This window comes from Tympanuchus pallidicinctus, unplaced genomic scaffold, assembly GCF_026119805.1.
Source record: "Tympanuchus pallidicinctus isolate F22 unplaced genomic scaffold, pur_lepc_1.0 scaffold11, whole genome shotgun sequence".
Classification (NCBI taxonomy): Eukaryota; Metazoa; Chordata; class Aves; order Galliformes; family Phasianidae; genus Tympanuchus; species Tympanuchus pallidicinctus.
Window position 1 is genome coordinate 830,021 of NW_026294627.1, and position 72,089 is coordinate 902,109.

General features: G+C 45.4%; 1 protein-coding gene across 2 annotated transcripts; it reads left to right on the forward strand.

The window, feature by feature from the left end:
- The first annotated feature begins 33,796 nt into the window (after positions 1 to 33,796).
- Positions 33,797 to 50,458, forward strand: TSKU (tsukushi, small leucine rich proteoglycan). 2 transcript variants are annotated; one of them, XM_052671104.1, is made up of 3 exons: positions 33,797 to 33,936; positions 36,847 to 36,932; positions 46,919 to 50,458. In XM_052671104.1, the coding sequence occupies exon 3, from the start codon at positions 46,926 to 46,928 to the stop codon at positions 47,982 to 47,984; it is 1,059 nt and encodes a 352-aa protein (XP_052527064.1). In that variant the 5' UTR covers positions 33,797 to 33,936; positions 36,847 to 36,932; positions 46,919 to 46,925; the 3' UTR covers positions 47,985 to 50,458. The 2 variants fall into 2 exon arrangements, with proteins under 2 accessions (XP_052527064.1, XP_052527063.1); XM_052671103.1 differs by lacking the exon at positions 33,797 to 33,936 and adding an exon at positions 36,437 to 36,549.
- The last annotated feature ends 21,631 nt before the right edge of the window (positions 50,459 to 72,089 follow it).

Genomic DNA, 72,089 nt, shown 5'->3' on the forward strand with positions numbered 1-72,089 from the left:
TAAAAATCCACTGAGTGGAAGGAAGTGTCTGCTCTGCTAATCTGAAAGGTGGGAACAGCCAGTCATGTGTGGTGGTAAGCTGGACATTAGCCAGCAACGTGTCCTTGCAGCAAAGAAAGCCAACAGGATGCCCAAAGAGGTGGTAGATGTCCCATTCCTGGACACATTTAAGGTCAAGCTAGACTGGGCTCTGTGCACCTAACGGAGCTGTAAGTGCCCTTGTTCAGTGTAGGGAAGTTGGGACAGATGGCCTTTAAGGGTCTCTTCCAACAACTCAAATGATTCTGTGAGTCCATGGATCTATGATTAGGATGGTCACAGGGAGAAAAGCAGCACCACCTCTCCATTCCCTCCCTCAGGTTGTTTTTTTGTTGTTGTTGTTGAGAGAATAGGACAGATCAAGCTACGTTCATGACCCTTTAACACACATTTAGTCTGACCATGTCTATCAGAAACCAGTGTTAAAAGCTAATACAATTTCAAGGTCCTCACCTTGCATTTGCAGCAAATGACACTCTCACATCCCAGGAACACAACTACTCTAGGCCTGCACAATACAGAGTCTGCTAGGGTTTGATTTTGCAAATCCTCCTCTAACCAATGAATCCTTTTACCTCATAGGGCCTGATGACATGAGTCTTGGCAATTTTGGAGCCCTCTGTCCCTGACCTGCCAAACACGAGGGAAAGCAAAGCAAATGCTCCCCTCAAGGGCATTGTGATGTAGGAAGCCCAGCAGACCTTGAATGCTGCAAAAACACCATGATTTTGTGAATAATGTCTCTGTTGGCAAAAGGTACTTTGACACCGCAGTGCTTTGCCATCATCAGTGCAAAATTAACAACTCCATAAGCACAGATATTGCAGATCTGTTCCTTCTATTTCTTTTTCCCTTCCGAGTCCCCACTGGGGAGATTTCATTAAGTGAACATTAGACCATGGGTGTTTGCTGCATTTGCAGCATGAAATTAGTTGGCAAGACTGAAATAAAGTGTCTGCTGTAACCTCGTCTGCGGGCTGCAAGGCTCAGGGAGAAAATTTTAAAGGAGATGCTACAGATGCTGTGGAAATAATGAGTCTCCCCTGGGAATCCATGGAAGACGTTGCTTGCTTGCATGAGGACTAATGGAAACGACGAGTCTGTGATGAGCAGATCCCAGGTTGTAAATCAGATGGGGATCTCCCCATTTTAAGGCACCAAGTGATTGATGCTTAGACAAAGCAGGAAAAAAAAAAAAAGCTGCCCCTGAGGCAATCCCCAGTGACCCCAAGGGAGGGCTGGAAACACATCTGGGAGCTTAGAAGATTTAAGCCTTGAGGGTGTGAATGCTTCTGGGATCTGTTTAGGACACATACTTAGCAACTGGCTGTTGCTGACAGATTTAGATCAGAGTATCCTGACCTGACAGCCAGTTAGTGCCAGCCATGAACATTTCCAAAGGCATTTTAGGCTATACTCATAGGCTTGTAACCCTATCTGTTTGGCAAAGAGAATTGGACTGGTGTCTCCTGAGGTGCCTTCCAGGCCAAATTTTTCAGTGATCCCATGAAGGTTGGGCTTGTCAAACTGAATTTCTTCCCTTATGCCCATAGTGTAGGCAGTAGAAACTTATCATGTCCTCAAGGAACTAGAAAGGGAAAGAGATTGGTGTGACTCAGTGCCAGCCCTCTATGGCATGGCAGCAAGTCTGTTCTGACTGCAGAACCAACACAAGTTTATGGCCCTTCACAGCCTCAAAGGGAGATTGAGTCCTGTACTGCTTATCTGCACTGCATAGACCTAAGGGCAAACACCACCTGCACTCCACAGGCTGCTGAGGGTCTAGATGTAAGCATCTGCAGAACCAAGACTTCTGGGCACATGCTCTGCTGTTCCATTGGGTCCCATTTTAGAGGTCAAAACCAGATGCAACTGCTTTGCAAAAGTAACGTAACACATGAAATGGAAGATTTTTACCCCAAAAGATGCTATGTGGGTTCACAACCTCAAAAAAAGTTTTCATGGTATTGGTGTTGCTCATCGCAGATGTGCTATTTGGCTTTAAATTGAGACTTGGTCTGAATTCTCCCCTTGATTTCCAAAGATGCAGTTTGATCTCTTGTTATAGATACACCTGTGAAAAAACCTTCCTGAAGTGACCAAGTAGGTTAAGCAAGCAGGACTTCCTAGCACTAGCTGGGCAAAGGAAAAAGCCCTTGTCCTACCACTAAATCAATATGGTAGAAAACATCCAGCACACACATACCACTTGCAGCTCTGCAGCCTTGAGGAAAAGGCTGTATTTATGGCTGTTATCTGCTTACCTTTGCAATATGATCATTTGATACTGAGGTGTGTGTCATCGCCCCAGGAATTTATTTGTTTGTAGTCAGTAGAAAGTAGTCGGTAAGACAAATAGCTGCTGTGTATGCCAAGCACCTGATAAAACTGAACTTTTGCTGTAGAATTGGTGATAGCTCCTTTCGTTATCAATCAGTCCCTGCTTCTTTACTCACCTCTTCTCAGGCAAGGAGGGAGGTGTTGCTCAGTGTGAGCAACATGAAACAACCTTTATTATGCTCAGATGTCACTAAAAGCAGAATCAGGCAAAGTCTTTTTCCAGAAAGTGCCTTCCAAATAAACTTTGATTTCATTAATGTAATGAACAAGTGAATCAGCACCATTGGTCCCAAGCCAACTCCCTCGACCCAGACTTTCAGGCACGTGTCCCTTCTCCCAGTAACCCTCAGCATGGTTCAAGCTTCAAAGATTCCCTCTGTGCTCCTTTCACCCAGAGCAGAGTATGGGGAATTTTCATCCAAATCCCAGTTAGCATTTTGATGTCCGAGGTGTCACGAGAGCAGGGGGTGAAGATTTACAGAGGCTAACCTAGGTTATTTGGACACAGTTCAAGGCAAACCAAGAGTATGAACCACCAGGTCAGTGGAGATCAAATAAGTTTTCAGCATAAGGAGTGTCTTTATTACCCACCCAGTTATATAATAGCTGCAGGAAAGTAATCAAGATATAAGGTGCACCAGCCCTTTTCTAGGACTAAATTGAGAGCAAGGATCTTGCATTTAATTAGACTTGTACCAGCTAGATAACCTTGAACCTGTAGGGTAGAGGTGATGCTTACGAATGGGAAAAGGAGCTTATTTCCAAGAGAGAGGAGGCAAAAAGAATTTCTAATGTCTGCAGATGAAGGCTGAGATCATGCATGTTTCCCTGTATAGAAATGCCTGTTAGACAGGTAGAGCAGCCAGTGTTGCACAAAGTCACATGATTGCACAAAACATATTTTCACTGGAAATCTCTCTTGCTCCCCCATGACTTTCTTTTCTTGTTCACCAAGAGGGTGGGATACACCAGTGTACTCCATCAAACAGCTTTACACACTGCTAAAAAGGCGTCACTACGCATCTCCTTGCCTACATATTTTTTTCTCTCTGACAACTATCCTGGCCCTTTATTCATGACCTTTATTCTTCTGTTACATAAGTATTTCGCAAAGTATTCACAATCTCACTGATAGTAAACTTTTATCTTGGCAGCGTGAACCCAGCAGTGATTTTGCATTCTGCTTTTATCAGCTGACTTCAGCCTAGAAACTCAGAAGCCAGAGGTTAAGATTGCATGTGATCAACTTCATGAACTATACAGACAGTGAGTCAAGAGAGTTCATTACTTGTTTTAGCAATGTGGGTACATGCAAAGTTCACTACTGGGGGAAAAAAAAAGAAAAAAAAGGAAAAAAAAGGAAAGGTTGCATGATGCAATATTTAATGATAGCAGCTGCAATAAAAGAAGGTTCTTGAAAAGGGCTTCTTTGGGGAGTATTTAGCTGCAGAAGGGACACATTGGAAAGGGTAGGAAACATTTAGACAGATACTTTTCTTATTTTATCCAATGTCTGAACAGTCTGGAGGACTCATTGCACAGGGAAAAATCAAGAATAAATTCTACACTGTGAAAACCAGCAGGATTCAAAGAAAGATTTGGTATTTCTAAGAGGAATGAGCAGTGACAGAGATTCAGGGATTTAGAAGGGTAAAGAGATCAGAGATGTGAAGAAACAAGATGAGACAATGGAAATTTTACAGGCATCATGAATGTGGTGTATAACTTCCCTGCTGCAGATTCTGGCCTCTGGGCAGACTATTCTAGATTAATCTCTGGATCTCCCTTGGTTCACTAAAGGGCATCAGGGTGATAGATAGATAGATGATAGAATATCATCTAGCTCACAGGAGAAGGTTGAGCATTTATTTACTCTCGTAGAGCAACTCCTCTGATAATATGCATGGGTGTAAACCTTGCAGACCCAGACTTCCTTAGCATAAGAGCTAGAAGATCACAGGAGAACTTTTTGCCTAGCATCTGGCTATTGACACATGCAGCTCCCAGTGGGCTTCAAAACCTCAAGGTCTCAATCAGCTGCTGCTACTGTGAAGGCATAGTGGTGACAGTTGGACTCGATGATCTTATCAGTCTTTTCCAAATCTTAATGATTTATGGATTCTATGAGTGGGCATGGTGGTGATAGCATTAAACGTTTAGCATTAAACGTGGAGGTTGGTGGCCCTGCATGTGGCAGGGGGGTTGGAGATTCATGATCCTTGAGGTCTTTTCCAACCCTGGCCATTCTGTGATTCTGTGATGGGTTGATGGCTGGACTTGATGATTTTATGAGCTTAGTGGTCTTCTCCAACCTTCTTCTTTTTGAGCTGGGGGCTCCAGAACTGGTGGGGACTCATGAGAGCAGAGTAGAGAGACAGAATCACCTCCCTCGACCTGCTGGTCACACTTCTCCTGTTGCAACCCAGGATATGATTGGCCTTCTGGGCTGCAAACACACACTGCAAACTCATGTTGAATCTTTCATCAACCAACACTCCCAGATCCCTCTCCTCAGGGCTGCTCTTAATCCATTCTCCACCCAACCTGTATCTGTGTATGAGATTGCCCCACCTCAGATGCAGAACTTTGCATTTGGCCTTGTTGAACTCCATGAGATTTGCATGGGCCCACCTCTCAAGCCTGTCCAGGTCCCTCTGAATAACATCCCTTTCCTTTAGTGTGTCATCTGCACCACTCAGCTTGGTGTTGTCTGCAAACTTGCTGAGGGTGCACTCCACCCCACTGCCCACGTTGTCTACAAAGATGTTAAACAACGACAATCCCAGCACTGATCCCTGAGGAACGCTACTCATCTCCAGTCTCCACATGGACATTGAGCAGCTGACTGCAACTCTCTGAGTGGGACCATCCAGCCAGTTCCTTATCCAGCAAGCGGTCCGTCCATCAAATCCATTTTACTCCAACTTTGCAACCAGGATGTCATGTGGGACAGTGTCAGACTTAATGATAAATGATTCTTACATTTGATTCTACATTAATGATTTACGATTCTGTAAGATGTGCTGTTACCCTGCTAGGGGTAGGTAAGAAATCTCAGGGAGAATATATGCTCTCTCCAGTGATCTCCAGGACTTCAGAGAACTATTTGCCCTTCCTGGGAGGTGCTCTCTGGGAGGAACCAGATGTCCTCTTTGCCACAAGCAGTGTGTCCCCCAGGGACATCTCATTTACCACTGAAACCTCTAGACATTTTCTATGCTACAGATAACACAGCTTCAACCTTGCACATCCTCTTCTATTTAACCAGAGCCAGTGGATCCCCAGAGATTGGTGTATACCCAGTGCATCTGGAAAGACATGTGTAATTACCCTTGAGTAATTTTTCCCAAGGGCATCTGGGGAAGTATAACACAGTTCCACCTATCGTTTCTCTCCTTTGGGCAAATTCCCACATATTTCAAAGAAGAACAGAAATCAAAAAGAGGGAATATTATTTGTATAATGAAACTGCAGAAGTGCAGTTCTTTCTGGGAATCATATTAAAAGTCCCTTCCAGATGCAAATGGCTGGTGAGTAGGTACTTTGTCAAGATAAAGGGGAAAAAAAAAACACAGATCGGAAGTCTAATCATATTTAAACCATATGTGCAGCATATGTCAGCAGTTACAGAGAGCTTTAGGAAAAAAGAAAAAAAAGAAAAAAGAAAAAAAACAACCAACTACAAAGCCTTGGCCTTTGACTTCAAAGGGGTTTTAAAAGGACCAAAATTTTGATTGCTCAATTTCTGTCCATTAGGGAAAAGTCATGGGGATATTTTATTTCGGTCCTGTGAATAGTTTTGCTGAAGTGGCCAGCAGTCCCTACGTTATAAAAAAAAAAAGTCCATCCTTCCTGGGACCCTGCAGGTCCCAGCACACACTGACTCAGTCTTTTCACAAGCCACGACTGTTTTAAAGCTCTTTCCCACCTCTGAAAAATGGCTTCATTCAAGAGTGGCACCATGGGGCTCTGTGTTTCCTGCCTCCCCTGGCTTCAATATAACACGCACGTTGTTTGGTTGTGCAAGGGCAAACGGCCTCTGCATCAACAGTCAACAATAAAAGCTCATGGTGGGCTGCAGGAGTTAACACGGGCTCTTTCTCTTTTCATTTACAACCATCTTTTACAATGCTTCAGCATGCAGGTTGGTCATAACACACCCTTCATGACCGCAATCCTCGTCCTTATTGATGCTGAGTGTTTTTATTGCTGGGAGTTGTGAGATCTCAAGATGAAAAACAGAACTGTTGTGCTCAGTCTTGCACAAACACAATTGAAAAGAGCCCACATGGAGGCCTAAAGGCAATCTGCAAAGCTGATTGGGATAAATCTTTCTTTGGGTCTTGTCTTAGCAATCAGCACACTCCAGCTGTGTCTGGAAGCCATCCTTGGCTGTAGGGATCAGGGCTAAGTCCTCTGAGGGAGCTTTTGCAGTGCTCAGACTTTCAATGCCTCAAGCAGTAGATGCATGGGAAGCTCTCAGCTCTCCCGTCAGAATGAGAGAATCACAGAATTGCAGGCATTGAAAAGGGACCTCTAGAGTTCTTTGAGTCCAATCCTCCTGCTAAAGCAGGTTCCCTACAGCAGGTCACACAGGTAGAATAATAGAATCATTCAGGTTGGAAAAGACCTTGAAGATCATCAAGTCCAAACACAACCTAACCATTCTACCCTAACAACCCTCCACTAAATCATGTCTCTGAGCACCACATCCAAACGGTTTTTAAACACAAACAGGGATGTTGACTCAACCACCTCCATGGGGAGCCTATTCCAGTGCTTAACCACCCTTTCAGTAAAGAAGTTTTTCCTGATATTCAACCAATTCTTCCTGATATCCAACATGATTTATCCTGATATCCAATGCCAAGGTAAGCATCCAGATAGGTCTCTGTCCAGAGAAAGAAACTCCACAACCTCTTTGGTCATCCTGTTCCAGTGCCTTGGCAACCTCACTGTAAAATTCTTACACATATTTTTGTGGAACTTCCTATGTTCCAGTTTTTGGCCATTACTCCTTGTCCTACCACTTCACATCACTGAGAAGAGTCTGGCCTCATGGAATTGCCTCCTGCGCTTTAGACATTTATAAACTTTTATCAGATCCCCTCTCAGTTTTCTCTTCTCTAGCCTGAACAGTCCCAAGTGTCTCAGCCTTTTCTCATGAAGGAGATGCTCCAGGCCCTTCACCATCTTTGTTGCCTCTGCTGGACTCTTTTTAGGAGATTGTTTTGACAGAGTACTCCAGATAGGATCTCACCAGGACAAAGTAGAGGGGGAGGATCACCTCCCTCAACCTGCTGGCCACATTCTTTTAATGCACCCCAGGATCCCATTGGCCTTCTTGGCCACCAGGCCACACTGCTGGCTCATGACCAACCTGTTATCCACTAGGACTCCTAGGTCCTTCTCTGCAGAGCTCCTTTCCAGCAGATCAGCCCCCAGCCTGTACTGATGTACGCAATTATTTTTCCCAGGTGCAGGACTCTACATTTTCTTTTGTTGAACCTCATCAGGTTCGTTTCCATTCAGCTCTCCAGTCTGTCCAGGTCTTTTTGAATGGCAGCACAGCCTTATGACACATCAGCCACTCCTCCCAACTTTGTTTCACCTGCAAATTTGCTGAGGGTGGACTCTATCCCTTCATCCAGGTCGCTGATGAAGATGTCTAACCAGACTCAGCACCAATCCCTGTCACTAGATCCAGCTGCCAAGTAAGCTCTGAGCCATTGATCACAACTCTCTGAGCTCTGCCAGTCAGCCTGTTCTCAACCTGGTTCACTGTCCACTCATCTATCCAGTATTTTCTAACTTCATTACAAGGATGCTGTGGGAGACTGGCAAACACCTTGCTGAAGTCAAGGTACACACCATCCACTGCTCTCCCCCCATCCATTTAGCCACTGATGACATCGTAGAAGGCTATCAGATTGGTCAAGCATGATGACTACTCTTGATTACATTTTTCTCTTTCAATTGCTTGGAGATGGTATCCAGAACAAGTTGCTCCACCACCTTTCCAGAGAGACTGACTGGCCTTAGTTTCCTGGATTGTCCTTGTTGCCCTTTTTGAAGACTGGAATGACACTGGCTTTCTTCAGTGCTCAGGCTCCTCTCCCATTCTCCAAGACCTTTCAAAAATGATATAGAGCAGTTCAGCAATCACCTCTGTCAGCTCCCTCAGCACACTTGGGCCCATGAATTTGTGTGCACTGATTTTGGCTAGATGATCTCTGATCATATCCTGCTAGACCAAAGGGAAGTCTTCCATTCACCAGACTCTCTCTTACTTCCAGGGACCAAGATTCACAAGGAGCTGCCTTTGTAGTAAAGAAGCAAAGAAAATGTACAGGATCCCTGCCTTCTCAGCACCTTATTACCAGGGCACCCAGCTCATTTATTAGCAGACTCACATTTTTTCTAGTTTTCCTTTTATTGTTGACACACTTAAAAAAAAAGCAACCTTGCTTGTTATCCTTCACCAAATTAAATTCCAAGTGGGCCTTAGCCTTCCTCATTACATCCCTACAGCCCCTGACAACATTCCTATATTCTTTCCAAGTGAACAGGTAATTTTTCCACATTTACTGGACCTTCTTCTTCCCTTTGAGGTTTTTTTTTGTGAGGTCCTTGCTCATCCACACAGGTCTCCTGCCACTTTTCTCTGATTTCTCACCCTCAGGAATGCACCAATCTTGAGCTTGGAAGAAGTGCTGTTTGAGTGTCGATTAGCTCCAGGCTTTCCCATACAGAAGAAAAAACACCTTCACAGCAGGGTCCTGGGATAGCAGAGAAGTGAGTGAAATGAGGATGTGCCAACACCAAGGTGTTAAAAACCCAGCAGGAAATCACTGGGAAATCTGGTCCTACAGGATGGTGCAATCAAGTGAGCTCACACATAACCCTTTTTCCACCCACCCATTCCCACCATGTGGCTCTGCTGGGCTAATTGCAGCTGTTTATGGGCTGGAAAAGAGGAAGTAGAATCACAGAATCATACAATCATTAAGGTTGGAAGTGACCACTAAGATCATTGAGTCCAACCCCTTTTCTCTGCTGCTCTTTTCAAGGCCCTTCAGACAGCCTTCAGGTTGAGAAGTTACTCAGAAATTTCCTTGACATCTACTGTCTCTTCTAGGCAAGATAACCCACTAAAAATTCAAGCTTGTGGAAGACCAGAAGGAAACATGGACTATAATTTAATTTGTGCTATGACTTGTCACCAGTGTTATGCCCTTAAGCTTGTTGTGTTCCAGCATTGCCAACTCATCATGACATTTTACTTAAAGGCTGCACTGGAGTCATGTGATATCTGCAAACAATTTACCTAGAAATTAAAAGCTATTTCGATCACTGAAAGACACTGGGAAAAAAAGTTGCAAGAAAACTCTCAAGTTTCAAGATCTAGAAGGTGAGTTGGTTGTATATTTTCAATAAAAAAGTTGTTTTGTGGTAGCATAATGCACAAGCTCAATGCAGTTGAGGTGATCACACTTCATTTCTTGATGTGGTCTGGAAGTCTGCAGAAAGAGGTTCAAAGCAGCCCAAGGAAAATGAGTCAAGAGTGATGACTGTGTTTCACACTGGTCCAAGAAAGTCCTTTTGCTTGTTTGACCCTGAGAAATGAGAGCAGGTAATGCCATGTGATCTCTTCATGTGTAGAACCTTAAGCAGAGGGAGAAGGGCTGTGCAAATTCGCTGGTGTGGATGGAAGCAAGGAAGGGAGATTGAATTTAGCTGGCTATTAGGCACAATTTCCTGCAAGTGAAGACAATTAGGCAGTGGAACTGTTTTGCCTAGTGAGGTAATTACTGCACAAACACTGGATGGACGCAAGCCAAGATTAGATAAGTATAGTGGAAAATGTAGTACAAGGTCTCTTCTGATGAGCCCAGAGGGGCTGCCTTTGTTGGCTGTGTGCCCAGCCAAACACTTGCATAAAACTTTCCCCGAAAACTTCTTGAGACAAAGAGGGTTTTGCCAGGGCTGGGACTATGGGATGGCCAGGGCAGAGGGCAATGCCTCAGACCACCTGCCACAAAAGCCCATGAAAGTCAACCTGAGGAGGTTGGGAAATGAAAGTAGAAGAGAAATGACCAAATAGTTGCATAGAATTCACTCTGTGCTTCACCTGCCTGATGGACGCTTTTCTGAGTCAAAATGAAATTATCTACAGGAATATGCTAGCAGAGGGATTTCCTAGCAGCCCAGGACTACCTTTTATGTCTCTGTACCCATCTTTTCCAGTAATTCATGGCGTGAAAACAAAGCCACTGTGTGAGGCATGATGAGAAAATCTGACTGCTGGAGAAGTATCACTATCCAGGCTGCTCAGGGAAGCGGTGGAGTCACCTTCCCTGGAGGTGTTTGATAACCATGTAGATGTAGCACTAAGTGACATGGTTTAGTGGGCACAGTGGTGGTGGGTCAACAGTTTGACTTGATAATCTTAACGGTCTTTTCCATCCTTAATGTTTCCATACTTCTATGACATTGATTTCCACCATAAATCCTCTCCAAAACATATTTTTAATCTGCTATGCAACATGTGGTAACTCATTCTCCTGTAAGCAGGTTGAGGGGATGGGAGATGGTCTCTGTCTCACTGACAGACAAGGTGTAAATTAAGAAAAAAATCCCAAACATGACACTGTACTTGGACTGAAGCCAGAGGAAAAAGGCAGCCTGGTGACAGGAGCAGATGGGTTACTTTGGGCTGGAAGCAGCCTTGATATACCTCAGGCAGGGGTTGTCCCAGCTTTATGGAACTGGCCAAGAAAGAGGTTGTGAAAGACAGGGGAGCATCCAGGCTACACAGCAAGGGAGCAGAACCAGGTGCAAACTCCATCCTGGTTTTGTCTACTGTTATTAATGCAATACATTGTCAGGTGCTTTACACTGGAAATTAGACCACTTAATCAAACTGCTGTTTTTGCCCAAAGGCCCGTTTTCCCACACTGTGAGTAGGAAAACTTCCCTGTTTATTAACCCTCCTCTTTAAAAAGGTGTGAACTTTTCCAGGGAGGGGATGGAAAGGCAATCATCCCATCACAACTGTCCCCAGTCTTGTTTTTAGGAAAACTCCTGCAATGTGGAAAAGTCTGCAGCTGTGCAAACATGACAAAGGATGCTGAGTGGTCCAGGAGGTGAAGTGCCTTCCTCTAGTTTGCCTTCATCCCTTTGTGATGACACAGAGTTAGGAAGCAAATGAGCTAAAATCCAGATGTGTCTAGGGCCATAACCATGGTTTTGTAAAGCCACGTCAAGTGGCACCAGTCAAGCATGATTTGGCTCCTTGCCTCTGAGGGATCCTCACCTTCCTTGTCTCCCAGCTCTACAAGGAGAACGTGAACCAGACTTGCCCCATTCTGTTATGGTGTAAACCAAGGGGGCACTTGGAGCTCCTCTCTTGTCATGGTTTGGCTGGATTTTGCACTAATTTATTTGGAGAGAAGTCCACTGTGAAACCAGTCATAAGCCAAGGCACTACACTGCTCTGTGTTTGTGCTTTGTTATCCAAAGATTTGCATGTGGGTGAAACCAGGCTTGTGGAATGGAGCTGCATTTGGACAACCTTTAGGTTAGCTTTGAGAAGGCTCATGACTGCCTTAATAGTGCTAGTTGTGCATCACATCTGACTTGGAAGGATGCTCTCAGGATGCTCTCTCCCATGATCCTGCTACCCCCATTCTCTTCCAACTCAAATCTGGAAAAAGATGGAGAAGTCCTAGCATTCCTTATTGGTGCAATCACACACCATTCCTGGGATTCTGAATGGCTCTTCTGAGCAGAATCAAGTTAGGACAGCTTGTACCAAGTATTTAGTGTGTTCAGTGATGCCCTAGGAATGCAATCCAGCCTCATCTCTGCTGTCTCTTTTACTCTTAACTATGGTTTGTTCAGACATTTCAGTGATATTTTTACTACAATCCTAAATTTCTTTCCTGGCTACTAGCCTGCTCTTGACTTTCATCCCGTGAAACAGATGTTTCTCTCTTGGACCCGCTGCTCCCAGCTGTTTCAGGGGGCTGAAATAGTTCAATTTGTCTGCACTGGCTATCTGCTGGTATACTTCCCTTGAAGTCAGTGATGTTGCTCATCCTTGCAGTAAGAAAAGTGTTGTTTCTATGGAATTTCTTCAGACTGAACATCCCAGTGTATCCCAAAGCATTCCAGGGCACTGCAGATTCACTGACCATCCCTGGTCCTCTCTCCTGTAGATGACCCTGTCGTCCTTTGTCTCAGGTACCCATTGGGGCCTGCAGGACTGGTCCAAGGAACATCCTCATGTCCTCAGTCACCTCCTTTCTGTGGCTTCTTCGTCTTTCCTGTGCCCCAGCTACCATGTAACCTATCACCCTATGTGGAAGAAAGGAATCTGCATGACGTGAGGTTGTTCCTCAAGTCAATGCCTCGCTATCTGTCTGTGCTTGGATTCACTTGTATGACAACCAGAATTTAAGTATGTGCCCCTCTAGGACACAGCAGTGCCTTGGCTAGGAACTGTTGTTGCAAAACTGAGCAAGCCAAGGTTGTGCATGTTTCAAAATATTGCAAAGTCATGCTGAAACTTTGTAGGAGGAAATGCTGTGGCCACCATTCATCAGTATTGCCTGTGTTCACATGGCTAATTCACAACCTGATAAGGCTTGATTGGGCAAGTCAGGAGAGTTCATGACGTGATCAGCTACCTTGGCACGCATAGGCTGTGATGAATAATTAACAGAGTTGTAATATCAAACTGCCCTATGAAGGGTGGAGAGGAGCAGGGCAAGAAAGAGAAAATAACAGACTTGTTAAAAAAAAGCACAAAAGTTTTCATAGAATCATGGAGAACTGAGGTTTTCTGACCTGGACTCTTCACTCAGACTCTATCTGTTCTGCTCATCTCTGATCCAGAAGAATGCAAATCTGTCCTCCCAGGACTCAGTTACATTTAGGAGAGACAGAAGGACTCCTGGTGACATGCTTTGCTGGGCATTCAGCATGTTTCACAGATGTCCAAAAGACACAGTGAGGAGGTAGAGGGATCCCCAGACCTGAATTAGGCACCTAAGTTCCTGTTTCTTGAAAGAATCAAATGCTTCCTTCATTCCTCAAGTGTGTTTTTTTCCCAGAGCTGAAGTTCATGTCAAGATATAGCAGGAGATACTTATTAAACTCAATTCTGAAAGGCTATTGGCACGAGAGAAATGCTCCGTCTGAGCCAAAGCCACTGAGTTGAATATTTTCCCACTGTGTGCACTGTGTCTTTGTTCTGCTGACTCAGAATAGCATTTCCCACCCAAGGAACAGTGCTTACGAACCATTACAGAGCAGTGTGTGCATCCCTGGTGAGGTGACTGCCATGGTTTGGAGAGCCCCAGAGCTTCCGAAGTGCTCACTGCAGGGTGAGAGAAGACCGTTGTAGTCCTACCCTCCCCTCCCTGTCTTTGTTTTCTTTTTCTTGTAGTCTGGGACACTTTTGCAGTTGGTCATGGCCATACTTAAACATCCTAAGATGACTTCTTTTGGCTTAAGTAATGCGCTCAGAGTGAAAGCAAAAGCTCCAGCAGCAGCACTGGCAGCAGCTCATTTTCCCTGCTCTGCCTCTGATGTTAAGCAGATAAACTTAATGGGTTGATGGTAGGATTTGATGATCTTCATGGTATTTTCCAACCTTAACAACTCTGTGATGTTATGATTCTGATTCCTTGCAGCTCCAGGATAGCCAGAGGTAGGTGCTTTCCTACCACCCATTCCCAATCCAGCTTGCATTTCAGGGATGGCACCATGGGCTGATTTGCACAAGGTGCACCCCAAAGTGGGATCTGGGGTAGGAAACGTGCAAAGATGGCAATTCTGTAGACATGAACATAAGAAAGAAGATGGGGCAGGGATAGAAAATGCATAAGGGATGATTATTAAGCATGTGGGTTAATTATTAATAACCAAGTGCAATGCTTTCCCCAGGAAGGAGGAAACTCCAGTCTAGGTGATTATGTTCAGTTGGTGTTTGAAGAAGGATGGGTTCAGCCAAGGAGGACTTGCACTGAACACAATACTTGCAGCCAGCAAGACATCCCTTTTTTCTTAGAATCACAGAATCATTACGGCTGAAAAGACATCCAAGATCATCACATCCAACCATGAACCAGCCATCAACATGGTCACTAAGCCATGTCCCTCTTCTCACACTCCCCAGAGCTGCACACCTCTCTTGATGGCTACAGACGCAGCTTGACTGTTCATGTTTTGAGCCCCAGGGATGCAGCTGAAGCAGCCAGCCCATGGCAGGGCTTGGCAGAGCAGCCAGATTCCTTGGCCTGGCTGTTGACCACAGGCTCATCCTCACATACCAGGAGCTGTAACTCTATTCATGGAGTCAGAGCTGCCACTGGGCACCACATTGGAAATAAAGGAGAAACTGCCACCCATATTTTGTTTGCAAGACAAATGCAAACAAAGATGTTTTGCTTCTAAAACCACAAAATTCTGTGGTTTCCTAAGAATGTTTTGCACTTCCCCTAACACTCCCTGTTCTCTTCTTTTCTTACCTCTTTGCTGGCCCTTGATGAGCTATTCCCTGTCCTTAGGACTTTCCCTCATGAAGTCTCACAAAAAAAAGCTGGGGCAAAACATACTTCCAACACAATCCCAGCACCCCATGGGCATGCCAGATACATACGTTGGCTTTTTGGGGACGTGTGCTGGGAAAAGCCCAATGAGCAGAGGATATACAACATTCAATCCAGACGGCTCCTGTTTTGAGTTCAGAACTATCAGTGAAGCATCTCTTATAGCCCTGTGTGCTGAGGGCCCAAAGAGCTTTAGCTCTCCAACTCCCCCCTCTCTCTCCCTCATCCTATTTCCATCACTGCTCTCCACAATGTTCCTCATCCCTTACTCCAGCTTTAGGAAGAAATGAGGAGATCTGAGGTGAGAATAGCCACAATGCTAACAGATCAGCACAAGAGAGGAGGAGATGAGCTGGGATGGAGGGGTAGCTCCTAGCAGGTCTTTCTAGTGGATCCCATCCCTCCATGCATCTCTATGTCATATCACAACAGGGACACAACTTTGGCACATTCTAGGTTGCCCTCATGCAGCGATGCACCCATCAGACTGGGACAATGTGATGCAGTCATGACTTACACAGACATTATGCCAGATCCATGCAGAGACAGTGGGAGCTGTGGGAATGAGAATATACAGAGAGTTAGGCAGGATAGAAATAGAAGGCTATTAATCATTCACTCACTGTTTATTGCAGAATCTAGAGAACTGCATGCAGCAGCATCTCACTTGGTATTGAAGCACCTTAGGCCTACTGGCTGAGACCACACAAAATTTGGTCTCAGAGTGTGATGAGGTGAAAGATCATCCAGCTCTGGACTTCACAAACAGCTTCAGACACGAAGCAGCTCAAGAACTGGAGAACCGGTTGAGAACCGGAGTTCTGTAGCAAACCTGGCTCCAGAGCCAAGCCACAGCCTGGCCAGAGCCCAGCTCCCATGGACCTGGGCACCCCACAACCTCTTCAGGTCTGTCTTACATACACATATTGGGTCACATCTTCCCTAACAGATTCCTTTAAGTTCTACTGCTCCATGAAAGAAAGAAAAATGAGCTGGTGTTCCTTTTTCCTCCCCAGACCCAACATTGCCCCTTCTTCTACATCAGCCCTTCTTGTTTCCAGAGCTCCAAACAATGTGTCTTTTCCCCCAGCACCTCTGCGTAAACCGACACTAATCCCAGCAAGCTGCTCTTATTGCTTAAGGAGTTTAGTTTGCCAAGCTGAAATTTGATAAATTCAGCCCAGATCAAAAGGAGGCATGGGAAGTTCTCAAGCATCCCACCCCCCAGAGGGCATCCCACCAGACAGCTTCACACAGCCAGCAGCCATGAGTTTGGTTCAGGACCTCAGATATGATCCCTCAGCCATCGTTATGATGCTGGGAATCGACACATCCTCTCTGCAATGCAGTCTCCATACTCTGCAGGCTTTACCCAATAAAAACCCATTGAGAAGTGAAGAAATTAAATCCCAAATCCAAGCCCTGAAGTCAATCAGAGGAAGACTTTCGACCCTGTCAACACTTTAACAGGATCTAGGACCTTCACTAGGGACCTCTCAACTGTGATTGAATTTATAGGAAAGATATTCAGTCACTCCAAGGACAGCACAGATAGATAGGTACAGAGATAAATGGAGGGACGAAGGGAGGAAGGAAGCAAGCAATATCACAGGCAGTTGTGATTTCATTTATATTCAGCTGTATAAATCAGACTCTTGAGTAATGCAAGAGCAAAAGGCTTCAATAATCTATACAGCTCCACATGTGTAAAAGCGTTATGAGAAAGACTGGAAATGTCTAAATCCAAGGCCTTGTTTTCGTTCAGAAAAATGCAATCCATTTATTAGAAAAATGCAAACATGAGAAGAGTCATGGCTGCCCCTTTCCAGCCCAAAAGAAAATTTGTCTTGTTTGGGCATGGAGACAGACTCAGATATGAGAGCTGAAATGATGAGCCACCATGCTGGAGCAGGTTTTTCAGCTCTGATGGAAATAAGGCAAGAAGTAGGATAAATATGCCTCTCAGGTAAAACACTGCAGCAGAGGTATAGAACAGAGCATTAAGGTTGGAAAAGACATCCAACATCTCCAAGCCCAACTCCAACTCATTCCCACCATGCCCACTGGCCCTCAGTGCCACATCTGCACAGTTCATGAACACCTCCAGGGATGGTGACTCCACCACCTCCCTGGGCAACTTGTTCCACTGCATTACACTCTTTCAGATAATAAGTTTTTCCCAGTGTCCAACCTGAACCATTCCTGGCACAACTTAAGGCCATTCATTACCCTTCATCCTATCGGATTCTAATCTTTTGGCCAAATTGACCTCCAATCTTTTGCATTTGTGAGCATCTTAGTGCTCCAAGGCTGAATGAGATCTTCTGTTACATAGCTTATGAGCTCTCACATCCAATGGTTTTAGGGATGAGTGGAGGTGACAGCACAAAATAGGAGCATAGATCATTAACGTATTTTATCAGGTCACCCATGCATTGCCCTTTATGTGTGTGTTGAGGTGCCATGTTCTGTCCTGTCAATGCCTTCAAAACCTATTAGGTTTTGAGGAACCCTTTAGGAATCAGTTCACTAGATGCAAAATTGCATATATCGAGTTGAGCAGTGGATTGCATGGATTTAAGTCCATGCTTAAGGGAACTGTAGGCATAAATAGATCCCAAAGTTCTATCAATCTGTTTTTTTTAATGTCGTTCAGGTTTTATAATAGGTGCTAATATTCACTCCAAAATTATGAGATCTCTGTATCTGCAGAGTAACACAGGGTGGTAGCTTCTTATTTCTGTTTCAGTTCCTCCCTCCTTGCTGTAACACTTTCCTGTGAGCTCCAGGCTGCACACCTCGGGCTGAAGATATCATTGTTATTTCATTTACAATTTTTCTTCCATATTCTCTGATTTTATTCCATCTCAGCATCTGATTTAATTTGAAGGGTTTGATCTGCAAGGGGATTAAAGCAAGCAGCCTTCAGACTGGGAGAGTTCTAAGACTGGCAAGCCAAAGCAATCTCTCCTTTCTGCACACCTTCCCATGGTTTTATTGTCTGCATCAGCCAGGCTCTTGGGTCCATCTGCAAGTTTTTATTACTCCAAGAATAATCACTTGACTAACAGAGACCTTTCCTTGCAGACAGAGGAAAAGAAAACCAACCCAAATTGATATTGCAGACATCCAAGTCTTGGCTTGGAGCAAGTCACAATACAAAGGAAAACAAAGAAAGCATTCCCTTTCCCTTTCCCTTTCCCTTTCCCTTTCCCTTTCCCTTTCCCTTTCCCTTTCCCTTTCCCTTTCCCTTTCCCCTCCCCTCTCCTCCCCTCCCCTCCCCTCCCCTCCCCTCCCCTCCCCTCCCCTCCCCTCCCCTCCCCTCCCCTCCCCTCCCCTCCCTCTCCTCTCCTCTCCTCTCCTCTCCTCTCCTCTCCTCTCCTCTCCTCTCCTCTCCTCTCCTCTCCTCTCCTCTCCTCTCCTCTCCTCTCCTCTCCTCTCCTCTCCTCTCCTCTCCTCTCCTCTCCTTTTTATTTATTTATTTTTTTTAAGAAACATAAGTGCATAACTGTGTAACTGCAAGAAAACAAGCAGAGGGTCAGACTTTCAGACTGGAAGCTGATAGCATATTTGGGTTAGGTCCTTGGGAAACGATGGAAAAGATGTCTAAGAGAGGCACCTACAGCATCTGATTCCTGTGGTTGTTGTGAGGCCTGAAAGAGTCCTTGCTCCTTGAACAGAGGAGGTCTGAAAATTGACTTTTTCCTCCAATTCACCAGCCATCACCACACAGCCAGGCACACAAGAGATAGTGCACCAGTTACTATGGCAATCAATTAACATAAGTACCCAAGACTGACAATGAAAGCTGTCCTGGAAAGAGAAACCCTCTTTGATCTCATTTTTCTTTGTATTTGCTGACCAGGTTGGTTCCTGTCTTTGCACAAGGTCAATATTCACCCTGAGCAGCAGTGCTTCCCTCTGTCGTGCATGGCCAGACTTAATGCCATCACACTGGAGAGTAAAGCACATGCCCAAAGCCCAGTGGTCCCCGAAAGTATATTTTGTCTGCAAAAACTCCCAAAAATTCAATTTCTCTGCTGCAGTCTATAGTGCTGAGGTTCTCAGTACTTGATCCCATGTTGTTGTAGTTAATATTACCCCTACACATAACCCATAAATCACAGTTACCCTCCAGGAGGGATTCAGATGCATTTCTAGACTCCTCCAAGAATGCTAATTTCTGCCCCTCCAGGGGAATCAAGGAGGGTGGCATTTAATGTCCCTCCAGTTTTAAAGTACACGACTCTACAAAAGTTGATATTCTGTCTCTAAATATGTATTCCATCTTCCCCATTCTTTCTCTACTCCAGGTTGGAATAGGCTGAATTCAGCACTGGGGTAAGAGTTGGCCATTTTATAATAAATAAAAGTGTGGGCCAATCTTATGGGGATCTGAGATGAGAGCTCAAAAACCCAGAGAGTGAAATTGTCTGTATGACTTCAGACAACCCGCTTTGCATCACTGCAGAGAGCTGAGGTTTTCCAAGATGCTTTTGTATCTGTAGGTCTCTCTTATTAGGAAACAGACTCAGATATCAGCAGACAGCTTGGAAAACCTCTCCTGTGAGTGCCAAGCTTTATCACTTTTAATGTGTTTTGATGGAAATTGAAGTGGAAAGTGTCACTGAAGTCACTTCCAGTGGAAACTATGAGCCTTCCTCTCCTCACTATCGCAGGCATCACAGAATGACGTGAAGTTGCCCTGAGCTACATATTGAGTCTCTTCTAGATATTGAAGACTGTGGGCCAGTGCTTTGAATATGGGCGACTCAATGGTCTAAATACCACTGCTGCTTTCTGCTCTCCCCTGAGATGACTCAGTTTTAGAACTTGCAATCTGTGGTTCTGCTAAAAAGTGTCACGAAATGGGAAATCTGCTTGGAATAAAAGTTCCCTATCTTCAGAGAAGAGTTGGCCTGAAAAAGATAAAGTCTAAGCAAACTGTAGTCTGGTTTTACCAGCTTGCTGCTCAAGCAAGACATTACTCAGAAGTTTGGGCTACCCCTTGAAAGCACAAGCGATAAAAAACAGTCAAGCAAATCACCAGGAGAGGAAATCATGAGGCAGCTCTCTGTCTGACCATGGCTTTACTGATTATGTCCAGTATAGCACCTTTGGCAATTCGATACATTTCACTGATTTTCCTAAATGCAGACTCTAAGGTTTTGGTGGTTTTTTTTTTTTGAGAGCTGTCTATCAGTTTCTCACATTTCTGAGTGTACATTTTTATTTAGTTATTGACTCTTCCTCTAACAAGCTGTGACTGAAGAGTCGAGGTCTCCTATCAGTCCTACATCAGTTGTAAACAGTTTCTCATCCTCTGTTATCCTATTCCAGCCCTGGTTAGGCCCATTATTTTAGCTGTGAAGAAATGAAGGTGATATGAAATTGGTATACACATCGGCCTTTAGGGTTCACAAAAAGGAATGAACGCTGTGAGCACAGAAGGATTCAAGCACTCTCAAATGGAAGCCATAACAGCAATCTCGGATGGAAGCCATAACACCAAGCAAGCCTGGTTCACTACTTCCATTCCCCAGGAGTTTATATAGCTGTTTAAAGAAGAGTGAAGAAGGCCTCATAATATCTAAAGCATGAGCTACTCAAGACCCATTTGAAATGTCATACTATTTTGTAGTGGTTTAAGTGACAAAACTGAGAGTTGTTGAGATTTGGCTGTCTCTGGAATGACTTTATACAATGAACTACTAAGAAATTGTGCTGGGAGATAGTCAGACTTAATCCAGACTTCAAATAGTTTGAGATGTTAACAGAAGAGGGTTAATTTCAGGTGATTAATAATTCCTTGAGATAGCTAACTTCCCCAGTGTGCCTTGGTGAGGCATACAGATATCACTGTCTCACTGGGTGTCCAAGGCTGCATTACAGTCAGCATTGTGAAGCAAAGATTTGCTCTGCAAAGACAGTCAGCTGCCTCTGAAAGTCAACACCTGAGTCTGTGTAGCTGAATTTGGACTATGCTGCCTGTGTGGACCAGATGCTCAGCTTCTGCTAAGTGCTGATTGACCTTTGAGGTGGCATCTGCTGTCCAACATGTCCACATGGGATTGGATGCCGTGACACAAAACCAGTTTATTCCTGTGCTCTAAAACCAGCAGAAAAGCCCAGCCAGCATCTTACAAAGCTTTTAGACAGCAAATGTGTTTTCATTCATTAACATGTGAACTTAGACATGTATCCCACCTGCAGACACCTAGATGTAGGTATGTTAACATCAAACTAATCCCATCCTTTTATATCCTCTCTATTGTCAGTGTTTTCTGCTTTAGAATATTTTAATAAACATCTCATCAAACATCCTAAAAATTAAATGAAACAAGGTGTTCCTGTGCTGGGATATAGACATTTTGTAGTTCCAAATTTAAGTGATGGACAGGAATGACCTGGAAGTGTCACATCAAATATTACTGAATGAAATGTCATAAATTTATCTCATCTAAGGCTAAAGAAATTGCAATTCCTGCTAAAGAAGCTTCAATTTTCTTGCATGGTAGGCAGAGGAAAACTCAGATTTTAAGCCAAAAGAGGCCAAATCCATCAGTGGTGGAAGGCAAAACATGAAGGCAGTATTTGTGTATGCTTTCTCTTGTTGAATATTTTTTTTTAATTTCATCCCACAACTTTTCATGCTTTCATTCTTCCTTTCTTCTTCTACTAGTCTCTGGAAAGTACTTCTCCTCCCAGTACTAGAAGAGACACTAAACACTTAAAGCCCACCCATCCCCAATCCCTCCATGGGTAGGATCACCTCCCAGAGCCCAGTGCCCAAAGTCCCCTCCAGCCTGGCCTTGAGCATTGCTGGAGGTGGGGCACCCACATCTTCTCTGGGCAGCCTGTGCTTGGGCCTCATTGCCCTCACTGGCAAGAATTTCTTCCGTATTTCTAATCTAAACATACCCTCTGTCATCCCTTGTCCTGTCACCACACCCCTGACACGGAGTCAGTTGGTTTTCTGGGTTGCAAGCACACGTTGTTGGCTTATGTTCCATTTCTAATCATCAAACAATCCCATGCCCTCCTCAGAGCTTCTCACAACTCATTCTTCACCCAGACTGTATTTGTGATTGGGTCTGACCCAACCCAGATGCAAGATGTTACACTTGATTTTGTTAAGCCTCATGAGGTTTCTTCCTTCCCTTCCCTTCCCTTCCCTTCCCTTCCCTTCCCTTCCCTTCTTCATAAATAAGACATATAAATAATATGGCCTCCATGTACAAGAGGAATAAGGGCTTCTGTGACCAATAGGAAAATAATGTCTGAGCAGATCATCCACGGTGGTATTTACTGCAGCTCGAAGTAATCTCTGCCTATCTGTGATTTGCTGTTATGCACCAAAACAAGTTGCAGAGAAGGAAAAAAGAATAAATTTTATTGATAGAACATCTGAAATGAGGCCCCAGCTTACAAGGCAGTTGTGAAGGTGAAAGCTGGGAACACAGGGGATGAAAGCAGAAATAACAAGCGAAAAAATACGCTAGGTGACATAGAGTTGGGAGTTAAGCAGACACAACGTTGAGGTGCATAGTCTTATCACTGCTGGCATTTGTCTCCCTCGTGGATTTACAAGGGGTCACCAGATGGTCACGCACAAAAAAAAACACAGATGGACCTCATGATTATCAGCAAAAGGCACAACAGAGGCTCTGCTGGATGTGAAAGTCTATAGGCATGCTGAAGGGCAGCAGCGATTGTCAATTACTTATTGGAAAGATGACAAACACATTAAAGCCCAAGGGAAATAGGGGTGACACTGGAGCTAGGTTTGATCTTGCAATGTGAAAAGGCAAGTCTGTGAGATGGACAGAAAAGATAATGCTTGGAGAATGTTTCAGGCCATTAATCTGGAATGATAAAGAAATCTCAGCAGAGACCAGATGGGAAATATTTAAGGAAGCAATAGAGAACACAGTAGGGAACTTGTTGGGAGACCTAAGCAAACAAGGAGGAGCTGGACAAACATCAAAACAAGAACATTAGAGGCAAAATACAAGCAGAGCCAATGACTGTGGGAGAGTGGAAACAAAAGCACAACACAAAGCAGAAGTAAACATCCAAAGGCTGAGCAAGTAAACTCTTTCGGGGTATAGAAAGACTTAACAACCAAGAGAAACTCCAGGAAAACGAGGTGTGTAACAGAGATGGGAAAAGATATTCCATGGGAACACCGCTGGGGCTGTGAGCACCAAGAGGAGCCCCGATGAACTGTGAAGGATGAGAAGGTGGATCCACCAAAAGAGTATTTGTTCTGTCTGGACACCATTGTGCCGGACCACAATGAAGAGCATAGCTTACACAACATAGAAAAGTTATCAACTCTGAAACAGTGAAGAAATGGGAAAAACTATACAGTAAGAACAGTTCTTCCATCCTTTTAGCAGCATATGTCCTAGCAATGTTAGGCATCACCCTGTCCCCAACAAGAGGAGGTATCAGCAGACTGACAAAAAATAATGCACCTGTTACTGCCACCAGTGAAACTACACAGGCACAGAGCAGTGGGAAAACTCATGATGAAATAAATTACTGATTGATTAAGGTAAATTACATAGGAAACAATGGGTGAAAAATGCTTAGGGGTGGGAGTGAGTGAGATCAAATATTGCTGTATTGACTGTGGGTAGAAAAAGAGAGTGGCAATTAAAGGTGCTTCGGGGTCACATTTTGGGAGAAACATCATATAAATGAAGAAAATAATACATGCTCCAGTTCAAATTATTGTAACTGTAATTGCTCTGCGAAGCATTAAGAGAAGGAAGAAAGTTAAGCAACCCCTTCAAGTCTGTTTCAAGGCTGCACAGAGTAACGGTCAACATTTCCTCACCGTGCCTTGTAGTGTAGTAATAATGCAAATTGAGATTAATTTCATGTCCTCATCATCTCATATAGTATAGTAACCATTGAAAAGAATCTCTTGGCAATGTGTGCTGTGCCATTAAGATCGTTATCTTGTGCAAATGTCACCAAACAATTGGAGGACACATTGGACTTGGTGGTGATGGTCTTTTCATGTTGTAAAAATGCTTCTGTGAATGCAAATTGCCCATAAATGCCAAGATGTCTCTGTAGGAGAAAGGCCAGCAGCTGGAGAGAAAAGAATGCAGGAAGAGAACAAATATATATTTGTATTCCTTAGGAAGTGTGAGCAAATCTGAAGACTCTCTCTAGGAAGAGTTTTTAAAGACATGTTTTGCTAACACTGTGGCACAGAAAGACAGTGTCAGAATAAAGGAAACATTGGTGTTATCACCGAGCTGTATCAGCCCAAGAAACTGATAGTGTTGCCATCTATATAGAATTGAGGTTGGAAAAGATCATCTAGTCCAACTGTCAACCCATCACTAACATGCTCACTATATCATGTCCCTCAGAACCCTGAAATGAACCCTGAGCAGACAACCTCCTGCAAAATGAGGCACTAAGACTCTGCTACCATGTAATGAAAAATAGCAAAATAGTAAAGCTATTTTTTTTCTCGTTGTTGACACTAGAAAATGTGTGAACAGAAACAGCTGGCTTACTGAAATCAGAAGGAAGAAGAATGGGATGGGTCCCTATGCTGCTAGCTATGGAAGTTGCTTCCTGCAATAGCATCAGGTATCTTCATCTAAAGTCAGAAATAATCCATTTGTAAACAGCAAGGATGAGAAAATGGGCATCCAAGAAGCTATATAGTCCGTGAGGCTGTTCACCCTCATCATAGTGTTCAAAGGACAAAAGAACCAAGAAGCCAAGAATGTACACCTGTTCTACCACATAAGGCAGAGCTTCTCCTTCCTTCCAAGCTTGTTCCCAAGCCCGTTTTACTACAGAATTTGGTTTTTGAATCAGTTGCCTAGAATCACAGAATTGTTTCAGTTGGAGGGGACCTTCAACAGCCATCTAGTTCAAATCCCCTGCAATGAGCATGGACACCCACAGCTTCATCAGGTGCACAAAGCCCCATCCATCCTGACCAGGTGTCTCTAGGGATGGGGCATCTACCACATCCCTATGCAACTTATTCCATTGCCTCACCATCCTTATTGCAGAAAACTTTCTCCTTATGTCCAATCTAAATCTTTTTTAGTATTTTTTAGTTTAACACCATTTCCCCTTGTCCTATCACAACAGGCCTTGAAGAAGAGTCTGTCCCCTTCTTCTTCCTTCTTTTCTCCCTCCTATATAACTGTTGGCCAACAGAGAGGCTCAAGTGTAATTAATTTTCAACGAATTTTGTAAAACTAGGTTTCCCCCAGGAAGCCCATGGCTCAGCTATTCACATATTCACCCTCAATAACATCTCAAACCATAAACAACATGGACAATAGACTCCAGCAGCCTCACTGCAGCACTCAGTGGGAGGAGGTTATCAGCAGAGATAGCAGCAGCATTTCTGTATCATTCAAAGGAGAAAGTAATCAGTTGAGAGAGCCAGCTCAGTTGGAAATACAGCCTCGTTACAGCTGGTGTGCACAAATAAGGGTTTTTACCTTAGCTGGAATAATATGCACAAACCCCATTGGCCCAAAGAAGAGGCACTTCTGATATTTAAACATTGAAGCACCGCTGATTCCCGTGAATGTGCTTCCAGTAAAACAGAGCTGCCTTATCTCCCTCGCCTTTTTATCTCAGGATACCTCAGGTGCCTTCGTTACTCTGCACAGAAGCACAGATTTTCTCTCCCAGGGAGCCCATGTTTTGCAGCACAGCTCCCTGGCATTCTCTGAGTCATCAGTAGGTTTCAGAGGAAACAGTGTGCGGCAGGTTTGGGATTTAAGGGTCAGGCGAGCTCCTGGGAGGCTTTGCTGCAGGCAGAAGGGCAGAGTTAAGAGTAAAGGGGGATAAAAGGAGGAAACTCACTAAGCAGATATGATTTTGCACACAGATACGAAATAATGATATCTCTGAGAGATCAGAAAAAATTTACAGGCTATTGTATCTATTCCTTGCTAGCTTTATTTCACAACTATAGACAGAAAGCATCACATTTCCAGCTGTATGTTTCTGCACCATTTTTTTAATCCTATTGTCCATGTTCCAGAGGCAGCTTCTACTTACCTAGTTCTTCTCCTGCCCCAGTGTTAGCTTTGCCATGTGCATTCCGGCAGAACAACCATGTTTTCATTGCACTGGCCAACCAATATCCCTCCCTCCCTCTTCCAACTCCCATGCTTACATCTTGAAGAGAAGAGGACGGATTAAAGGAAACTGACTTTTCTTACATTAATGTAAGAACTCAGGAGAGGAAATGGGGGGACATTTCCTTGCTTCACAGTATTAAGGGATGAGCATCTCATTTCTGAAACTGCAGATCACACTGACCAAGGCTGATGTGAAACCAGGTCAATGCCAGCAATTGCAGCTACACGTAAAGTCCTGAGCACTTGTCTCTGAAGGACTCTAAGGGTGGAGACAGGCTGTGTTAGAAGCTAATACCATTCCATTCATTTTTCTGGGATGGAGAAGATAATTTTCTGCATTTTCTATTAAACCTCAACCACAGGCTGTCCAGAGACCTGTGGATGCCACATACCTGGAGATGCCCAAGGCCATGGATGGATAGGGTCCTGGGCAGCCTGATACGGTGAGTGGCAACCAGCCCATGGCAGAGGGTTGGAACTCACTGGTCTTTAAGGTCCCTTCCAACCCAAGTCACTCTATAATTCTACGATTCTATAATTTTTTGCAGCTGTTATGAAGTTGCAAGATGGTGTAAATCTTCTCAGCACTGCTCACAACCATCTGCTTGCTTCATTATGAACCTGTCCTCGAGTTCACGCGGCTGCTGCGTATTGATGGGTGTGTATTTTGGAAAGGTAGCATGAACAAACAGACAGTGGATCAATGCGAGCTGGTGCAAACTTGCTGAGATAAAATACTGTCTTCATTTGTTAAACTTTAATGACCAACCTGCCTGACAAAGCCAAGAGTGCAATAACTCCCATCTCTCCAGGCATGTTTAGCTATTGGGTAATTACACTTGAAGCTCACTGAACGTTGCTTCTTCTTTCAAAATGTTTTCTTGCTGCTGAGTTAAAAACACATGTAATGAAACCTCAGAGGAATGCATCCCAAATTTATGGTCTGGTTTGGATGACAATGCACCGGGCTTCGTGGTACCAGCGATAGCTGCTGCCCACCAGGAGATGCAAACCCACGTGCATGCTTCCTTTGGGAACGCAGCAACGAAGGAAGATTGCAGCCTAATCAAAGCAGCTATTAAAGCAGGAAAAGATGCATATGTCGTCTTGTCTGTGGCACATACCATGCTCGGTTACCATAGCAATGGACATTATAGGTAGCTTCAGAGGAGGGAGAAAGTGATTAGCAGACAGATATGGGAGAAAACTGTACCGTAGCCTCAGCAGTCAGAGTATTTTCATTAAGATTAGAAGAAATGAGATCTAGATATTAGGAAGTAGATATTTTCATTCTTTTCCTAATCTAACTTTAAAAGTATCAGCAACAAGGGCATCCCTCACTTCCTTCAGCAGGCAATTCCACAGATGAAAGTCTTCGCTTTTAAAAAGCTTTTCCTGCTATCTGGCCTCCTGTTTTCTTTATTTCCCACTATTTAGTGTTTAACCTTCTCAAGTGACAAGCAAAAGCATCCTAAGTCAATGTTTTCTTTTGAAATTTGGCCCCTCAGAAGCTAATTTCATCAGGTAATGATTTGTGCTTTGGGCTAGAAGCTTACTTCCAAAGCTTCCATGCATGGGTGAATTTTATTCCCCAAGTTAAAAAGAGAAGGAAAAAAGCTTTCATAGCCATTTTAGCTTAGAATGAGAAAAGATGAAAAAGGAAACAACAACAACAACAACAACAACAAAATTGCTTTTTATTGAGCCTGGAGTTACTTTGCTCTCTTAGCCTGGTTCTTAAACATAACGATGCCCATGTGGTCACTTTGCCTTGCCTTTAAGAATCAAATCTTGTAATCCTGTTAGCTGGTATCACCTCACTTTCAGAAAAGGGTTTTTGCCACTCAAGGGGAGTAAGTATGAGGTTCCTGCATGTTTCATGAATATCAGAAAGACAAATTAATTAAAGGCACATTAATAGAAAAGCACTTTCTTACCCATTCTGCAAAGCATCAAATCCCTACTGTCCTTACAGCTGGCATCCCAATGCCCAGCCTTTTACGTTACATGTTGGCCTTCACTGTACAAACCTAAATGAGGGGACAGGGAGTTCCAGTGTAAATGTGTAATCAGATTTTGTTGCTCATTTTGGTTGTAGAGTGGTATCCACCGAGAAAAGTCTGCTGACAACATTCTCCAAAAACAGCATTTAAAAGTAGTTGAATGGTGTCTATTTTTTACATATTTTTCCATGACACGTGTCAATGCAGGGCTTATTTCAGCACAGTGCTTGTACCCACACACTTAACAAAGGTCACAGGTGTGGAGTGAAACTCACAATGCTCTGCAGAAGTGAAGTAAATGGAACTTGATCACATGCAAAAAATGAAGTCAGAGTTTAAGAGTTTTCTGGGGTGAAAACTAAATGTAAGTTTGAGGTTTTATACTAAAGACCTCCTTGGATAGCCTCCAACCTAAACTATTCTTTCAGTATGCATTTGAGAGCTGCCATTATAGTCCACATGCATAGTGTATGGCTCTTAGCTTCCTCCTTATTAGTTCTCCTTCTGTCACTACAAATGAGTCTTATTTTCCAAGCTAAGAGGATGTTCAGGTCTCTGATCATCTGACAAAAAGTACTTTCCCATTCTTCAATGTTGTTTTAGGAGACAAGATGACCGAAGTATCCTGCTTGTATGCCTGATGTCAGAATGCACTTCCTAGCCTTTTTCAGAATGGATTAATGGGATAACTACTGGATACACAACCTGGTTTTCAATTGTCAAAGATTTACAGCTTGAAGGGATTCTGAATCCAATCACTTGGAATTGTTAAGATGTGAGGTAACGGCCTCAGGTTGTACCAGAGGAGGTTCAGATTAGGTAACAGGAAAAATTTACTCTCTGAAAGAGTGGTGATGCAGTGGCACAGGCTTCCTAGGGAGGTGAAGAAGCCACTGTCCCTGGAGGTGTTTAAGAACCACGGAGATGTGGCACTGAAGGACATGGTCAGTGGGCATGGTGGGGTTGGGACAGGTTGGACTTGGGGATTTTGGAGGTCTTTTCCAACCTTAATGATGCTATGATTCTATGATTCTGTGAATTATGGGAACTACGGGTATAGAAACCCTGGAGGAGCTGAGAACACAAAGGCCTGAAACAGAATGAGAACACCTGCATGGCATCAGAAAGATGCCAACACCCCTTCAATGTACATACTGATCTGCTGAAGCCAACGCAAAGCTGCTCAAAAATAAGTGGAGCAAAAGAAAAGAATCCCTATGCTTTACTTTCTTTGCTGTGCGATCCTATGGACCATGATGACTCCAGGTAGCATTCAATCAAAGAAGAGGGTGGAGCTTTCATGAACAGAAGTAACTTAGTCAAGAAATCAGTCAACAAACAGCCTTGAAGAAGCAGGTCTTAAAATCATGACAGGGGCCGCTCATTGCCCCAAGGCCTAACCATGACTGATGGCAGAAAGATCTTAGGATGCATTGATTTCATACCAGTAAATCTTAGTATTTATTAACTCAAGAGCTAAATATTGACTAATGTCAAAAGGAAGCCAATATCTGCAATGAGAGATGGAAAATATATAGAAAGGAGGTGAACAGTCCAGTGGGCAGCTTGCTGGGAAACAAGTACATGCTTCTCAGGAGCAGCTAATACAGCCAGATAAAAACCTCTACAGTTCCACTGAGCAAGCAATCTGGGCTCCAAAACATCTGGAAAGTGAGCATGTGGTGTTGTAAAGATGCAGTTTTGATTTCCTACAGGACTCTCATAAGGATAGGAAACATTCCTACAGCTGTCGCATGTTGCCAGTGGGAACTGTTGGTCGTTGTTTGGTTCTATTGCAGGCAACGTTTTTGCTAATCTTTTGCAAGAACTAAACTCATCCACAAGTAATCATGCTGGCTGCTGCTGGGAGTGCTTCCTGTTGAGAAATAGCATCAAGCACATCCAAGTTTGGATAGCTTCCCAAATGATCTGCTCTATGTGTCTAACTACTGAGGTCATGAAGATGCTTAGAGGCTGGAACACCTCTGTAAGGAGTTGGGCTGGGAGCTGGGAGTATTCAGCCTGGAGAAGGGAAAGCTCTGGAGAGACTTTACAGTGGTCTTCTGGTGCTTAAAGGGACCACAGGAGAGCTATGGATGGACTATTTGCAGGGGTAGGACAAGGAAGAATTGTTCAAAATTAAAAGAGGGTAGGTTTAAATTAATGGTTAGAAATAATTTTTTTACCATGAGGTGGTGAGGCCCTGGCACGGGTCGCCTGGAAAAGGTGTGGGTGCCCCATCCCTGTCAGTGCACAAGGCCACGCTGGATGGGGCCTTGGGCATCTGATCTACGTGAGGTGTCCCTGGACATAGGAGGGGTTGGGACTGAGTGGGCTTTGAGGTTCCTTTCTACTCAAACCAGTCTGTGTTTCTACTATTCTATGATTCTATGATCTACCCCAGCCACAAAGGAAAAGGTTCATGAGCAGTCCCTCTCATAGCAAAAAGATCAGAGCTAGGAATTGCAGGGCACTCTTGCTTTCTCCAAGTTTGGTGCATGAGAAAACCTCTTTTCTGAGATTGCATAAGAGAAAGGGAAATGAGATTTCAGAGGGGGATTCAAATATCATGGGGCAAAACTCCAACATCAGCTCTTCTTACTAATTCATCTTACGTCATCTTTATTCATTCTTTAACTCCTTTCCTGGCATGTATCTACTGGAATTTATTCAGGAGAAAGTCAGAATTACTCAGATATCTCTCGTTTGGATTAAGATTTTCCTGGATTTTGTCACGTCTAATGAGGAATGATTTCATCAAACAGTGAGAAACAAGAAACCGAGCTGGTGTCTTCTGGGAACACGTGGTCAGAGTTAAGCTCAGCATGGCCCTGGTTGAACTGATTTAGGAATGATGCCTTATGATATCCAGACCTGAATCACAGAATGGCTTAGGTTGGAAGGGACCTTGAAGACCATCCAGTTCCAACCCCACTACCATGAGCTGGTTGCCACCCACCAGATCAGGCTGCACGGAGCCCCATCCAACCTGGCCTTGAATCACGGATGAACTGAAAGCATTTTGGTGGAACTGCCCTCATCTGCTTTACCAAAGCAAAGAAAGGGGTGGGTAATGCATGGACGGTGCCTAGGACACCAGGTGAGGTCCTACCAACATCTGGTGCAGCGTGACCTCAGGTAAATCCATTTCTTCTTTCATCCCACCCTAGTGTGGCAATCACCTTTCTGAGATAACTAGGGAAATTTGTCCCAACACAGCATGGTGGGCTTTGCTTGGGAAGGATCAGCTCTGGCACAACAGGTAAACTGGGAAAAAAACATTATTTTCTCTCAAGAAAATACGGCAAATAGGAATGGAGATGGGAAACGCTACCTTGAGCTTAAACACCCAGTAAAAATGAACTCGGTATTATCATGCTAATTAACTGGGTTTGATCTGCTGTAGAGAGCATCCCTTTATGAACTGTGTGAGGCCCTTTGCAATGGGGCGTTTCTTGGTACTGCAATGGACCACACCAGCACCAAGCATCGCTTTGCCATCCATCTCTGCTAACCCCTACCCCCAGTTCACCCACACTGCCCATTTCCAGCCCTTTGAGTTTATTAGCATCTCTTAACATTCAAAGTTCAAGACAGAACACCACTCAGTTCATTATTATTTCATCTGAGCAATGGACTTTCTGAGCACTTGATCTTCCCATGTCCAGCAGCTACAGCAAAGCAATAGGATTCAAATTAGAAACACAACAACTAAAGTTCTTTCTTGAGCAAAATCCTGAGGTTTGAAGCCAGGTTTCATGTTTCTCATTTCTTCATTTCAAATCACCAGACCTGGCAGTGCTGGAGTTTGTCCCAGCTGTAGGATTTAATTCCCAATTCCCCCAGCCTCAAACTGGCATTTTCCTTTACTGAAGCCAACGCTGAGATGGCAAAGGCCCACAGAGAGGAATGGAAAAATGAACGAAATGGAAAATTAAACAAAAGCTTTCAGCTGAGCAACTTCCCCTACCCAGAGCTATAAAAATGAGGAGTGCAGAGACCTTGGGGAATGGATCCTGCCAGCAGAATGCACATGGCCAGAACACTGCTGCCAACTTCAGAGAGAAAATCATAACCCAGATGAAGGGGGTTTTCCCAAGGTTTTCCCACAAAGTGTTTGGTACAGCTGAGTCCTGAGCACAGATTTCCTCTGTCCTCCCCTTGGCAGAGTGGTCACAACCTGATGGAATCCCAAACTCCCAATCTCATTAACACGCTGGTGTCAATGGATGGGGCTGAGCAATCTTTTGTTATTGGTATGGGCCACGTGATGCGTTTCAAAGCCCCAGCATTACTCAAAGCAAACGCAGGAGCCTGATGGTGCCTTTTCATCCCAAACTTGTTAGGAAACACAGCTTGGGACCTGCCACAGGTCACACCTAGGGAGAGGTGTGCATTGCAGCCAGCCACAACATGAGTCCTCTGTGACTCATGAACTCAAGGTCCCCTTCCCTTTGTCCAAACATTGCCACAGAACCACAACAAGAAGCACTCTCCCATTCCTTTCTCCAGTATCACAACTCAAATGGGGCCCAGCCACCTCTGGGCCATTAAACCCAACCACCAAGAAACGCTGCTCACCTTACAACAAACAAATCCAGCCTCTCTGTGGGATTCTGCTTTCTTTGTTCTGCTTTATCACATGTCAAGAGTTTGTTAGCACCAGTCTCCTGCAGCAGCTGGTGCTGAGCCAGGAGCAGTGCACCTCAAACCAACACCCACAGTCTCCCAGTCTGGGACCAGAGTTTACAGCATGGGACTGGTGAGCCCTTGGCGCTGTCTTGTCCTGCTCATAGAATCATTGAATTGTTAAGGTTGGAAAAGAACTCCGAGATCATCCTGTCCAACTGTCAGCATAACAACACCGTGCCTACAGAATCATTAAGGTAAGAAAAGACCTCCAAGATCATCTCATCCTACTGTCTACCCAACATGACCATGCCCACTTGTCTCAGTTACCTTGGAGTGCTGGGTGTGTGTCCTACACATCCAAAATGTGGATGTGGGAGGTGTTTGGGTTTAGGACCTGCTCCTGTGAATGTGATGCTTAGGGACGTGGTTCAGAGGGCATGAATGACAGGCAAATGGTTGGACTGGATGATCTTAGGGGTCTTTTCCAACTCTAATGATTCTATGATTCTATGAATACAGGTCAGGAAAAAGAGCTGTGGGGAATTCTGAAGTCAGCTCATCAAAACAGTGGGGCTATGAGGGGTGGCCCTAGGTGGAGCCATGTGTCAGACTCCACGATCCTTGTGGGTCCCTTCCAACTTTGGATATTCTGATGCCATGGTAAGAGATTTTACCCAGGGGATGCAAAGCCAGCTTCAAACACACACACTCCCTTTTTCTCCAAAAAGGGAAAAAAGCCATATTTATTTAGTGGGGTCAGGCAAAAAGCCCCATTACTTTTGAGGGGTCACTCCAGCACTAAGTTCACAAAGGAATAAAGGCAAGGGGGAGGAGAGGGGGGGCGTCTATCAACTCAGGAGTCGCCCAGCGGAGTACAAGTCCTGCCTCCTTCTTCCTCCTCCTCCTCCTCCTCCTCCTCCTCCCAGATGTTCCCTTGTGTGCAGCCATCTGTTGAACTCCCTCCTCCCTCCTCCTGAGGGGAAGGGGGCAGCCCGCCTGCCCGGCCAGCTGCACGCCTCGGCGGCGGCGGCGGCAGAGAAGGAGGAGGAGGAGGAGGAGGGAGGAAGGAGCCTCCCGGCCCCCAGGCTGTGCTGCTGCCGGCTCCCCGCCGTGGGAACCGGCGTTGCTTGCCCGTAGGAGTGAGAACCGATCCCGGTCCCGGTGAGTGCCTTCCCCCATCCTCTCCCCACGCAGAGCTGCGGGGTTTTGGGGAGGATCACCCATCCCAAATTCTCTCTTTTTTTTTTTTTTTGAGGAGGTTGGGATGGCTGAGCCGCCCCGGGAAAGTGGGGATGCGCTGAGCCGGGCGGGGGGGGGGGGGTGATCGATGGGAGTTCTCCCCTCCCCCACCTGCAGTGTCACCGAGTGGGGAAACTTTTGCAGTGCGTTGAGTTTTTTGTTTGTTTGTGGTTTTTGTTTTGCTTGTTTGTTTGTTTGTTTGTTTGTTATTGTTGTTTTTTTTTTGCCACGCGTGGGATTTCAGCGACGCGGCGGTGCGGGGTCATCCGCTCCAAAAAGCGGAGAGGGGAAGGGGGGGGTGGAACCACAAAGCCCTGGGCTGGAGGCAGAGCACTTCTTCCCCGCAGCAGTCATCCCCAAAGGGGGAGGCAGGGGGTGTACGACCCCTCCCGAGCTCCGCTCGTTTCCTCCCTTCTCCTCCCTCCGTGCAATGGTGGCTGCGGAGCGCTCAGAATTGCCACGGCTGCAAAGTAATCCGAGCAGCAGCTGGAAGCTGCGCACCGCCTCCCGTGCCCGGCTTCAGCGCTTCGGTTTCACACAGGGCTCCCTGTGTCCCCTCCTCTTCCCCCCTTCTTTCCCCTCCCAGCACCGAGAGAAGGGATTTTTTTTTTCTCCTTAATTCCTTTTTTTTTTTTTGGCTGCGATCTTGAGCTATAGAAGCTCGCACAAAGGTAAGGGGAGAAAGAAAAAAATGGGGGGAAAAAGGGAAAGCAAAGCTCAGAGGATGGGTGAGGAGGGTGCAGAGGGTGCTGGAGAGATACGGGCACGGCAAAGCTCCCGCCTGGGAATTTCCCATGCCTCTGAGTGGATTAAGCTGGAGGGGAAGGTGTGCTTGGGGAGGGGGCAGGGAGAGGAAGCAGCCTTGGGTTTGTGTGGTGGTGTGGTTCTGTTGGAAAAGAAAAAAAAGAAGAGAAAAAGAAAGAAAAAGAAAAAAAAATGAAAAAAAAAAAAAAAAAAAAAGGAAGAAGAAGGAGAAAAATAGTAAAAAAAAAAAAAAAAAAGAAAGAAAGAATGAAAAAGGCAAAAAGAAGGAAAGGGGGAAAAGAGAAAGAAATAAAGAAGCAAAGAAAGAAAAGGGAAAATGAAAAAGAAGGAAGAAAAAAAAGAAGGAAATAATGGGGGGAAAAAAGCAAGGATAGGAAAGAAAGGAAAAGAAAGAAATAAGAAGAGAGGGAAGAAAGAAAGGAAAAAGAAAGAAAAAGCAGCTGCTGGTTCTGACTTCTGAAGCAGGAGGTCAGAAAGCACGGGGCTCCCTTGATAACGCACACACCCTGTAAACTTTTCAGCAGCACCATGGAAACTTCTTATTAATGCTGCAATCATTAAGAGACACAGGGGCCAGCAGATTTATTAGTGCAGCCGACCACAACACATGTCAGCCCTCCTGAAACAAAGAGCCTTGTCAGCTCTGCTCCTCTGCTTGGGATGGGTGGGAAGCCCCGGGATGGAGAGAAGGGTTTGGGTGATGGGGAAGTGGCATTGCCTCCGTTAACTGGCGTTTCCCCATTGTGGTCAGCTGAGCCCTGATGCAGTTTGTTGGCAGTGAAGGTATTTGGAGCCTGGGGAGGTACGTGTTTGGACGAGATGATCTTAAAGGTCTTCTCTAGCCTTAATGATTCTATCATTAGTTGGATGGGGTAATCTTAGAGGGTCTTCTCCAGCCTTAATGACTCTGCTCTGTGGTTAGTTGGATGGGATTATCTTAGAGGTCTTCTCCATCCTTAACAATTCTATGATTAGTTGGATAGGATTCTCATAGAGGTCTTCTCCATCCTTAATGATTCTATGATTGGTAGGATGGGATTGTTTTAGGGGTCTTCTCCATTCTTAATGAGTCTATGATTGGTTGGACAGGGTGATCTTAGAGGTCTTCTCCAACCTTAAGGGTTCTACGATTGGTTGACTGAGATGATCTTAGAGGTCTTTTCCAACCTGAGTGGCTTTATGATTCTGTGAGCTGAGCTGTTGGTGTTGGTCGCGGCAGCTCCGAGACAGAGGATTTCCCCGGGTGCCTGCCATGATAAATCAGCTGCTGTCAGCCTGAATGAGAGCATTCACTGAAGTTACAGTAGGAAACTTGTCTCTCGTGGACACTGTGCCATTGCTCTGCAGAAAGCAGCCGGTGCCCATTGCCGGCATTGCGCTGAAATATCGCATTGATCGCCACTGCCGCGCTCGTCCGGAGGCACGCGGGGTTTGATTGCAGTGCTGTGTGAGCACGGGTGGTGCAGAAAGGGAAGCTTAGAGAGATGCCGTGGCAATGCTCTAAGGGTACATCCCCGGGAGGATTGACAGCGTTAAACTTGGCTGGCTGCTTCGGGCAGCCCCACGGTGCCAAAGCAAAGCGAGTCGGCAGCCAATGTCACTCTGCACTGGGGCAGAGCATGGCAGCTCTCGGTCACTTTATAACCCCTGGGAGGCAGTGCCAGCCCTGGGAGGCCGTGGAACGGGAGGTGCTTGCTCACATGTGGGATATAAGCAGCGCTGAGCAGTGTCAGTTCTCCCTCCCCGGTGCAGAGGCAGCGGGTGCACAGGGTGGGTGCTGCTGGAGACGCAAGGCGGTGAATGAATGCGAGTAGCTTGCATGCAGGGAGCGATTGCAAAGTGCCTGGAGGGAGGAAGGATGTGACATCCCAGGGGAGCGTGATTTCTGATAGCAAAGTACAGCAGGGAAGACTGCAAGATTCGAGCGAGGGGGTGTGCTTCATCCTTGTTTTTTCAGACTGAGTGCAGGGAAATATAACAGCATTGAAAGGATGGGAGCAGAAAGCTGCGAAACAAACAAAACATATCAAATCAATTAATTTTTTTTTTCTTTTTGGGGGGGTGTAGGAAGAAGCATCCAGCACTCACCCAGCGCTGCAGTGACAGCAGTGTGTGCCATCCACCCCAGTGTGAGACGGAGCCAACAGAAGGAGGTGAGGCACTGTGAGGCACTGCCTTCCTGAGGTTCAGACTTTTCCCTCCATCCCTAACTGCTTTTTTTCCTCTTTCACTCTATTCTCCCTCCTCCCTCTTTCCCCAAGCAGAAGCTGAAGGGGAGGGGGGATATAAGACAAGAGGCATGCTTGTCCACAGCCCTCCCGACCCCATCGCACCGATATAGTGGGGCTGGAGCAGGCAGCAACCACAGCACTCACAGCCTGGAATGGCTTCAAAAGAAACTTCCGAGCAGTGAGATGTTGGGGGCCGGGAGGAGATAAAGGCTGGCTCGAGCAAGCCCTTTCTTGTATGAAAACTTGGCACCTGGACCCAGCGAGACGAATGTATGGCAGGCTCCACGCCATTCATTCTTGGCTGAGGAAGCCTTGGGATTTTTGTTTCTATTGCAATTTTTTTTTTTTTTTTAATTTCCTGGAAGCTGCTGCCGTTGCTTCTCAGAGGATTCAAGATGCTCAGCAGGGAGGGGGGGAGGAAATGCATTCCCCGAGAATCTCAAAGACTGCAGGGGATTATCCCAACCTGGCTGCTGCAGCACGGGACATTCCTGAGTTGTATTAACCAGGCTCCAAACGGAGCAGTGGCAAGCTGGAAAAAAGCACTTTATCATGCCTGCAGAGGGCCATGTGCTGTGTGTAACAGCTGAGTGCTGGCATCTGTGGGGCTTCTTTTCCTTCCCCTTCCCCCCCCTTGTGATTCTTTTTTGCTGTCTGTGATGCTGACTCCTTGCCTTCCTCTGCTCCATGCCTGGCTGTGATGTGAGGGGAGAGGGGAACAGACCCATCTTTAAGGGGAGAGGAAAAGTGCAGCTGGAGAAAATGTGATTCCCTCTACTGGGACCAAAGTGTGGGTTCTCATGAGCCAGGAGACAGCGTGTGGCTTGGATATTAAGGGTTCTGTTTCCTCCCCATCAGGGCTACTGATGATTCTTGAGGTTTTTTTTCTGAGGTGTGCAGAGGGGGAAAAGAAATAAGGCTTTTTATTTGACTTTGAATGTGAGATCACCAGGAAAAATTCAGACTTGGAGGCAAAGCCCTGCTAGGGTGGATGGGCCTGCAGCGTGATTCCTTACACCCATCATGTCTGAAACTCTCCTCTTGGGACAAAATGCATACCTAGCCCCAGTCACCTCTGAGCAGGGGCATCTGCAGCTAGATCTATGGCTCATGGGATTGCAGAACCATGGAGGAGCTCTGAACATGGCTCACGCTCTGGGGGAGCGTTGCTGTTCTGAACTGTCCCCAGATATCTCCCTGGGATGTCTCTATCTCTGGTGTCTGCAACACAGTGCATGGCAGCCCCCACCTGCTTTGGAGGATAAAATGGAGCAAGGAGCCAACACCATGCTGGCCATAGAATAACAGAATTATTAAGGCCATAAAAGACAACTAAAATCATCTACTCCAACCATCAACCCCATCACCCATGCCCACTAAACTATGGCCGACCATACAGGGGCAAAAGTATGGGGCTGTTGCAACTTGAAAATTCTGGGTCTGGGTCAGCTGTTGAGCAAAACTGAATCAGATTAGGCTGGGACTTGGTTTAATGCAGGGTTAAATGCTAATTGGTAGTGGTTTTTGTGCGTCCTGGTTGACAGGTCACGTCTGACAGGACAAAAGTGTCAGCACACTGGTGTTGGACAGGAACTTCCCCACGGGCTGAGAACAGAGGAATTTCATCTTGAGTGGTGGATTTGAGGCTTGTGGTGATAACTCCTTGTTCGCCTCTCAGTCTTGGGACCAACCACTGTCACCCTTCTCTGCCAAACACCATCCAAGGGGAACTAGAAGAAGAGAGATTTAGGTTCGATAGGAGGAAGTTTCTTGCTCAGAGAATGGTGAGGCTCTAGCACAGGTTGCCAGAGAAGCTGTGGGTGCCCCATCTCTGGAGGCATTTAAGTCCAGTTTGGATGGGGCTTTGGGCACCTGGTCTATGGGAGGTGTCCCTGCCTTTGGCAGGGTTTGGTACTGGATGGACTTTGAGGTCAACCCAAACTCCTTCAACCCAAACTGTTCTGTGATTCTATGATCACTAAGGAAGTCAAGGAACATCTAGGGTAGGAACCACAATGGGGACAGTGCCCTGCTGGTACAGCCTTTGTTAGCCTTACCCAGAACTCTCTTTCCTCTCCCAACTCCCTTCCCAAATCTTGTAAGGCACAGCAAATATCTCAAGTGCTTCGCTGGGGTGGAGGCAGCCCCTGAAGCTCCCAGTGATGCTCTGCTGGGCAGCCCCCATGCTGAGCATCCCATTGTTCACAGTGGTCACGCTGCAAGAGTTATTAGCACTGGGGAATGCCGGGAGGGGAAGGAGCCTGGAGCCTCCAGCTGTGCTGTTTGCAAAAATGACTGCCAGGATTGTATTTATTACCTCCTCGGTGGAGGGTCTGCAGCTGCACACTGACAGCCCCAGGCAGAAAAGAAGCCTGGAGATTATTGTCGGGGGGGAGTGGGTGGGGAAGGGAAGCCACAAAAACAGATTAAAAGCCTACAAAGAAGCTCTGAGCCAGGGCAGCACCATAGGACGCCCAGTGTTACTCTGCCTCCCTGATTTGGCCTTCCTTATCAGCATCCTAAAAGGGAGGGCTGTGAGAAGGGACGTTTGGATTTGCTGCCTTTCAGAGAGCTAAAGCATGGGATCCTCTTAAAATCTGAACTGGTGGCTCTGCCCCTGCATTCTACTGGGGCAGATTTTTTTTCCCTGGGATTTTTGTGTCATTTTGGCAGGGCACAAGGGACTGAGATGTGCTGTTGGAGGAAAGCTTGCATTTGGACAGCCGACTTGTAACTTCAAAGATAAAGAGAAGGAAAACTTTCTTAGGTAAGGGTACAGGATGAGCTATTCGTGTCTTACCAAGAAGCAGAGGTATCACCCTGGGAGATCTCACCTTCCAGCACTATCCCTCCCCTCCCACCCATTTGGCTCATCCCTTCCAGAGGAGCCCATCCACGTCCATCTTGTTCCATCCATCCAGCTCATTCCTTCCAGAGGGGCCCATCCATGTCCTTCTCATCCACTCAGTTCATCCCCTCCAGAGGAATTTGTCCATATCCATCTCTCTTCCATCCATTCAGTTCATTCCTTCCAGAGAAGCCCATCCATGCCTGTCTCCTTTCCATCCACCCAGCTCGTCCCTTTCAGAAGAATCCATCCATGTCCATCTCAATCCTTCTGCAACTATCACACCAGGGTTGTTGAAACAAACCATGTCAGGGCTGCATGATATGCCCATAAACTCTAGGAACAGTAAAAAGCAAGAAGTGTAGGAGGCTTCCTCTCTCCATGCTGCACATCTTGATATTTCTCACTGGTTTGACACATGGTGTTTATCCCACAGTGCACTCCTCTTGGATTATATGTCTCTGGGAGTTGAGTGGGTGAAGCATGGACTCAGGTATGGGGCAGCATCATAAGGTCTGAGGCTATAGAAACTTGCTGGGATTGTTTTAGCTTTCAATGATTAGCTAGCAAAAAAAAAAAAAAAATTAAACTTTGTGTTTAGTGTAAAATACATTTAAAAGGTGTTTTTACACTTTAAAAATTCACATCAGCTTGGTTTATTTCATCTGACATCCTGACAGAGAGGAGGGGAAAGCACCCTCAGCCCCATGGTGCATACAAAGCAGTGATCTGTCACTTTGAACTTGGTGTTTTGCAAAGTGGATGCAGCGCTGGAGGACTTAATGCTGCTGGGTTACTGATGTGATTTGGGCAAAGCCCTGGGGCATCAGAGATGATGAGTTCTGCTGGTGGCCCCACTTGGCCCCTCTATGGCAGAATGTATCAAAGCTGCTGTAAACCTTGGTGCAAACCTGCCCAGCTCCCATTGCTGGGAGATGCTATGCCAGATGGCTGCTCTGTCTGCTTGGTTGTGCCAAAATAGCTCCTCTCATTTTGGTGTGATCGCAGGGGTGATGCTGGAGCTGGAGAAGACCCTGAGCTCCTACATTCCTCTTGGTCATTTGCTTTGATCGTGTTGGGATTCAGTTCTGATGGTGCTGCTCCCAGTTTCCATGTCCCACACTGAAAATGCACCCAAAGCCACATGGACCTGGTTTCGGTGTTGGGCTGACATGGTGGTTGGACCAGATGATCTCAGGGGCCTTTTCCAACTTTGATGATTCTGTGATTTTATGTTGTGGTCAGGAGGTGATGGAGATGCTCTTGCATTAGAACTGCCTCCTCCCAGCACAAGCAGAGCTCTGCATGAGACTGATGAGCAAAATCAATTTCAGAAGCCACAGGAGACCCTTTCCCCCCATGCAAGAAACAGTTACAACCTGAGAGCTGCAACCAGCCCTATTTAGGCAGTGGATGTAACTCAGCTGGAACTCGCCCTATGGGCTGGCAAACCTGCCCACACAGGTTTCCTTTTGTTTGAGCCAAAAATACCCCCTACACACCTTGATTTCCTCCTGGGACAATGCTACGGGGATTGCATAAGTGGAATAAACTGTTAGTTGTTTAAGCACTCAGATGATAAATCACCCTTGGCTTCTTGCTTAAGCAGATGGGATTTGTGACATGAACAGTTGGAGCAAAGATTATTTTAAAAGGGCTCTCAATTTCTTTTGTAAAGAAAGGATTATTATTTACCTTAAAAAAGAAATACTGAAGGGGCTGCTCGAGCAGAGCAAGGGATATCATTTAACCCAACGGTGACAAACCCATGATGTGATGCTGCTGTAGGGATTGGACGTGCTGGGCTCCCTATTGGCCATTTCCATGTGTCTTCTTTGCAGCCTGGTGGGGTGAAGTGCTGCCTGGTTTTGTTTGGGGATTGTGAAACACTTCTGATGCTTACGGCTTGTCTGGCTTTGCTCTTGCTAATCTTATCTGTCTCATCCCCTGCAACATCTACGAAAATCACCACGAAGGACAGGGAGCAGTCTCAGGTGCTGGTTAATCGTTGCTTTTTGGCTCAGCAGTTTCTTCATGTCTGTATCTGACAAAAGCAAATGGAAATTATGGAGCTTTGGGGAAAAGTGAGGAGCGGTGTGTTGTTTTTCTAGCTGTTCCACATCCCAAATTCCCCACTTTTTGGTGAGATTCAAGCCTTGCAATGATAGCCTTGACAGTGTGGTTATTTTCACCCCCAGTTTGGTGTCTATTGTATGTAATTCTCACATAACCTGCTAATGAGGATTCCCAATACCACTCAGGTAATTACTTGCTAATGATTCCCCTTTGGTTGTGGAGTTCCTGACCCAATGCAAAAGAGGTGGTTTCACATCCATTATTAGAAATCATCAAAGTAAAAAGGAATTCAGAGACTTCTGGCCCTGCATTTAATTCTGACTTTTTGAAGTGACCAGAAAGATGGAGCAAAAAGCGTTCATCACCCTTAGGATGACTTCAGTCTCTCTTCACACTGTGGAGACATAAGGGCCAATGATGCCATCTCGGTGCCCCCAGCCCAGCACCAGGGTTGGAAAAACAGGGAGAAGATGGGGCTGCACACCCCTTTCTTCTTTTCTTATTTTTGGCATGGCTCTGCTATGTAAGCAGCTTTGCACTCCACATTAATAAACCACCTCTGGTAATTTATCATTCAAAGGTGGCTAGAGGGGCAGCTCCTGATGGAGTGAGCCATTAAATCAAATTGGATTAGGACATGCCAAGAAACAAAACCTCATCCTTCTGTCACTAGCGCCTATGGAAACTCCAATAAACTCCCCCAGAGCTATCCATTGGAATTTAGGAACAAACCTAACCAACAGGTACTTTGGTTCTCATTAAGTCTCCCTACACCCAAACATTGAGTGCAAAACCAACACCGTAAACTAGCTAATGAAATAAGATAGAGCCAGTTCAGGAAACCTTGCTCCTATTTGCACCAAAAATCATTGAATTACGGAAGCGTTGAGGTTGGAAAAGACAACAGATCATCTAGTCCAGCCATCAACTCCTCCATAAGGAAGCACTAGTTTGTTTCATAAGCTTTATAGAGAGGACTAAATATATCTGTTTTATTCATATGGGGATCCCTTCTTTAGCAAAGAGCAAAAGCCAGAATGACCTTTACTTTCAACGGATTCATTAAAAAAAAACCAAAACATTTCTCAGCAGCAATTTCTTTATCACAGGAGGAGTGTGTGTTTGTGAGTCAAGGGTTAATGGTCTCTGTAGTCTGGTTTGAACCAGTTTTGTCTGCTCACTGTGATGTTTGGGATCCAACTGTTTTTGCAGCTGTGGCGTCATTTGGTCTCACTGTGCCAGAGTCCACACTGGAGATCCGCAGCTGTTGCTGGTGCAGAGACCTACCTGATGATCACTCTTGCTTTACGTAATGAATAAGGAAAATGTTTTTTTTTAAAAAAAGTCCATCCCAGTTGCATCTCAGAGCCTCCCAGGTATTTAGAGGCTTCCCTCCCCTTTCCTTCCCTCCCCTTCCCATCCTTGTCTACAGGATTTATGGCCTCTATCAAAGCTTTCTATGTTTTTCCAATAGCCTTTCCTGCCCTAGTTAGTGAAGGCAGCCAAATGGGCCTTGCTATGAACACTTTGCCTTTTGTTCACTTGTTTGCTATAGAATACTATAGAATCGCAGTGTCATTAAGGTTGGAAAAGACCTCTCAGATCATCTAGTCCAACCATCAGCCCATCCCCACCATTCCCACTAACCCATGTCCCTCAGTGCCACATCTCCGTGGTTCTTGAACACCTCCAGGGGCAATAACTGCCACCGCTTCCCTAAAGTTTAAGCAGAAAATTGACAGCAAATCTGTAAACTCTACCCAATCTGTCCACCATGCTTTAGACACATAGGAATTCACGTCATGCCTGATCTGTTTTTGAGCTACTGTTGAGAAGTCCTGTCCTCCCCACTCCTGTAATCCTGGCTGCTGCATGTAACTTAGGTTTGGAGGATGCAGGCAGGGATGGGGTGGGAAGTAGAACCTCAGGGATCATTCCACTCCACATTGGTCAAGGGAGAGATGAAGTGTCTCCAAGTTTAGTCCTTTGCAGATTTCACCCCCTTCATCTCATTCCCAACGAGGGGATGAGACCTTAATCAATAGGCTTCTGTCCAAGGTGGGATGTGACAGCAGTTCCCACCTGGTAAAAAGGAGTTTTTTTGGGATGAGTTTGGACTGGATGTTAGGAAGAATTTCTTCATGGGAAGTCAGGTCAGGCATTGTAATGGGCTGCCTAGGAAGGTGGTAAAATATCCATCCTTGGAGGTATTTGAGAAATATGCATGTGGTGCGTAGGGACTTGGTTTAGTGGTGGTCTTGGTGCTGATGGGTTAATGGGTTAGATGATATGGTTCTTTTCCAACATAAATGACTCTATGATTCTATGAGGTGACAGTCTCAGCTGCGGATCACTGGACAAGTGAGAAGAGTCTTGAAGAAAACACAGAAGGAGGAAAGCAGGCGCAGTGAGAAGTGTGAATTTGCAGCAACACCACAGCAGGGCTTTCCTCTAAACCACTCCCCCAGATTGGTTTTCCTTTGTGATCTGGTTTTAAAATCAATGAGACTTTTAAGGTTTTTTTGGCAGGGAAATTTCAAAGTGAGGTTCTTGCTAAGGGACGGTGCAGGAGATGAGCAGATCTGCAGATGTGGAGAGCTGGGATTTGGGGCAGAAGGCTGACACCCTGCAGGGAGCTTGTTCTGACCTTGGCTCCATTACCCACCACTGAATCTCCTTGGGAATTGGGGTTGACTCAGGATATTCACCATGCAGAAAGGACAAGATAGATATAAAGAGCCCTGGGGAGTGATTCTTCATCCCAAGGAGATCCTGGGAGCTCTCAGGATGCAAAAATATTCTCACAGCACGACACCCATAGAAATGAAGATGTCCTTGAAGAGAATAGGAAAAAAACAGCCTGAGGGTTGGTCGCTTTCTCCTGGTGGCTTTCCTCCACATCCTCAGTGACTGTCCGAGGAAATGGGCCTCAGGGCTCCTGGCATTGCCTCCGGGTGAATGTCCCCAGTGTTGCAGGAGGATAACTCATCTCCCTTTCACTAGGGGATACCTTGGCCTCCTGCCTTTATCAACAGAGCAGCTCGTAGGCAGCCATCCAAAGGCAATTGGATGTGGTTTCAAATACACGCTGTACGCAGATGAACTGTAAATGCCTGTGGCATGTTTCCTTCCCCATTTCAAAGAGCTGGATCGATTGCTCCATGCAGCAATAAAGCATGCCCATACCTGACTAAGCTCTTTGCTGATTATCTGGCAATATACACTTTTTCTTGGACTAGAAGGTGACCAGCACCTTTATTTCTGCTATCTTTTGTCACAGCTATTGGCCAAGTGGCTTGTTAGTCTATGAATGCTTCATGTTGCTCCATAAGGGAGATTTTAACTGGTAGTAATGGATTGCATCTCACCAGTCTCATACTGGTGTCTTTGGAGCTTCTGGGGTCTGATCCAGTGCCCTTAGAGACAATGAATATGATGCTAGCAGCAACCAAACTGGGGTTTCAAAGGAGTAGTTAAGAGGCACTGTCCAGACTGAGATATCAAGTGGGAATAACTAATTAATGGCATCTGAGAGAAGAGATGCCAATAGTATCATAAGAAAAGAGATAAAAAAAGAGATACCACTAAGCTTCTCACCACTGATAGTGGGGTTACACTAAGGCAGATGCTTCTCTGTAGATGAAACATTAAACATTAAGGTTTTTTAGTTCCCAATGATGAATGATTGCAAAATGGAGCAATGGTCTGCATGCACAGACTCAGAGTGGGGGTTGACATCAATGTAATTAAGAAAGAGTTACCTGGAAATGTGTCTGCAGGAGTATCCACTGCATCCCATCTGCTCACACGTTTTCTCTCAAGAAACAGTTACTATGGGCTCATCTTACTGGTTTTCTGTTGTTTCTACAGAATAATGTACCCCAGAGGATTGCATGTTGGCCTTTAGCAACGCTTTGGTTGCAAGCATTTTGGCCAGAGTCCCAAATCCTTCTCTCTGGTCACAGGAGATATGGGAGTCACTCCCAGACAAGTCATATCAATGATCAGGACAATATTTTGGCCAGGCATTTTCCCCTTTGCACTTCTTTTGCACACTGCAAGGCACATGCAGCCATCACCCAAGACTTCAGCTGGAACAAAGGTGGACAGCCCTCTCTGCGGACCTGCAGGATCACTTACATGCTCCTATTTACCCTCCCCAGAGATGCAGAGCAAAAGCTTTTTTGGCTGGCTTTGGAAGTCCTGCAGCTGCGGGGTTGTGCAGACTTGCTGCCAGAATGTGATCAGAAAAGGGTCAGCAGAGGTGGGAGGTGCAGATCAGCTCTCTTCCTCCTCTGGCTGCAATGACGGAGGGAGATAAATGTCTCAGATGATGGAAGTTCAAAATCAGAGGGGAGGAGAGATCTCGCTTGCCAGCATCATTAATCAGAGAGAATGCTTAATTAGCAAAGACTCCAGAGTCTGTGTGTGTGAAATAAATTGGCTCTCTCCAGTCAGTGCCTTTGAGAGAGGCTGGGCCCACCACAACACGTTCTGGGGTAGATCAGGCTGTCCTTTGTTCTCATGGTAGGCAAGGAGCCAAATGGCCATTCTGCCTGCCACCACCCAGAAGAGATTGGCTTGAAGCACATGACGTTAAGCAATGAGTCTGTCTGCTGAAACATGTCTAGATTTGTGTCTGAAGTCAAAGTAAGGGAGACATGCAGTCCAATGGCAATGGGCAGCCTTCTAGCAGTTCACAGAATCATAGAATATTCCAAGTTGGAAGAGACCCATAAGGATCATCCAGTCCAGCTCTTGGAAGTTGGACTCTTGGACATCTTGCAAGATTCCTACTGGGGATTGTAGCATGAGAAATATGGTGTTTAGGACATCCTTGCTATTTACTTATAGTTAGTTAATACTTTAACAGAATGCTTAATCTATCCCTTTGGAAAGACAGGAAGAATGTGTAGCTCAAACTGTTGCACACCTTCAGGAAAATAAGGCAATTAAATCGAATTTTTTTCATCTTGTTTTCCAGGTCAACGATGCAGTTCTTAGCCTGGTTCAACTTGCTGCTTCTCCTTCCGTGTTTCAGTGCCACCAAAACCTGCTTCCCTGGCTGCCACTGTGAAGTGGAAAGCTTTGGTCTCTTTGACAGCTTTAGCCTGACCAAGGTGGACTGCAGCGGAATAGGCTCACACATTGTTCCTGTCCCAATCCCTCTGGATACCTCCTACTTGGATCTGTCCTCAAACAAACTGGAAACAATCAATGAATCAATGCTAACTGGCCCTGGATACACCACCCTGGTGAGCCTCGACCTGAGCTACAATAATATCGCCAAGATTTCCTCCACAACTTTCTCCAGGCTTCGCTACCTGGAGTCTTTGGATCTGAGTCATAACTCTCTGGAAGTCCTTCCAGAGGACTGCTTCTCCAGTTCTCCTTTGGGTGACATAGATTTGAGCAATAACAAGCTTTTGGATATAGCGATGGACGTTTTTGCTTCAAAGGGTCAAGGAAAACCCTTGAATGTGGATCTATCCAATAACATGCTCAGCAAAATTACAAGGAACCATGAAAAGAGTGTCCCCAACATCCAGAACTTAAATCTTTCTGGAAACAGACTAACAACTGTGCCAGACCTCCAAGGCATTCCTCTTCGATACTTAAATCTTGATGGCAATCCATTAGCCAAGACTGAGAAAGGAGACTTCAAGGGGCTGAAAGGTTTGATTCATTTATCCCTGAGCGGCCTCCATAACTTTAGAGAGTTATCTCCTTACAGTTTCAAGGAATTACCAGCCCTCCAAGTTCTGGATTTATCCAACAATCCCAACCTGAGGTCATTGACTGCTGAAGTTATCTTTGGCCTGAGCTCTATACAAGAGCTCAACCTCTCTGGGACCGGCGTGTCCTCCTTGCCAAAGACTGTGCTGAAATACCTACCTTCCCTCAAAAGCATCACCCTGAGGAAGAACATTCAGTGTTTTAAGACCATCAAAGAAGGACAGTACCACCGACAAATTGGGCTGACCAAAAAAGAGGTCCTCAGCTGCCACGACAGCCATGGGGCCGTAGCAGCAGCGCCTTACGTTTTGTGATGAAAGAGAGAGATGGGGAAAGTTGGAGTGGAAGAGTGGGGGGGGGCTGTGGGGTTTGCACAGGTGTTGGACTGAGCTGGCTTGCAGTGTGCCTTTTGTAAAGCTGTCAATAATTTATATATTTGTATATGCCAATACTTGATTGATTGTGGGTTTTATACACTTGCAAATCCTCACTTGCAGGCCCCAGATTCTACCCGGTGTGTTTGGGGCTGCATAGCTCAAGAACAGTGCTGATGGACACTGAGGACCAAGCTGAGGCTTGGGGCAGAAGAGCTGCTGTGATGCAAAACTCCACGCCCCAGACCGGTCTGCAGGTGCAAAGATACACCTCTCCAAAGTGCATCCCAAAACCTGCCAACTCCATAGCTGTTGGCTTCCAAACCCATTCTTCATCCCTGTTTTTAATTATTATTCCCCAAGAAGTGCCTTCTGGATGTTGCCTTCATTAGCAGCACCCTGTTCCTTGTCATGCACTTTCAGTCTGAAGAAACATTTCCAGACAAACCTGAACACAGCATGCTCCTAATGTGCTGGTTTTTACATGATATTTGCATTGATGTGCAGTGAACACTGAGTAAGTAGAGAGTTTTCCACTCTTTTCTCCCTGTTTTCCCCACCTTGATTCTTTGTATGTCAGATTACTTTAGGTCTAGCCTTGGCAACCTCCCATCTGTATGACATTAGTGAGGCATTGATACATTGCAAAGGAGGAGAAGCATCTCACCCAGGAACCAGCTTCCATCAAGCAAATTGACTGAGAGACCACATAGCCAAGCTTTAAATGAGAAAACAATTCCCTCCTTCCTTTCTGGGTAAACTTGGAAGAAAACATTGACAGTGGTTTTTATCTCAATGACCTCAACCAGCCAAGCAAGCTGTTTCCAGGCTGATGTTCCCCAGCTGAACTCAACATCTGCAGCTCAGCTGGGATTGTGTGAGGCAACTTCCAAAACGTGCCAGGGGAAGAATTAGCACTGACGCCTGCAACCCTGGAGCAGTCTGCCTATCATGAGAAGGATCTTGAGGTATATTTTCATTCCAGTTCTGTGGCTTTTCTTTCTCTCACGTGGCTACTTGGCTACCAGCTGAGATCTGATGAAAAGCTTTGTCCTTGGAGCTTTATGCATTTTTCCTCTACTCTGAAATGCTGGCAAAGCAAAGGGGAGCTTGCCTCATCCCACTTCTTCTCCAGGTCAGGGGAAAGGGAGCAAAGGCAGCACAGTGCTTTACATGTAGCCTTCATCCTGGTCATAGGAGCTCCGCCAATGGAGATATCCATCCCAAATCTGCCACTTTGTCCTGGGGATGGGAGGGTATGTTGTAGATGGTGATCCTGCACGGATCTTCACACCCAGCCTTGTGTCAGGGTAACCTTAAAGTTTCTGAAAAAGGTTGAGGGAATCATAGAATCACAGAAAATCCTGAGTTGGAAGGGACCTATAAGGATCATCAAGTCTGACTCCTGGCCTCACACAGTGTCACCCAAAAAGAAGACCATACAACTGAGAGTGTTGTTCATACACTTCTTGAACTATGGCAAGCTTGGTGCTGTGACCACTTCCCTGGGGAAGCCTTCTGCAGTCCCCAACCAACCTCTCAGCCTTTTCCTGATATCCAACCTGAACCTCCCCCAAAAGGAGGAAGTCCATGCAAAGATGATGGAGACCCAGTCCACAGCCCTCCTTGGGAGTGTTGGGAGGAGCTCAGACTTCATCTTCACACCCCCAAAGGCCTCCACAAATGGAAAGCACATTGCCCAAAGCATTTCTTTCCAGCGATGGTAGAAACCTGCTGAGCCTGTAAAAGCCAGCCACTGCAAGGGGGCTCACCCCAGATTCAACGTCTTACTTTGGATATTTCAATCCCTCTCACATGCTTACACCCATCTCCTTTTTGATGGTTTGATGGCAGACCATAAGGTAGGATTTTAACCCTTTTCATCAGTGTTGGGGGCTTTGCCCCTCTGTTGAGTCTTCGAAAGGTTCGACCTGCCTTCACATTCATGAGAAACACAGTAGTTTTCTTAAAAAGGCAATGGGAATGCCTGCAGGCAGACAGAGATCTGGAAGAGAGCAGCAGCCAGGTGCAGTTTGGAAGAAAAGAGGTGGTTTTTAGTAGATGTTGCCTTTTTAAGAGAATTTTCTGCTGGCAGAAAAAAAAAGAAATGTAATCTAAAAAAAAAATTGTTTAATGTTGTAAGTCTGTACGTAGATGCAAGGTTACGGCGATCGTATACTGTTAGATTCTCCGGCTTTGCACCACTGTGGTAAATTTAAAACCCAATGTGACAATCCAGTTGAAGACTGCAATATTTCCTGGTGTAATCTCACGCTAGCTGCTAGCTGAACAAGTCTTAGCAAAGGCTGGCAAATACCATCGCTGTATTAGTTTGTTTTTTTACAGAACCTCGGCAACATTGTAAGGCTTTGTGATTACTCACAATATAATAAAGTGATTTGGAGGTGAACAAATGTGGATCTATTGTCTTAGCGATGGGAGGGTGGTAATTGGTTTAAGTCCAAAGTACAATGTGATGTGTTGCTGCCATTCCTCTGTAGCTTCTTCCCTTGCCCTGCTGAGCCCTACAAGAACTGTGAGTGTTGCATCTCCAAACTGCTGTGCTTGTCTCATTGGGCTCCTCATTAGTGCAAAGATTAAAAAGCTTCACAAGGTCCAGGTAAGCTGACTGGAAGGAAGTAATAGACGTTTGACAGTGTCCAGAATTGATGCAAGAACGTCTGGTGCAAATGCTATGGGATGTGCTCCAAACTTTGATAGAGGCAGTGGGAAGGTCTTAGTGGATTTAGGGAATGGTCTGCTAGTGAGGAGCTGAGTTGGAAGGCTGGCTTTGCAGAAAGGGTGATGTGGGGAGACCCACAAGCTGTCTACCCTGTCCTCCAGGACTGGCAACCATGGGGGACATATCTCCAGGAAAGGTCTGTTCTGGCTTCCAGAGCTGTTTAGAACTGTAGGGGAAGGCCAAGACCAACATATAGAGATGGTTGGACTTGACAGTCCTTGTTGGTCCCTTCCAACTCAAGATCTTCCATGATTCTACGATACCATGCCTGCTTCTTTTGTGCCCACCATGACACGGTCTCTGCTCATCAGGCTCCACCACAGTTTTCCTTCTGTGTCTCCTTCTGGATCATGGAATCATAGAATCATTAAAGCTGGAAAAGTTTTGTCCACCTACCACCACTGTTGCCCACTAAGCCAAGTCCATAAGTGCCACATCTCCACAATTGTTGAACACCTCCAGGGACTGTGAATCCACCACCTCCCTGGGCACCCTGGTGCCAGTATCCAACCTCTCTTGTGGAGAAGTTTTTCCTAATATCCAACCTGTTGGGATCTCTCTTGCCATGGGACAGGACTGTGCAGTCTGTGCCTAAAGTGATGGGTCTGAATCCATCTATCAGATGGATTCTCCAAATTCCTTGTGAATGCCCCAGCAGCACTGTGCTGCACCTTGTGTACTCCTTCACCCTATTTTAGCTCCCTCTCATTTTGCTGCTATTTGAATTACTTAAATAGCCTATCTGAATTCTTCTATGTTGCAACAGGCATGAGAGCCCCACCTGCAGCATGATGCCCTATGCTGTTCATATGTTCATCCCTCTCCATGATAGGACCCAGACAATAAAAACACAGAACTCACAGAGGAAGAAAAGGCACAGGGTGACTTCAGGGTTGGAAAATCATAGAGTTGAAAGGGGAGGAAAGTTGAAATTTGAGTTGAAAGGAGAGTTAAAGTTAAATAGGGAGGTTAGTGACCCTGCATGTGGCAGGGGGGTTGGAGATTCATGATCCTTGAGATCCCTTCCAACTCTGGCCATTCTGTGATTATGTGATTCTGTGAAAGGGACCCTCAAGGGCCATTTGGTCCAGCTCCGTTGCAATGAACAGGGACACCCACAGCTCCATCAGGTGCTTAGAGCCACATCCAACATGACCTTAAGTGTCTCCAGGGACAGGACATCCACCACCTCTCTGGGCAGCCTGTTCCAATGCTTCACTGCCTTTATGGTAAAAAAACTTTTTCCTTATATCTAGTATAATAAAATCTGAGGAGCCCACTTCCTGAAGCTGCCACCAGCTTGATACACAAGGAATCACAAACTAAACTCCAATTCCAGACGTCACCCCAGGCACCCAGACCAGGAAAACTAGGCAGGCAAGCTCTGGCTATCTCCAGGACCAGCTCAGCTCTGTGGCCGGATGCGTTTGTCCTGGCAAGTGAGATGGATGCTTTAATTAGAGGCTGAATATTTTTAGAAGCTGGAAAACCTCAGTGAAGGCTGAGCAATGAGGATACATTTAGGGAGGGAGAGCAGTGGCAGAGCTGGTGTTTGCTCACAGGAGTATCAGTGTCTCACCCTCCTTTCCAGCATGTTGAGAAGTGTATTGAGGGTCACTTCCCCTATTCCCCCTTATATCCAAGGGTCAGAGACAGCACAGGACAACACTCTTGTCTACATTTAAAAAGATGCAGCTCTTGATAGGCCAAATCACTCATCCCTTATCACTGTTCTGTAGGAGCTGCTTCTCCTGGCTGTCAGCTGTCAGACCACAGAAGTCTCTTGCTGACTGATAGTGTGACTGGTTCACAGCAGCACTGGGTGCAGTCCCTTTTTAAAAATAGCTGTATATTTTCCATTTTGCAGGAGGTTTTATTTCCAGCACTTCTGCCTCACACACCCGGACTCAGTCAGGCTAGAAAGCACCAGTGCACTTTTGCCAGGCCAGAAAGTAGTGCTCTGTGACTGGGGACCATCCTTCTGGAGCTAAATCCTGGGATAGTTTTGGGGCAGTGAAACCCTCTACCCTATGCACAATGTGTTGGACATGCAATTATGTTCCTCCTGCATCCCCCCCCCCCAGACATCTCCATCCTTCCCTTTTTGAGTGAACAGTGGAAGTAGGATCCTGGATAAAAGGAGGAAAACTGGGGCTGAGTCTGTTCTATCAGATAAATCCTCTGCTGTAATAAGCAGGGAACAGGAGCATCCTTCCTTAATCACAGACCTTGTCTCCGAGCAATTGTATGCCTATGTGCACACATCCACATCCCCCTTCTGCCCCATTCTCACCCTGCACTACTTCTTCCTAACAGCATCAAAATAAAAAAGGTTTAATGAAAGTGCTTCCTTCAAAATCCCTGTCAGCTGCAATGACTTTAGGCAGGGGAATGGGCTCCATCCCCTCTACAAGCCATTGGATGGTCCTTGTGTGACCCATAGAGAGGATTCAGCCTGGAAAACCAAACAAGTTCCTCCCTAGTAACCTTTCCACCACCATGGCAATGTTCTTTAAGCGCTGCCTGGGTCTCAGCACCAATACCCCCCTCTGATTCCTCCTTAGCAGTGGATGTGTGTCACGGTGCTTGCTGGTAATTGACTTGTGCCGTGCTGGGAATTTGAACCTACATTTCAAAGACATCGTTAACCTCCTTTTCCTTCTCTTTGAACTGCTTCACTTTATTGTAAGCTAAAGGAAACAGACAGCTTCTTCCTCCCAGAGCCCCTTTTGATGAGATCTCGGCACGATGCAGTAGAGGGCACAGTACCAGCAGTGAGGTCGGTGGCAGTGTATGAAGATGTATTTCAGTGGGATCAAGCTTTCCCTTGATTTCAGAGGGGACTGAAGATAAAGGGGTCCAGAGATACCCAAGAGATTAGCAGAGGCATACAACAGCATACTGCAGGATCTCTGCCCACGTAGGACCAAGGAAGAGACATGGGTGGTGGGTCACTCCCCCAAAAACCATGTTGGAGACCCTCTTCTGTGCTGGCCATCCTGCATGGCTTTGGCCACATGACATCACAAGTTTCCTGTGATGCTTCAGAGGTTGCTGATTTGCTTTGTCAGTTTGCATTAGCTATCCTCTTTACCTCCTCACTAGATGCTCTGCTGGGCATCTCCAAGTGACTGGAGTATGAATTCATAGAGAATCTATCTATCTCAACACCCTTTTTTCCACCACCTGAGTCATATGATGGGAAGGAAGAGAACCAGATTTGGAACAGAGCTCTGTTGTGTCTGCATGGCTCTTCTACAGTTCTTAATTCAACAGTATCCAGTTGTTAAAACCCCTTCCATAAATGATTGTCCTTAGCCTTTTGTAGGACTCACCAAATAATATTTACATATAGTTGGGGCTGATGATCTTCGAAGAGACAGGCAAAAGAGAATATTGATGATCTTTGAGGTTCCTTCCAACCTGAGCAATTCTACGATTTTCTGATTCTACCACAGCTCAGCTACTCTGCAGATTCAGCTAAGCCCCAGTCACCGTCTGCATTGAACTGTAGAATCATAGAATGGCTTGGGTTGGAAGAGACCCCAAAGATCATCAAGTTCTAACCCCCTGCCACAGGCAGAGCCACCAACCTCCAGATCTGGTGCTGAGCCAGGTTTCCCAGGACCCCATCCAACCCGATCTTGAACACCTCCAAGCTCTTTGTGAGGGAGGGTATGTCAGTGAAATCCCAGTTAAGCACTCATGTTAATACATCCAGCCTTGTGTTTACAATGAGCAAAGTGCTCGTACACCACAGGTCAGGTAGCACTCATAAAACCTCGTTGAGCTGATTGAACATCTGAGATCTCATTTCAAAAGCATAAATCAATCCGTCATGCTGCATAAGCTTTAAGATATTCCTGAGGAATAACACTCCTGCAGCCTTTTTTGTTTTACCTGTACTCACTGCGGATATTTCTCTTATCTCCTCAGTGACTACAAAACCTGGTGGTGTATCAAACCTTTGAAATATCCTCTGGGCTTTTCCCTTTGGAGGCCATTTCACAGCTGGGCTTGAACTCACCAGTGAGAAACCTTAAAGCCCCAAATGTTCTCAATTAGAATTTCCTTGTCAGCCTCTGCTTAGCATCTGTTTCTACATTCACACATAAGCAGGCAAGCCTCTGTTCCACAGGAGGAGTGTTGACTTTCAGTGATCCAAATGTCTTGGGAAAAGGCATTATCAGGTTCACAAAAGTTTGAGGTCTCATTTAAGGTAAGGGGGAAGTGTTTTTCTATGGTCATTCTGCAAATGTTGTTTTCTGGATTTCAGCAGTTCCAGAAAAGCTTGGCTAAGTCTTCTTTGCACAGAGAACAGCCCACGGGCAACAACAGTAGGGCAGTGCTATCTGAATTGCATCAGCTCCCTCCTTCCTGAAGTTAAAATCAGAGCCAGCATCACAAAGCAGAGCAGAAGCACCACAAGCAGCAGGGACTCTATCCCAGAGTGACAAAGGGGCTATTGGGGCTATCAACAATGTGACAACAGCTCCAGCAGACTGATGGAAAGGAGATGGAAACACCCTCGTTTTCCCACCTCAGGTCACAGGAGAGGAGAAGAACCCTTGTTTCAAGTCACGTCCCACATTTCGTCGTCACGGATCTCATTTTTTTGTGCTGCAGAAGAGAAGCAGGTTGCCCTGCCTGAAGCAGCAGTTTCACATGGCAGAGCTATGCAGTTTCCAGCAGAGCTCCGAAGCCAGCCAAGCACCATTAGACTGGCTTTTTTTTTTTTTTTTTTCATCCAAGCAAGGAAGCCCTGGCTCCTGGCAGGCTTATTAGCTTTGGCATGGAGCTCAGCTGACACCTGGCCAAGGCGTTTTGGCTGCAGCTGGACCCGCCTGGCTTGCGTCCTGCCAGCTAGAGTGCCTCCCCATTACACCGCCCAACCCTCTTGGTTTAGCAGGGACAAAGCAAGCTTGTGTGCCTGTCCAGATGAGCCATGGGGAACAGCTACAGATTTGTCAGTTTGGGGCTCTGCTCAGATTATGAAACTCTTCTCCATATATACCCAAAGATCCCTGAGATTCAAACGCTTCCTTGCAAAGCAGTTGGTTGTTTAAAAAAGGAGATTTCCTGCTGTTTGACAAAGGTGGTGCTTTTGGGCCAGCCCAGCCAGCCTGACCTGGTGGCTTGGACACAAGTTTCCTTGAGCCACTGGTCATTTGGCACAGATAGGGATAAGCAATTTGTAACCTGCTTTTATTGCTCAACCTGTCTTCTTCAAACTCTAGAAATGTTTTAAAGTTTGGAGGAAAGTTCTTAGAATCATAGAATCATAAAATTACTAAGACTAGAAAAGACCTCTGAGATCACCTAGACCAAAAGTCAACCCATCCCCACCATGCCTGCTGACCACGTCCCTCAGTGCCACTTCTCCATGGCTCTTGAACACCTCCAGGGACAATGACTTCACCACCACCCTGGGCAGCTTGTGCCAATGCATCACCACTTTTTCTGATTAGAATATTTTCTTAATATCCAAACCACAGTTGCTGTTTCCAGGGACTGAAATAATTTTACATGCAGGTGGAAGAGTGGATAAAGTCCCAGAGGCCAATGGGATCTGGAAATCCAGCATAGGGTAGACCTTCCTCAACTCTGTTTCTTAACCCCTTATTTTCCTGATTATGAGAGAGAAAGGAGGGCAGCCTGAGACCAGAGCAGCTCTGTTTCACAGCTATCCCACTTCCATCCTAGGAAGAAGTGTCCTTGGGGTGACAGAAGAAATTGTCTGTGCACTGGGATCCCAAAGAAAGGCATCACATTGAGGTCAGTTGGTTTCATCAGGTGGTTCCAGTTCATACAGAAGAGATGCTGAGAACATCCCCTGTCCTTCACAGCCACAACTCACACCCATGGGACATGTTAAGGCTGATGGGATCATTTGCTTTCAGCTTGGGCAGCAAGGATGCAAGGGGCTAACCCACAGCTCCTCCATTACTGATTAAATCTGGTGTCTTGACTTGAGTCAAAACTAAGGGCTGCAAAGGCCAACTGGCCCATGCTCCTTGTGAGTCTGGCTTGGCATCAGCCAGATTCACCCTTTCCTAATGGGAGAGCAACTCCATTGCTCTTGCAGATCTCTCTGAAGAACCAGTTTTCAGCCTTTGTCTTTCCCATCAGACATCTCCAGGCTCCAACATGAATCTTCACCACCTGCATCCTCGACTGCTGACTCCTCATCCTTAACCCCACAGAGGCAGTGAGGAGGTCACAAAATCTATGAGCAATGGTGTATCTTACCTATGTCTGAAATACTGATGTTCCAGCAGAAGGCAGAGCCTGGGATGCAGCAGATAGCATTTTTATCAGCTTCACAAGATGCATTAAATATGGGATCCATTCCCCTGCCATTCACCTGCTATGTACTGCAGACTGAGCAGACAGCACATATGGAAAATAAAGGGGATGCTCTGTTGGGCGGAGATAAGGACAGAAATTGCCCCATCCTGTTTAACTGGCTAATCCAGAGAAATACTGCTAGCAAGAGGTTTCATCAGCCCCACTCAGGATCTCTTTGGACTAGGTCAGGCAGGAGGGAGCCTTGGGAGAATCTTTGGGGTCTGCCTTGTAAATTACACAGCTGAAGAAGCAAAGCCACTACCAATACACTGTGCTGCCAAGTGGGGACGTCAGAGTGACACTGATGTCAGTCATCTAGATATCCAGAGCAGTAGCACAGCCACCAAGTTCACCTGTGCAGAGAAACTGGACTTCATCAGAGGAGAGCATGCATCATGTCTTAAGACATGGGAGATGGAGGTGACCAGGCCCCTGATGGATCTCTCTAGTCCTTGTTTGGTTGAAGGCACCATGATGAGATGGATGAAGTGCGAAGCCAACCGCATTCAGCAAGAAGCAATCATCTGAGGCAGTGACATCTTTCAAACCAATATCTTTGGATATCTCAGCATCAGGAGCCATAGAGGACTGACTTGATGGGCCACTAACATAAAGTCTAACAAGTGTTAGGGAACCTCAGAGATGTGGAATGGGCTGGCACGGGACCCAGGCTGGGGCTACACAGGAAGAAGAAAAGGGGATGGACAGACGTGTGACAGCCATCAGCTCTTAGCAAAACAAGGGAGTAGTTAATGAGGGATTTTGTCAACGTGCTTGCAACCCAGACAAATGCACAGACATCTATAAACACAGTCATGTGGCAAAGCAGAAAGCCTTCATCAGCATTCGTTACATTGCAGGCTCTGAGCCTCCGCTGATAAAGGCAGCTGTTGTGGTTTATTGCATCACAGTTGCTCCAAGGCATTCTGCTTTATTTTTTTCTTCTAAACCGTGTTATATGAGATTAACAAAACATGCATTAAACAGTGTTGAAATTGGCCCCTGGACAGATCTTGAAACGTGGCTCTAACGGGAAGGGCTTTTAACCCTTTTATTACTGGAAAGGGCTTAGCATGGATGGCAGAGGAGAAACAGATGGGAAAATATGTGCACAAATGGACCCCGAACAGATTTAGGAACACTATGTTATCCATCAGAGAGAAGGCTGAGAGGGATCATTACCTAGGAATATTAACACTGGAGAAAGCTGTGTGATAGCTAAGCAGGGAAGGGGGGGGTCTTCAGTCATGCTGATAAGGAAAATAAAGAAAATAAGATACGATGGGTGGAAGATAGCACTACATTAATTCAGCCTTTGAAGTGGACACCAACTCACTGCTGTTTAGATAATTAAATATTGGAACAGCTTATCAGGGAGGCTGCAGAGTCCCCGATGTTTCTTATGTTGAAAAAAAGATTAGGTTATCTATGAAAGGAGATGCTCTGGTCCAATTTGGGAGGGAAAAAAAATCTGTTTTATTTATACCGAATATCAGATAAGATAATCCTTGTGGTGCCTTTTGGCTATGCAGCCTGCAGAATCAGGAAGCACAAACTCCCCTAGGATTCATCTTCATCTGGTGCATGACGTGTCAGGCAAATCGAGGGGAAATGTATAATACTGACTGAGATTCCCCGCTCAAGAGCATGCAGCCAATGCTGGGAAGAAAGCTCAGAAATTCCTGGCTCCTGTCCCGTAGCCTACTGGAAGATAGATAAGCTTCCACGTTTCTTCAAACCTCATATGAATCACAGAACTACTTAGAGGTTTCTGGGTTTGCCTGGTATTTTTATTGCAACAGCAATAGACACGGTCTGACTGTGCTCAAGAGATAGGGGATGGACAGGAAACCTATTTCCCAAAGTGTTTAGAATCCTGCTGAAGACACAAGAGAAGCAAGAAAGAACTCCCTGGTCTCCCTGACAGTGCTCCAGCAATCCCGTGAGATCATGCAAGCCATCTGCAGTGGGAAAAGGAGGAAGAAAAGCACAGCAAAGCTTGGAAGAGCAGATGAGTAGAACGATAATGATGGAGAAAAGGGTGCAAACCCCAATGTCATGTGGCCAAGGACAGGATCCAGCGAAATGAGGCAAAGTACTGGATGCCATCTCCAAGGAAGATACAGCTGAGAAGAAGCAAGAAAAAGGGTTGGGAGCCATCCAGCCACATGGAGAAGGGCCAAAACTTGCCAGATGGGGCTAAGGGCGCTTAAACATCTCTATGTGAAATACTGGAAGTTGAGTGAGATGAATTTTGGACGTTGTGTTGAGGGACATGGTTTAGTGAGAACTATTGGTGATAGGTGGATGGTTGGACTGGATGATCTTGTAGGTCTTTTCCAACCCTGGTGATTCTGTGATTCTGTAATTCCAAAGAGGAGGCCCAAAGTGAAGCAGTTGAAATAGTGAGACATTCCCCTAAGGCAAAGGTCTCTATTTTGGATTCCCAGTTGTGAAAGGGATTTCCAAAATAATCTGGCTAGAATAATCTAAAACTAATTGGATGAGAAAACGGACACGAAGTCGTGTTGCAGGGCAGTCTCTTGGTCTCTTGTTTGGCTGTTTGGAGAGAATGATCAGAAATTCCATTCCAGCAGTGTCAGAAATAAAGAGGGGTAGCCAAGGATCCAGACTGATGATTTCCCCCTTCTTCAGCTTTTTTCTTTAATGAATATGTAAGAGGGAAGAAGAAGGAGTTAAAATATATGAAATAAACCAGAATTAAAACAAACTGTGGTCAGAAAGGGAAAACTGAGCTTTAAGCCACAATGAACTCACTTTAGGGATTTTTTTTAGATTTGCTATTTGGAGGTTTTTTTTAATTAATTTTCTGAAAACCCCTTGGAAGACCCCATTTGCTTCAAACAGAACTGACTGTGTTTTTAATAATCTTCTTGATTTTGGTCACTGAACCAAAAAATCCAATTTCTGCTCAGGTTTCTCAAAGAGCCCAGATACAGGGGCCCCTGTTCCCCATACATCCCCATGCAGGCAGGAGGAGAGAGAAGATGGAGTAGTCCTGGTGAATTCTCACTCTGCAGGAATACATTTGCAGGAATTAGGACATGCTGGGTTTCCGTCTGCCCTTCTACTACCTCAGGTCCCTTCTCCTAATGGGAGTGGGATACTTTTAGTCCTCTCCTGCATAATGTTGCATGGATCCTGACTCCCATGGGCTGGAGCTATTGCCAGGTGACCTATAGAAAGGAAGGGGAAAGGGGAGGGGAAGAGGAGAGGGAGAGGAGAGGATAAGGAAAAAAGAAGAAAAAGAAGAAAAGGACAAAGAAAATCAGCCTAAGGCACTGGCCCTGTACCTGCCTCTTCATTCGAGCTTTCAGCAACAACGAGATAGGATTACAGTGCTAGAGGAAACTCAATGAAATAATGATTACCCTTTGGATTTAATTAGCATGGAGCTGAGGCAGTGTCAAACAAGCATGCCTGTGCATCTAAACACTCCTTGTGGCTCCGGGGAACTCCAATCCAGACTGATTGCTGTCTGCCATGAGGCTGGGGCAGGCCAGTACAGCATGCACTCCAGCAAGGACGTGTAATGGGGACAAACACTCTGACCTCAGATGAGTCCATAGCTGGAAGACCATGGCTCCAGGGAATTTATCATGCTGCACAAATGAGTCCAGGGAGAACAACCTTTGTCCCAACATACTAGGTGGTGATGGAAGGAATGTCAACACATCATTGGGGTTTCATGTCCTCTGCCTTACAAGGCACATCCTTCTCCATGTAGAAATAGCTAAATTTCCCCAAACGAAAAGCCAGATGCTATTACCACTTCACAGTGAGCTGGGATGAGGTAAAGAGGCTCCATGCTGGAGACATAGGAGAACCAGCCCTGAGATGAGAGGTAACAGCCTCAAATTGCACCAGGGAAGGATATTAGGAAAAATTTCTTCCCAGAAAGAGTGGTCATACAGTGGTACAGCTGCCCAGGGAGGTGGTGGAGTCACTGTCCCCGGAGGTGTTCAAGAACCATGGAGATGTGGCACTGAGGAACGTGGTCAGTGGGGATGGTGGGGTGGGCTGGGGTTGGACTTGATGGTGGTAGTGGTCTTTTTCAACTTTAATGATTCTATGGAGAAAGGGCAAAGTATGGGGTCTGGGCTGCAGTGGAGACTCAGGAGGCAATCACAGACTCCATTTGAGGGTCCTTCTGTGTTTGCAGAAATGAACTCCTCAGAAAGTCAACAACCATCAACTTCTGGCCATAGAAGTTTTGTTTCTGATGCAGGAAAAGACCCAAGTGAAGTTTTGTTCAAGGGGTCTGTGAAGCCCAGCACACCCAACGAGTCCACAAAAGCAAAGTGCTTGGCTCCCCAAAGGTGGTATCATTATCTTCCTGTTATTGATAGGGAAAATGAGGCAGAATGCAAAGGACAGGGATCCTGTTGAACCCAGAACACCTCCCACAACATCAGGCAGAATCAGGAATAAGTTTTTGCCTGTTCGCTGCCAGTAGATACTCTGTTAGTCCAATCTTGTAATTATAAGGGCCTGAGATGGAAAGGTTCTGCACAGTGAGTGCATTAAAGCAGACTTCATCTGCAGGGAGATAAAAGACACTCAGAGGAAATAGCAGGGCTTGGGTTTCTAAGCCAGGCTGCTGAGATCAAGTGGAGAGACGCAGTTCTTTTAATTTTAATTAACTCTTTTAAATTTAAAAGAACTCATTCTGACGGCTGTACTTACACCACGAGATCCTATGTGGTAACAGTGAGGAAGCTCTCAGGAATTGCTCCTTTCATATCCATGGAACAGGAGCTCAAAACTGGCACAAGACCAGAAATGAGCTGCTTCTATCCCAATTTTCTGCGCAGACACTTTTCATGCACCTCTTCCCTTTCATTACAGTCACATTCATCCTGCACGTGCCTGCAATGGCTCGGGGACAGCACTGTCCCCTAAATCATGAAGTTCACTGTTCATTCTTCCATCACCTGCACACACTGCTAACAGCTTGGAAATTGCTTTGCAAATTAAGCTGATCAGCTGCATGCGCAGCTCTTCAGATGGTTACATTGCTATTGTAATGCCAGGCAAGATCCATGGGACCCAGCAGATGCTTTTTCATTCCCCTCCCCATAGGATTTTCCTGGGATTGCTCACAAAGGGATCCAGGTGGCTGTGTGGCTCAGTTAGCAGAGGGCTGACATGCAGTAGCAAGGTGTACACTGTGTTAGATTTTAATTAATAACATGGCTACAGAGTGCTGGCAGCTGTTCTGGGACAGCGTATAGTTGTGACCTTAGGAAAAGCATTACAACTGGTTGAAAAAATCACAGTTAATTGCTCCATTGCAACGTTAGCCGTAGTTTCCAAACACTTGCAACAAAAAGCCATTGTCATTTCTGGCAGCTCCCAGCATCATCATGCAGGGCTGACATTTTCAAATTCCAATTCAAACGCAGTGTGTTCGCCACAGCCTGGACAAATACGAGTGTTTTGCTGGGTAGAAGCAGTCAGAGTCCAAGTGTGATTGCTGTTTTTGCAATGCTAGGAAGTCATACAGCCTCACAACCAGGAAAACAGTCACTCCACTCCAAGCAGTTTTAATGGGCTGGAATGATTGCCTTTTTAATGAGTGGAAAACCAAGACTTTCAGGAGCTCACTCTTGTCATCCTCTCACCTACACGGCGAAGAGTTGAACCAGTGTCTATTAAGACCTTCGCTGCATGGCTGTTTGTTTGCTCTGTCCCACGTGCTGCAAGCAGAGGATTTGTGGATGGAGCTGTTTCTCCGATACCAGCCATAAAATGGATTTTATTCCATTGAAACAAATAGCCACCCACTATATTTGCCTGCTTGCCATACTCTCTCCTTGGCAGTAAATAGGATTTCACCCTGGAGAATGAGGAGCTGCAATGTGCCGCTTCTAATTAGAAAGGTGTTCAGGAGAAAAGAGGAGGGAATAAATAACCTCCTCATAAATCACTGGCAATGAAAGGGGTGGGGAGACTAGCGACTTTAAGTGGGTACTTTGGCAATTTCTTTAATGAGAAGGAGCAAGTAATTGCACTGACCTTGGAGGCTGCATTATTCTCCTTGGGCCAGAGGAGGGAAATGATGAAGGATTGCCTAGTGCAACCCAAGCAAACGGTGGTGTTGCAGAAGACTGGCACCATTAATAGCTTAGCAGGGAGTGGGGTATTTGTTATGAGCACTCATTTCCTACCTCCTAAGTGTTTGTTCTCCTTGGCTTTTCCTTTTTGGATAGGTTAGGTTGGATGGATTTTGATTACTCACTCCATGCTGGAGGGGAGGTTGGGCTCTGAGTTTTTTCCATCCAGAATTATAGCCATAAGCCAATGAGTCTCTCCAGAGACACTCCAGTCTCTCCAAAGCCCTGCTTTGTTTAGAAAGACAGGAAAGACTGGGACTACTGAGGGGTCTCTAAACTGTGAAAGAGATGAGCACATTGAGTCAAAACCAGAGACAGAACTGCTCTGGACAAAACATAGGGGCAGAAGGTAGTGTTGTTTTTTATCAATTGCCAATATCCTTGTTCAAACCTAGTAGCCCAGACTTTCTGTGCATAGTTCAGCTCACCCAGGAATGAAGATGCAAAGGAGGCAAGATGAATCACAATGCAGACGTGCTTATTTCCCTCTGCTGGCTATTCAGAAAGGCCATGGTGACCAACTTACCTCTGAGCACAGGGAGAAGTGGAACAAGTTCCTGTTCAGACAAGCAGTGTTTTCCATCTCTGCTCTTAGCACTCAAACTTCCCAAGCAAGTGTAAAGAGATATTGTTTCCATTTTCCTTCTGATTCCATTTCATTTCAGACCTTTTGCAGCTCTACCTGGTTTTCCCTTGTGGGACAACAGCAGTTGGAAAAGATGGGAATGGAAATAAAGATATTAACAAGCCAATCTCTCTTCTCCCTTATTTCTCATTTTGTTGATAGCCAACAAAGGTGTGAGGTCATTAGGGACTAAAATGAAGCTGTTCAGAGTCTCACTGTATGACTGTCTCCTTCAAAAACTGACACGATGGGTACATGCTGTCAGCCATGTGTTTTAATGGTTAGGACCGAGATTCTTCTGCAGAAGAGCCATTTGACAGCTTGTCAGAGCAAAGTTTTGTTCTTTGACAGATCACCTGACAAAAGAGACAGACTTCAGCATCATCTGTCACCTATTCATTACAGTATTATCCAGACAAGTGAGTTACAACAGTCAGGCAGCAGGCTGAAGTTCTGATGGAAGTAACACTTGCTATAAGAAATATATAGGGCATGGTCACTTACAAACTGGAGTGCCAAATGCCCTTGAGATATCAGAAAGTCTGCTGTTAAAAGTGCATGAGAACAGACAGATCTTTGCTTTTCTGCCATTTTCCCCCAAGTTGCCCTGTTTTTGCCCCAAAGAATTTCCAAAGAAAATTCCAGTCCAGTCCATTACAGCCAGATGTTATGAGCAGCCAGGCCACGATTTGAGCTTTGACTTAATTGGTGATGGCCACATTAACCCCTCATATCTCCATCTAAACAACAGTAATTCCCTGCCTGGCAACATCCCAGTGGAAACCACTGGTGGCTCTAAATAAAGCCTACAGGAAGTCTGTTAAGAACTGCTAAGGAAAGGTTAAACAAAACTAAGCCATCTAAGCTTGTGAATGAGATCAGGGTTTGATAAGGAGCTGCCATTCCACAGATGGGATGCAGGAAGGATCTGGATCAGTGGGAACATAAGTGTGCCAGCTTTTCCCTTCCCTTTCATTCATGCCAAACAAAGCTAAGAAGCCTTCCTCAGGGAAGACCACTGCTGTTAGATGCCGAAATACTAAACTGCTCAGTGAAGACCCGGTAAAATTGTCCCCCAAGATTTGTCCAAAATATTACTTCTGCTGAGTCCAAAGAAGAAAGAGGAGGCAACAGCTGTGTGATCAGTTGAAGCACAAGAGCAGAGGCTCAAGCAAGAACCAGAGTCTCAAGTCTCCTGGATTCTCCATGCCATGTGGGCAGGGAGTCACCTCAACCTGTCGGGTTTGGGTGGTGCTGTGTGGGGCCTGGGGTTGGCCTCAATGATCCTTGTGGGTTCCTTCCAGCTCATGGTAATCTGATTCGGTGACTGCATCTACCAGTCCCACGTGAGTATCTCAGTCCCCCATAAAGTTGATGTTTGGATAATACATCTTGTCTGTAAATGCCTGCCTCAGAGTGATGTGAATTGCTCTGTGGGCATAAAAGATCATCCTAGTGATCTCCACAATCCCATCTCTACCTCCTTTCTTGCAGTCTTCTCACTTCTAACATTCTCAAACTGTTATTCACCTCTGTTCCTGTGCATTCCTGCCTCATATGCCTCCATCCATTACTTCTTGGGTCATCTCTGGGGCATTCAAAGCCAGGCTGGATGTGGCTCTGGGAAGCCTATTCTAGTGGTTGGTGACCCTGCACACAGCAGGGGGGATGAAACTAGATGATCATTGTGGTCATTTTCAACCCAGGTCATTATATGATTCTATGATTCTATAATTCCTGGGCAAAAATGTGCTTCAACTAAAATACTACCCACTGAACTGCAAGTCTAGAACTGGCTCATTCACACTGTCCAGTTTCCTTCCTGTTTTGGGTTGGACTTACCCTAAAGAATACCTTCGCTGAACCTGGGATGTGGTCCAAAGTTATTTAATAGACTGCCAGCACAATTGCAACTGATAGCAGAATGTATTCTGTGGGTTTGTCTGATGGTCCTGTGCCTCTCCATTAACTACACACTGTGCCGACCTCTCATTGTACCCAGCTAGTCACCACAGCCTGCCTCCCTATCAGACTCCTGCACAAGGAGAATTAATTAAAAGGGAGTTCATTTCTCATTAACTCACTTGTCTGTTAGCACTTTTCCTAGCAGACTTCGTCCTGAGAGAGACAGAACAAGTGCAAATGTGTGAGGGAGATGAACTGATGGTTTCTGCTAGCAGTGAAATACTGAAGACCATGTGCGTGTGAGAGAAATGGGCAGAGATAGGGTGCACAAAGCTGTGATAGTCCATACATCAGAAGAGCACTGTGAAAGTGAAAGCAAACACAACTGAGAAAGGGGACAGCATAGAATCATGTGTTAGAAGGAAAGCAATTCCAAAACTCCATCTTAATTTGCTTCAGACAAATCCTTTCTGCTCTCGTTAGCAGGGAGCACTTGGGAGCTGCCCCCAAGCACATGATGACAACACAACCACTTATGCTACATGCATCAAGTAAGCCACCAAACAACTCTCCCCAGGCAGGAAATCATTGCAGAGCTAATTAAAGCTTGTCACACTGCTGTGCTTGGCTGACCAGCCTTGGCACGGATGAGATGACCTCTGTTAACTGTAGCTGACAATGATCATTGCACCAGGGCCAAATCCTCATGTGGGACTCAAAACTCACTGAGAGGCGGACACAATGCTCAGTACCCTGAAGGTGCAGGTGAAAGGGAAGACATGGCAAACCGGGTCATGCTCATGGGTGGGTCTGGACTTTCCTTGTCCCATAGGTTGAGGATGTTGCCCACTGCCACACACTCTAGCTGGGAAAACATCAGTCAGGGCAGACACAAACAACAGGAAAAATGGGTTTCTATGCAAAAACATCATCAATTCTCTTCTAGAAATCTCCTCCAGCTATCATTCAGTTCCACTGGTGGAGCCTTTCAGAGACAGCTATATTGATACGGAACAAAACACAAAGCTATGCTTTATACTAGTCTTTACAGTATTTCCAGGCCTCCCTTGTACTTGGAGCCCAGAACTGGGAATGACATCCCAGGTGCAGACTCACCAATGCTAAGCAAAGAGGAAGAATTGCCTCTTCTGACTCACTGGTGATAGCCTAGTGCAATTAAGAATAGTGTTAGTCTTCTTAGCAGCCAGGGCGTAATGCTGGATTATATTGAACTTGGTGCTCACCAAGTCTCCTAAGATGTTTTATTTTTAATATAAATGCTTACAAAATAATTTTCTTGCGAGTCACAATACAGAACACCCATAAATTGCTCGGGATCCCCCACACCAGCACACCAGTTCTCTCCAATAAAAAATCTGAATGCACTGACAAAATCATAAGCAGTTAATTAGTGCTCTTCTCACCGGGATTAATTTAACAGGTGTGAGTTGCAGGGCAAATGCTTCACCTGCTCTGTCATTACTGATCACTAGTGTGCAAGTCAAAGTCCATGGAGATCAGTCTGGGGACTTCTGCATTCATTGGGGGTGGAATCTTAGAGAAATTTGGTCTTGGAATCTTGGTTGCATGTGCTTAAGCAAGAGCTGACCTCACCAGATGCAAACAACCCACCCTGGGGCCTCCTGTAGCTGGACCACTGGTGGGTGGGTGGGTGGTGGTTCCTTGAGCTCATGCAGGCTGTTGTGGTAAGGTGAGAGCTTCAGGAATCTTTCAGGGATGAAAGTCAACGTCATTTGACTACAGCAACAATTTTGTAACTCCTGAGTATAAAACAACGAAATATTTTAACCAGTCTGAGAGGGTGCAGGATAGTTTGCAAGACAACGCACAGCAATTAGTGTTTGATACTTCTGAAATAATCAAATTAGTTTGATACTTCTGAAAGATATTTTAAGAATCGTAGAGTCCTTTGAGTTGGAAGGGACCATTAAAGGCTATCTAATCCAACTCCCTTGCAATGCACAGGGACACCACAACTCCATCAGAGCCCCTCCAGCCTGACCTGAGAGTCTCCAGGGATGGGGCATCCACCACCTCTCTGTACAACCTGTGCCAGTGCCTCACCACACCTATCATAAGCAACTTCTTCCTTCTATCCAATCTAAATCTCCCCTCTATTAGTTTGAAACCATTTCTCCTTGTCCTATCACAACAGACCCTGTTCAAGACATGTAAAAAACACGTAAAACCTGTTACTGAGGAAGGGCTCCTGAGAAGCCAGCTCCTAAGAAGGCTGATTTGAAGTTTGTTTCTCAGTGATAGCGATAGCTGAGATGAAAGAAAGCTAAGCTGTCTTTGATATGAAAGCAGGTAAACAAGCAATCAAAGGGAAGAATGTAGGAGGGAGGCAAGGGGTGCTTTGTTTCTCCCAGGGAGAACTGTACACAATGTGTTGGTCTCAGCCAGGAGGTTCAGGGTTGCTGCATTTGCTATGTAAGGACTCCAATCTAAGCATGATCAACATCATCTTTTCTAGAAAACACACAGACTTTCATTTTCCTCCCCAAATCTCTGTTCCTATGAAATGTCCTTCCTTTTCCAGGTGTTTTGTTTTTTGTTTTTTAACCTCCAGTATCTTTGCATTGTTTGTTTTGCTAATTATCTTTCCCTGCATCCCTAGGGCTAGGCAATTTGATGCTAATGCTGATACTCTGCCATTGCATGTCAAGGTAACTTGGGTCAGAGACTTTGTTTAATCAGAGCAATGGAATCTCAAATTAATCAGTACCCTTAGCTTTTACCTTACAGGTAAACCAACCAGCCAAAGATTCAGCTCTGTGATGCTTCTCAGGCACAAAGCCACAATACTGCAATGGAAAATCAAGGCCACTTAATACTGATAGGTTTTATTACAGCAAAAAATATTCCTTCGAGTTGGAATTACAACAAAGGCATTCATGTTCTGATCTGATTCCTCCAGCTCAGGTATTATCTCTGGAAGATAAAAAGATATTAAATCTGTGTGCAAAGAATGTCTGGTAAACTGCCAGGTTTCCCTTTTTTTTTTTTTTTCTTTTAATTACTGGAAAGGAACACAGGGAACTCTTTCCCTACCTGAGATCTGGAGCTACAAGCATTTCATGATGATAAATAACTCGAGAAATCATCCTTCCTCTTATCTCTCACAGTTCCTCTGGGTTCATTTTGATTTTTTTTTAATTTTTTTTTTTTCCTTAAGAGCAAATCCTGAGTAGCTAATAAGTAGGGTAATAAAAAGAAATCAATGCTCCATATCCAAACTGATGTACTTGCTGCTCTAGGCAATATTTTTTGCAGTAACGCCTTTTAAAGTTTCAGTTGTCGCTCTCTCTGTTTTGTCTTTGGTAACAAATATAAAGGAGAAAAAGTAAAATCAGGGTGAAAGGTGGAGTGTAAAATGCTGGGACATAGAGAAGTAAAGGTACAGGGCACAGTCCCTGCAGATGGGCTAATTGGGAGGCAGCAGTGGTCTGTAATAGGCACTGCTTTGCAAGTATAAGAGTTTCACTTACCCCCCCATCCTAGCACCATACCTGTGTTTTATGTCTTCATCTGTTCCAAAGGTGTCTTCGGGGCAAACAGCTGCTTTATATCCTTATCAATGCCATTGACTGAGTGCTGTACATTTCAGCTTTGCATTCCTTGATCCTCAGTGCTTGCACAAAGTATTTCCCAATGGTTCAAGAGGGAACGGCCCCAAGTTGCACCGGGGAATGTTCAGGTTGGATGTTTGGAAGCATTTACTCTCATACAAAGTGATGAGGAATTGGTACAGGCTGCCCAGGGAAGTGATGGAGTCACTGTCCCTGGATGTTTCAAGAAAAGGGCAGATGTCACAACGACTGACATGGTTTAGTGATACAGTGGTGATGGGCTGATAGTCAGATTGGATGATCTTAGTGGTAGTGACAACCTTAAGGACTCTGTGATTCTCTAATTCTAAGGCAAATACTCTGGGGCATGAAGGGAGGAGCTCCCATGTGATGTTAAGAAGAGATCCCCATTTGCTGTTGGCTTTGGGCTTGCATTGGTTTTCTACAAAAGATTTTGGGCTCAGAGCACACTGACTAGAAGCACCTACACAGGACCTTAGACACCCACTTTGCTTTTGTTTCGCCTCCCCAAAAACATGCAGCCTGCTGATCTCACGTTCCTCATGCCTGAAGACACACACACAAGGTCACATTACTCTGTCTTGAGACAGTGCCCATCAGCTGCCTTTGTGCACTTTCCATCCTGCAGATAATGAGAGGCACTTTCTTTTAGGCTCATCCTCTTGGTCACGAGCTAAGCTCAGACCAGACTACTGCTTTTGCATGGCTATGAGTGTGCACCAAGCAATAGCTGTGGCTCAGCTGAATTGTTGTAATCTATTCATGGAACTAGCACCAATGTCCTAAGCAGCTGTAACAGCTTGCTTCAAGGACAGCACTTCTTGTTCGACAGTGAGACCATTTAACTTTAAAGCATCTGCTCCTCCAGGCTCCTCTAAGAGCACTGCTTATGCTTTTAGGCTGGTAGTAATAGGCTCTTGACCTCCATTTGGTTCAGAAGTTCTCATTGAGAAGAAATAACACTTCCATGTGGCACAAAGGCTCGGAGATGCTGCATTCAGATGATTCCTTTGGATCAGGGCTGTTTACAGAGCAGCAGGCAATACGCTGAAATGTCAGCCCTCCTTTAGTTTCCTTCCTGCATTTTCATGGGCAGGCATTCCTGACTTTGAACAAAGTAATGAGATTCATCCTGCACATTTGATATCACATTGTCCTCGGGCATTTAAAGGAATTATTTTGCTTTTTTTCTTTTTTTTTCCTCCACAAGAAAGAGACGTGTCACCTCTTTCTTTATCTTTGATTTCACCAAAGGTTCCAATTTGTTCAGCCTATTAAAATCCACCAAGGGAAGGCATCTGAAAACCTTGTTGTGCCTTGCGGACTTCAGTCACAATGGAGTTCACAGGCCACGCTTCCCCTATAATAGAGGAAGAGGTTTAGTCTTGCGAAACCTTGCTGAAATCCATCAGTTTAATTAGGAACTATTTTGCAGGGTTGAAAAATAATTATTGTGCATACAAAGTGGAAATGACCAAAATTGCCTCATTAACATTGATTCATTGTATCCAACATACAATGAATAGAGAAGGGAGACCTGTGATGAATGGAACAGCCTCCACACCAACACGTTCCCCATCCGTTAACAGCTGAATACAGCTCCTTTTGTGGGAGCAGTGGTGCAGAGAGGAGGCAGGGCCAGAGTCAGACAACACAGACCTACACGGTGGTGCCACCTGGCTCCTGTGTATGAACACATAGGTTAAAGATTGCCCAAGGGACCTGTCAGAATCATCCAGAGGCATGGGGCACACAGGCAAAGAGAGAACACCACCCCAGACACGATTCTCCAATATCATAGAATCATAGAACAGTTTTGAGTTGGAAAGGACCTTGGAAGGCCATCTCGTCCAACTGCCCTGCAATGAACAGGGACAACAACAGCTCCATCAGGGTCTCAGAGCCAGAACAAGTCATTGTGCTGAGGGCATGTAGCAACAGTGATAGCAAGATAGCAAGAATCCACACCTCTATCCATGTCTGAATCATGATCATAGAATCATAGAATGCTTTGGGTTGGAAGGGACCTTGAAGATCATTTATTCCCAACCCCCTTGCTATAGGCAAGGATACCTCCCTCTAGACCATGTTGCTCACAGCCCCATCCAACCTTGATGATGAAGAACAGGGTTGGATATCAGAGCAGGTGTAGGATGGTCCAGATGAGAACAGAACTTCTGACAGTGATTTTCAGCCTAGAGCTGCTAAACTCTCCCCTGGGGCTACAAACTCTTGTATAACAGCTGACATGTCTGAGGTAGATGTCACAACTTCCAGGCCTTTAGAGGAGCCATGGACTCCTAGGTAGCTGCACACCAAAGGCTTAAACTGCTCTCTTGGCACAAGGCATTGGAAAATTTTCCCTATCAATTGCAAGGAATAGATGGCCCTCAGAGGTTCCTTTCAGCTTTAAGGATTCTATGATTCTATGATTCTAAGGTGACCTGCCAAGGAAACCAATGTGCTCTCTTGTGCATCCGGGGTTAATAGTACAGTTAAACTCCTCTTTCATCTCCTTTCTGAAATGCTTGGGGAAAAGCCATTTTGCTGATTAGGCACATGAAGCTCAGTGAACTTTTAGCAGGCTGTATGTCAGTCCCTCACAAATGGCACATGCAAGGCAAGTCAGCGAGGAGTCACCTCATCTTATTTTAGAGGCGCAGTACGTCATCT

Excerpts from the sequence above, each read along its gene's own strand:
- TSKU (XM_052671104.1), top strand. The coding sequence starts at position 46,926 with ATGCAGTTCTTAGCCTGGTTCAACTTGCTGCTTCTCCTTCCGTGTTTC.